General features: G+C 36.3%; 4 protein-coding genes and 2 non-coding genes across 7 annotated transcripts in view; 3 read left to right on the top strand and 3 right to left on the bottom strand.

The window, feature by feature from the left end:
• LOC113337508 (60S acidic ribosomal protein P1-like) overlaps positions 1-3,793 on the bottom strand; it is a 6,299-nt gene extending 2,506 nt beyond the window's left edge. Inside the window, exons 1-2 of the mRNA XM_026583178.1 lie at positions 3,722-3,793; positions 3,496-3,625 (exon numbers count right to left, since the gene is read on the bottom strand). Of these exons, the coding sequence (XP_026438963.1) occupies positions 3,496-3,625; positions 3,722-3,793 (202 nt within the window). The remainder of the gene's footprint in view (positions 1-3,495; positions 3,626-3,721) is intronic.
• Positions 3,794-39,947: 36,154 nt separating this feature from the next.
• On the top strand, positions 39,948-40,020 carry TRNAR-UCU. The gene has a single exon. It is a non-coding gene; the product is annotated as a tRNA-Arg (tRNA).
• A 1,745-nt stretch (positions 40,021-41,765) lies between these two features.
• On the top strand, positions 41,766-41,838 carry TRNAR-UCU. The gene has a single exon. It is a non-coding gene; the product is annotated as a tRNA-Arg (tRNA).
• A 4,957-nt stretch (positions 41,839-46,795) lies between these two features.
• Positions 46,796-47,226, bottom strand: LOC113337504 (60S acidic ribosomal protein P1-like). The gene is made up of 2 exons (XM_026583175.1): positions 47,155-47,226; positions 46,796-47,056 (listed from the first exon to the last, which is right to left on the bottom strand). The coding sequence occupies exons 1-2, from the start codon at positions 47,224-47,226 to the stop codon at positions 46,796-46,798; spliced, it is 333 nt and encodes a 110-aa protein (XP_026438960.1).
• Positions 47,227-47,321: 95 nt separating this feature from the next.
• On the top strand, positions 47,322-48,796 carry LOC113337552 (pleiotropic drug resistance protein 2-like; the record flags this gene model as incomplete). The annotated part of the gene is made up of 5 exons (XM_026583214.1): positions 47,322-47,380; positions 47,475-47,702; positions 47,789-47,960; positions 48,040-48,294; positions 48,375-48,796. Coding segments are annotated over 5 exons (987 nt in total), but the record flags the coding sequence as incomplete, so codon positions are not given.
• On the bottom strand, positions 48,776-49,387 carry LOC113337503 (60S acidic ribosomal protein P1-like). 2 transcript variants are annotated; one of them, XM_026583174.1, is made up of 3 exons: positions 49,316-49,387; positions 49,090-49,219; positions 48,776-49,059 (listed from the first exon to the last, which is right to left on the bottom strand). In XM_026583174.1, exons 1-3 carry the CDS (start codon positions 49,385-49,387, stop codon positions 48,953-48,955), a joined length of 309 nt encoding a protein of 102 aa, XP_026438959.1. In that variant the 3' UTR covers positions 48,776-48,952. The 2 variants fall into 2 exon arrangements, with proteins under 2 accessions (XP_026438959.1, XP_026438958.1); XM_026583173.1 differs by having other exon boundaries at positions 48,776-49,219.
• Positions 49,388-72,089: the final 22,702 nt, after the last annotated feature.

Here is a 72,089-nt window from a genome sequence, read left to right as displayed (position 1 = left end):
CTCTTAAGCACAAAATTCAAATAATGAGAATGACTAAGACTACATATGTTAGATTATTTTCTAATCCTCATCCCTAAGATTACATCAACAGGGCCTAAGTCTTTCAAGTCAACGTTCTCATTCAGCGCATGTTTTTAGTGGAATTAATCACATCTATGTTTGTATCAAGTAAAGCATATCATCAACATACAAGCATACAATCACACAGGCATCCTTAACAAGTTACTTGTAAATATACTTGTCAGATTCATTAACTTAAATCCACTACACATTATCACATGATCAAATTTTCCATGTCACTGTTTACGTGCTTATTTTATAAACCATACAAAATTTTGTTCAACTTACAAACTTTGTCATCATAACCTTTCACTACAAAGTCCTCAGGTTGGTCTATGTAAATTTCTTTATCTAATTCACGATTTTAGAAAAGTTGTCTTAACATCCATCTGATGTATCTCTAATTTGTTTATGACAGCAATAACAATTAGCATCTCAAGTGAAGTAAATATCGTCACATGTGAATAAGAATCAAGGAAATATACACCTTCTTTTAGTTTATAGCCTTTAGCTACCAACTTAGCCTAATATTTTTCTACAGTTCCATATACCTAATGTTTCCTCTTAAAGACTCATTTACATCTCATGGTCTTACTCTCTGGAGGTAAACTATAAACCTCCCAAGTCAGGTTCCGACGGACTGAGTCCATTTCACTAAATGAAGCTTCTTACCAGAATGGGGTTTCAGTAGATATCAAGGCTTCTTTACAAGTCCAGGGCTTAGACTAAGCTAGGCATGTTATGAAGTCGGCTTCATAAGAAGTCTCAAGTCTAATTGTTTTACTTCTCTTAGGCTCAACCTTAACTTCATCTTCCTTTAAGATAAGTTCTGACTATTTGAAAATAAATCTAGGGGATCAACAACACATCTCTAATGAGGTACAGGTTTAAGAATAAACATGTTCAAAGAACTCAGCATCCCTAGATTATGTAATAGTATTCACAACAAAGTCAGAAAAATCACACCAAAGTATGAAAAATCAGAACACACAACCAAAAATCTATATGTAGAAGTATACTCAGCATACCTTATATGAAGACACAATCACATTTTTGGTTTCTATCTAGTTCTTTAGGAAGAGGAATGACAATCTTAGTCAAACACCCCCACACTTTGACATATTCATAAGAAGGTCATCTACCTTTCCATAAATCATATGGAGTTTTCTGATCCTTAAGGGTACTATATTCAGGATATACTAGTTAAGAGGACTTCCTCCTCCCACAAGACCGCAGGTAATCCTGAACTAATCAACATGTAATTATGATCTCCTTAAGGATACAATTAATATGTTCAAGGCTTCTAATTGGTTTCAACTTCAAGTTTATACATCTTAAGGCTTCTAAGGCATCATCCTTATCCCTAAGCAATTATACAAGACAGTACCTCGTACAATCATCTACGGAAGTTATAAACCATCTTTTACCAGTGATGGTTTGAACTCATGTCATCTAGGCCTAACTGAATTAATTCTAAAGGCTTAGAATTACTATGAACATTTGTGCTAAAAGGTTTTAAAGCAATTTGATTCTTCACAGATTTCACTTTTGTTCAAAGTCCAAACTAAATTTGGGTACGCAGCCTATGCTATCCAGTTAACATTGACTTATAAGTTTACGGTTACAAGCTTACCACATAAAACAATCAACATAAAGAAAGCACAAGAATCAACTATGTTCACATCAGTTTTTTCCGTTAAGCTTATATAGACCCGTCCTATAACTCTTGCTAAAAAATAACTGCCTTGTTACAACAAGTTTTCCAGAAATTAAGATCTTAAATCTTTTCCATCTACAATAGAACAAGATACAAGATTCTTGCATATGCTTGGAACATGAAAACTTCATTCAATGTGAGAGTATTACAGATATGAGCTTCTGCTCGACCTTTCCTTTTATGCAACCTCTATTGCAGATGAGTTACTCAAAAGAGTTTCTCGACATCCCCTATCCTCTGATAGGAGGTGAACAGGTCTCTGTTTCAACAAACATTCTTGGTGGCTCCAGAGTCCACCTTCTGGTCTCTCATTGGTTTTAAAAAACTTCCGACATCATGTCAATGAACTCGTTCTAATTTGTTTCAACTAAATTAGCATTAACTTTCTACTTATTAAGGTTTTATGTTGTCTACACTTTACTACCGTATGGCCCGGAATTTTACAAACATAACAATCACCCTTAATTAAAGTAACGCCGGATTCAGTTTTACGAAACATACCTTTCTTATGAAGACTACGGTTAGAGTTGTGTTTGATATTCCGCCTTTGTCAGCTTTGGAAGACTTGTGTTCATCCACATGCGCCTGGTAGCCATGTTCCTTTTCAATTTCATGTCACAATCTTCGTTTATACTCTGACCACGGACACGGTAATTTCCCAATCACCTAATACACCACATCTCACAAACCTTAGTTCCGAAACGGAATATAAATATGAGTTTTGAAGATAATCTATATTTACAAACTTCGTTTGAACCACCATATCAAAAAACTCATGATTACCCCATAAAAAACTTTAGTTAACAACAAAAGTTTGCCCGTCAGAATTTTTCAGGAACATTTGTCTGTTTTGTAAAATATCAAAAAAATACTTTTACAACTCCAAAAATTCTGAAATTTTACGTGGGTAACTATCAATGTCTACTACGTTGTGTCAAAAGGGTTCATCGAAATTCCTTCTAGGTTAAGAGATAATCGAAACTCTACAGCTGACCAAAAAATTCGTTTTTGTTTTTCACTCCACAATTAACATCCATGATTCACAAACCAACCAACCATTTTTTATTATTACATAATGTCTTAAGATTGTTGGGTGCAATAATAAAAAAAGAAAAAATCAAATAAGCAAAAGTTATTGATACTTAGCTCCTTTATAATGGAATGATCGATTGACGAAACGAACGAGCTCTCATATCTCCACAACAGCAAGGCAAAACTTTGGAAAAACAGAGTGAGTCACGTGTTCAACACGTTTCCCTTAAGACATTAGCGCCCGGCTACACTCAAGAGTGATGCTATAGCCCTCACAGGACGGATATCTCCAGGATAAACACCCTACTACACCTACTACTAGCATATGTAGTAGATGCTCAACTTGAGCTTGGCAACTCCGAAAAAACCGTTAAGGAAAATCGCGAACTCTTAAGAAACACTATAAAATATTTTCCTTAGGGGTCCCTCTAAATATAGAGCAACCCCTTTCCCATAGATTTTACAAAAGTAGTGAATTTCTTTATATAATTGACAAATACAACTTAAGAAGAAAAACTCCCCGATGTGGGACTAAAAGGTTTATATAGTTTCTTAAAACTACTAAAAATTGGAAACTCCACGATGTGGGACTAAAAAGTTTCATTCACAAATAAAACAATAAATATTATTTTTTTATTAAAACTTTAAAAAATTATCTTTTTTTATTAATCGTTTTCCAACAGCACCACCAGTAGCACCAACGTTGGTGATCAAGTCTTCAACGTTCTTCCTCTCAACAAACTTAGCGAAGAGGCTAGGCCAGTAAGACTCACATTGGACATTGGCTTTCTTTACCAGAGTTAAAATCTTTTCAGCCTGTGTTGGAAACCAGTTGAATGTCAAACCCAACGTTAAGAAGCATTCTACATACCAAAACATATAAAGAAAAGAGAGGAAGTAAGAATTACTTACAGTGATGGGAATTCCGTCGTCGTGAAGAATCAAGGCGGCGTAAGTGCAAGCGACTTCTCCATTGGAAGACATCTTTGTAGCAGAAATTAATTTGAAACTACCTAGAGAGACTCCTCCTGTAATAATAAATTATACAAGAGAAACAAGAATTGTAAATCCTTTATATAGAGCGCTCAGAAGACGAAAAAGAGAATGTTTCCCACTAGTTTCCGGTTTCCAAATTTCGGTCTTATTCGGGAAAGGCCTAACTTGTGGCACACGTCTTCCAACCGCCTGTTGGCGATTGCCTAATTGGTCGTGGAGAGGGATTTGGAATGTGGGATCAACTAGAGGCGTATAACCATCGAAAATGGCACGAACCATAGTGGTAAGTTGGACCTTGGATCGGAACATGGTTTCTTTTAGCCCATTGGGCCAGCAGGGGCATCATCGAATTCATGAAAATGTGTTCAAAAATAAACAAATAAAAATGAACCGTTATTCGGGCACCACCCCTTTTTGGCGCGATTTATATGAGCTGATATCAGAATATTAGGGACCGATACCATTTTATATAGGACAAAAAAATTTTAAGCGATCCTGACCGTTGGATCGGTTAAATGGTATCAGCCTCTAATAATGCTGGTATCAGTCCACATCAATCATGCTTTTTTGAGGGGACCATGATTTTATTTTGGGTAAGACATTAGAAGAAAACTAAGCCATCCCTTATCCAAATATTTATGCTAATACCCAGATTATCCTATTTAATTAAGTAAGTGTAATAATTACTTAGTTTAATAATTAGTTGGTATAATGATTAGTTAAATCACTAAGTTAACTACGTTATTAGTGAGGTTATATTAATAAGTTGGGTTTTTGTAGAAAAATAATTTTTGATGGAAGAAGAAGATCTTTTTTTTTTTTTTTTTTTTTGAGATGGATGATTTCGAAACGAGGATTTTGGGTACTCAGGTAAACATAAACTTAGGAAAGGTTTTGGTGAATATCTTCCACAAAATACTTGTGGAGATTTGATTCTTATTTATATTAGGAAAACATTGGATTTTTTACATATTTTGAATATATCCTAACAAACAAAGAAGAGTTCAAAACCTCTTTAAAGTCCTAGTTTGTAGCCTATGCACTAGAGTTTTTGAGAGTCTTTGGGAAGACTTAAAGTGTTAATTAATAGGAAATATATCACGTACTAACACATAAAATTGAGAATGCTGCTTGATTTGGCAACCACTTCTGAAAAAATAAAAAACTTTAAAATAAATTTATGTTATGTCAACAAAGTTCGGCTACAATATCTGAAGAACAGGTAGTTGAACTCATCTACAGGTGTAGTTTGGCCAGTGTATTTTCAGACACATGTAGCCGAACTGATCTTTAAAGGAGTTTTTGCTTTGTTCGGCTATCAAGTTTCCAGGATAGGTAACCGAACTTTTAAGTTAGGGTTTACATACAGTGTAATACTGGTTTAGAAAAAATTTGGAATTCCACGGAACTCTTGTAGTAGTAGGAAATCCTACAACACATCCCTTATATTATCATGACTATGATTTCTAGATCTAAATTTATTTGATATGAAAATAAAGATAAAAATAATGAAAATAGAAAATAAGACACAAGATTTACGTGGTTTGATCAATTTGATCTACATCCACGGAGTTAGGTTTCACTATGATTTTTTGTAATTACATATGGATTACAATTGATACTAGGGCTGCACAAACCCGACTCAACCCACCGACCCAACCCACACCCGCCTGAAATTACCCACACCCGACCCAACCCACCTAGGAGCGGGTCGACTATGGGTCACAATCAAAACCCATAGTATTGTGGGTCGACTATGGGTCAAAGCTTCCCTCACCCGACCCAACCCACCCATCCACCTAAATATTTCTTAGTTAATATTAACCCTTAGATTACCTATCCCAGATGAATCACAGCCGTTGAAGTAGTGATATATAATGCCTAAACCTAAATCGCTAACTTCACTTCAGTCTTCACTTCTTCAATCACTTCCTTGAATAATCTTTTATCTTTTGAGCTTCGAACAATTGAACTCATTTCTTGTAATTTGTATGCACTTTTCAACTTTGCACCAACTTCTTACTTCTCTGGATTATAATTATCATTTGTTTACACTTGACTTGGGGTCAGTTCTTTAATTGTCATCTGTAAGAGTCTTAGGTAAGTCTGTAACTTTTTTTTTGATGCAATGTAACTGTAATGTGTATTTTATGGTGGGTAACCCACCACCCACCCGACCCAACCCATTGTAATGTGGGTCGGGTGAAAACCGACCCATTGTTATGTTGGGTTGGTTGTGGGTGACAACTTCTGCTACCCACCATCAGTGGGTTGGGTGGTGGGTGAGGTCAAACCCGACCCAAACCGACCCATATGCAGCCCTAATTGAGACTCATTAATGAGTATTTGGAGCTCTCTCTCTGGTTTTTGGGGAAGAATAAAAAGATAATAATAATACCAGTCACTTTTTTCTCTCCTACCTTTTTCTTAATATAGATATTTGCTTGCGAAAGAAACACACAATGCTGTACTTTATTCCATTTCTTCGCCTTTAAGATTTCAAAAATGTGCGAAAAATTAAGCTTGATGAGGGATTCGAACTCGAGTCTTACAACTCACTCTAGCGAAGCTTGACCAACTGTGCTACCTCTTGTTTGCGAACTAATGAAACAATATTGTGAAATTATTCATTTTTTCGCTATCTGTCAAAAGAAGAAAACTATGCTCGCAGGGAAGTTTGAACTTGCGACCATGAACGTACATATTGTTCTCTTGACCAACTGTTCAAGAATCTCTTTGCGAAATAAACGCACAATGTTTTTCTCTTATTCTTTTATTCTTCCATGCAAAAGAGAAGAAAATGAAAAATAAGTGTCTCTGCGAAATTCGAACCCGTGACCTATCGCTTACTCTCTCTCTCAAACCATATGTGCGAATTTCTGTTTGTGATAGAAATTGCAGCATCTGCCTCTTATCTTTTCTTCGTCCTTCCTTGACTTCTTTCACGTTTGCCTACTTCTCCTGAACATGAAAATCTTCCACTGAAACTTCCATTTTCTTCTTAAATTTCACCACAACAACTAATTTTTTCTCTCACTCTTTTCATGTCTTTGAATTGTTGATGATGTTTACTCCCTGAAAGTGTGATTTCTTCCATAAAATTTCCATTTTTGAACCTAAATTTTGTAGATCTAGAAAAATATGAACAGTAGCTAATCTTCATGAAAATTTCTTGAATCAACAAGTTAAAGGAAGGATAAATCCTTTACTCGTTCCTTATTTCTAGTGCCATTATGTAGTAGCAGGAAATCCTACAACACACCCCTTGTATTATCATGACTATGATTTCTAGATCTAAATTTATTTGATATGAAAATAAAGATAAAAATAATGAAAATAGAAAATAAGACACAAGATTTACGTGGTTCGATCAATTTGATCTACATCCACGGAGTGAGGTTTCACTATGATTGTTTGTAAATACATATGAATTACAACTGAGACTCCATTAATGAGTATTTGGAGCTCTCTCTCTCTCTATGGTTTTTGGAGAAGAATAAAAAGATTAATAATACCAGTCACTTTTCTCTCTCCTACCTTTCTCTTTATATAGATATTTATAGTGGATGACAGCTCATATGTGGTGGGATACATCTAACATTTCCCCTAATTTCGGAAGGCTCACGTTGGATACTAATTTACACACATGTGGCGTTCTCTCGCAAGCTTCCCTACATTCTCGCGAGATCTTATTATTGTGCGATATTTGGATCCTACAACTCTTATGTTGGTAATACAAAGAAGAGTTCGGATTTGAAAAAAAGTTTGCGATTTAATCGAACTCAACAGTTGGCTATACAAAGAAAAGTTCGGTTAGGATTTTTTTTCTTCTATTCAGCCGAAATCTAGAGTAGGCTATACATAGAAGATTCGGTTACGCGCAAAAAAATTGCGGGTAACAAATTTATTTGTTCTAACCAACTGTTCTTGGTGTTCTTCGTTTCTAAAATTTCAGTTATAAAATTAGGATTATTTAAAAATCTCCTAACCGAACATGCTAGTGTAATTACCGTTTTCACCATTTTTTGATGATTACTACTCGATTTCTTCAATCAAAAAGGAATTAGAAGAGATGGGTTGGCAGAAAAATATCTGTGGATGTACACTTTAAGAATTAAAAGAGAAAGAGAAGAAAATAAAGGAAGAAGAAGATTATTTTTCTTGAACTTTTGATTTTTTCGGTGAGTTTTTTTATTATTATTAATGATTTGATTGGGGTTAGATTAATATATTTGATTAGGTTTACTATCAATTAGTTATAAATGAAATTAGGGCAAAGGGTATGTAAATCATTTCATCACTTTAAGACACCCTTTATAAGTGTGGAGTGGACATCCTAAGTAAATCATGGTCCCCCAAAAGGGAGTGGTGCCCAACAAGATTCATTATCTAAGAACTAAGTTACTAACGTACTAAGTGGGCCCATATGATTGTCTACATGCGCATGATTATGGTAAAACCTAGCCGACTATGTATATATTTTTCATACAAAGAATACCCTCATAAGGAGAAAAAAATCAAGTTTGAAATAAAAGAGTCAGTTAGATCGAATATGAGATCTTTAATTTGAAAGTCTCAACTACATTAGATTCTCAAAAACTCTCAATCATATAGGGGAAAATCTTGGAAAGAGAGACTCAGCAACTGTCATCGTGACATCATCCTTTTCAAAACTCAAACGTCCAAAAATCACAAATCTCAAACCTTTCTAAATCCTGATTTCTCCTGAAGATCAAGAACCCAGTTATAGAATACGTATTCTCGTATAGATTTTAACCTCTTCAAATCATGAACTAATCAACCAACCTGGCTTTCCCCCGGAGGCAACCATCATCGGAGAACTGTGTAAAGGTAATATCCCCCCCCCTATTTACTTTTTACTTCTAAATCTCTTCTGGTAAATGCAGGTATCACTAATGGCACCTCAACCTACTCAGCGAACTTAGGGTTAACAAAGTCAAACAACTCTATCTCTTTTCACCCTGCTATCTTATTTCTCATTTTCCCATTTACTTCTATCATAATTCCTTATCCGCTCGACTACTTCCTGCAAAACTCATCTCCACTTACTCCTCCGTGTCCTCCCCTCAACCATTCTATCTTATCCTTTTCAACTTCTCCTCTCGTCGCCCGCTTTTCACTCCCACTGTCTACTTTTATGGAATACAGTAAAAATTTAATCAGAAATTAATGAACCCAACCACCAAAATTTCTGAGTATAATCTAACTGTAAAAATCAAAAGATGGTTAATCAATCTTTGGATGTTCGAGTTTATGGCTTCCTGCTGCTCAAAACTTTTCAACATTTTCAAACAACCACCACAAAATACCTTAGTCATGATCCGCCCTGATATGAACATAGAATCAAGCAAAGTCTCTGAGGATCGCAGAGAAACTGAGATCATTGATATAATGAATACCCAACTCTCCCTCACTCGTTTTCTTACCCTCAAAACAGAAACTATAGAAAAGTGCAGAAACAATACCGACTGTATGGTGGTGGCTCGAATCTTCTGTCCCTTCAAACTGAATATCCAAAAAATGATGGAAATGCTTTAGTTCCTTTGGGTTCTAGCCTATCAACCTGTAGCAAATTTGGTCAGTGGCTCTACTGAACCAAACAAATTCACGATCAAATTGGAAAATAGAGTAGATGCCCAGAGAGCCATTCGTTACTCTCCAACCAAATATGATGCATGGCTCATGGTAGTTAAGGCTTATCAATTTGCTATACCTCCTCAAATGATTACCATGACGCTGGTAAATATCTGGGTTGGTTATCTGAACCTGCCGGTGGAATTCTTTGGAGAAGGCATTCCTGAAATGATCGCAAACCAGATTGGCACTTTCATTCGAAAAGAGCTTCCTCAAGACTGTAACCATGTCAGACCTTACGTTAGATGCTTGATTGAAATGGATCTTAACGAGATATTTGATCCAACATTTGATCTAGTACTGGGAGAAGATGACGTTTTTGAAGTCATGCTCTACTATGATCCGCTACCAAAATCTTTCTGCAAAATATGCAGAACAATCAATCATCCAAGAGAGAAATGCAGACCAAAAAGTAGTGATGACTCCCAAAACATCTTATTGGAACCAGAACATGAAGAAATGGATCTTATGCCAATACCAAAATATAGAAGCTTCTATGAATTTGGAGGGTCATCTTCGACATCTGTTCAGAACATGCCAGAAAGAGCCTTTGACCAAAAGACTTGATTACCACCACACTGATACCGCAAAATCTGGTTGTCCCTCCAACCCCACCGGGATTTAATCTGAATATTACCGAGGAGGATTTAAGCTGTGCAAACCTTCAACCTCAACTGACGTATGAACAATTGAGCAACACTCAATCTTCAAAAAGAGTGTGGGAGGAGAACATGGATTTCTCAGTGACTGAAATCCAAAGGTGGAATGAGCCAACTGAAGAAAGCAATTTGTCAAATGGGTCATACAACTATATTCATGGACCACTTAAGGATTCAAGTTTCGCATGGAACTTGTATAACTCTTTGACTGTAAATTGTGAAAGGAATAGTGATCTGATTAATCAGTTAGCATTAGTAACTTCTGGTGGGCCACCACATGAGGCGCCTTTAACAGTTAGGCTGCCTATAAGAGAAGGAAACCAGATCCAAGAAACGGGAGAAATCACCAAAGGTAAAGAAATAATTCAAACCAGCGCGGCGTTTGAAGATCTCAATCAAAATGACCCACAATTATTCCGGCTACTTCTATATGATTCTATGAGGTGACTAATTGTTCCAATGTCTGGCTGAAGACTTTAAACTTAGCACTTCTTGGGAGGTAACCCAATATTCTTGCGACACGGCAATATGTTTCCTTATCTCTTTTGCTTCAAGTGGTAACAGTTTCTCCTTGTTCATGTTTTTTAATTTTATCTTTAGAACATTGAGGACAATGTTAGCTTTAAGTTTGGGGGTATGGGAGAAACATTTTAGTCGCATTTTTGAAACTTCTAGCGTCACATAGTACCCGGTTAGCTAAGTTTACATACTGTTTTTCACCGAAAAGATAGAAATTGGAATGCTAGAGATAACAACCTATTGAGACATTAGAGAAAAAGACATTGAGATCCTTGAAATTCAGGAGAGAACTTGTTCCTTTTAGAGGGTAACCGTGATGGACCTAACCATCCATGATGGAAAGACGAGTAGGTCAGGAGGAAATGCCATAAAGACAAAGCATCCTCACAATGTAGTCTTAGTTACTGGATTATTACGACTCTCTCTCAGTAGAAACTTATCATCATCAACAAGCGGAGTGGTGTGCCCGAAGATATTATATTTAAATGCAAAATGGTCCCCGGCAGCGGCGCCAAAAACTTGGTGGACCCGGAAAGGCGTGAAAATTAAAGCGAAATGAAAACGGGCCTACAGTAATACCGCAAGTGCACGGTCGTCAGTTGTAGATCGTGCAAGTACGGGTCGATCCACAGAGATTGGAAGTGTTTTGGAGTTTCTAGCTATTTGGGCTCTAAATTTGCTATTGGGCTATGAATAATCAATGGGCTTTTGAGTGCTAATGGGTTATGAATACCCTTGGAATGAGTTGGGCTTTCAGTGGTTTTGATGGGCTGAACTTGGGTTCAGTTGGTTTCTGATGTGAATTGAACTGGGCTTGATCTTTGGATTGAACTGGGTCTTTGCCTTAGTGAACTGGGCTTCAGTTTGTACAAACAATGGACAGTGGGCTTAGAGAGTTTTTGGTCAAGAAGAAAAGAAGTGACCAGGAGAGACAGGTAACAGTGAGCAACAATGGCTCTAGGCCAAAACAGCAAAGATAGAGGAAGAAGGCAGTGAGGCAATAATACAAAGGCAGTTAGCCTAAGGCAAAGACAATGAAGAAAATTAAACAAGACAATGACTAAGCAGCAAAGAACTAAACAACAACAATGGAAGTAAACCAAGGCCTAAGCCAAGAGCAGGGGAGATGGTGAAGGTGAGATGGTGAGGGTGAGCCTAGGCATACTACTAGAGTGGGAAGAGAACTAGTTTGCTCACAGTCACTAGTGAGCACTAGTTTCTCCCTACTGCTCACTCAACACAATGCTCTAAAGGCTTTAGCCTAACATTCACACAAAACATGTATCACATGACAGGTACATTAACATTACATGGAACACAAACATCAACAGGAACATGCACTAGGAAAATTGAAGAAACTAAACATCACAGTGAACAACAAGATAGACGGCAACAGAACAATACATGAACATTTAAACATTAACAGCACACATTAACAGGAGCAGAGAACAAAATGGAGAAACTCAGAACAGAACTTAATATGAACAGCAAAAAAAAGTGAACATTTAACAGAACTAAGTTCTGGACGCCGGCTATTCCAGGCATAAAACCTCACACACAAACCCACAGTTCCCTTTTATACCCAATACCCAATTTAGGGTTTATAGAAAAATACCCAAATTCAAACAGTGAAATTAGGTATATGATTTACCTAATTTTTGACAGTACAAATTGAACCCATAACTAATTCATTGCTTCTCCTAATAGAAATTAGGGTTTTCTATAAAAATCCCAAAAATTGAGAAATTAGGGTTTCGTAAAATCTTACTTTGATGGCGCAATTTCTTCAATCAATCGCTGACCCATCCTTCCTATGACTTCACTGCTCCTTCCCATGCCTTTTCTAGCTTCGATTGATAACATGCAATCATTCTCATCACTTCCACACGTCACTGAAATCGTGTGATGTTGATGAAGTTGATTGAAAGTTACCATGTGCGGTAGGTGGTGGTGATGATAAAGAAGGTGGTGTGGTTGTGGCAGAGTTGGTGGTGGCGGACATGGTGGTACGGTGGAGCGGCAGTGGAGTTGGTGGTGGAGCGGTACGGCAACAGGGAGGAGGAAGAAGAACGGAAGAGAAGAAGGGAATGAGAGAAAAAACTCTCGATGGTTTTTAGGGTATAGGAATTTTCACTGTGGAGCATGTACATCGGAGATGATGATCAGAAACGTTGAGCGTTGGATGCAAATATGGTTGGTAGATCTAACGGTAATATAAGAGATGAATCACTTCGACCGTCGGATTGTGAAATACAACGAAGTCAACGGTGTTAGATGATGTTAGGTACTGTAGTGTAAAGCGGGAGTATTTAATTTTGATGCACAGGCATAGGAGCGACCGTTGGATTCAACTACAATCTAATCTGAAGGCTTGGAATTTAAGCGCTGTGGTGTTTGGCAGAGACTTCAGATTTTGATGCTCTATGAATGAGCGACCGTAGGATGATGAGTTGGATCCAATCTGACGGCTGAGAATGGAGGCGGTTTTGGTTATAGAAAATGGGTTTGGGTAAGGGTTTTGGGCCTTGGGTATGCCAAGCTCATATCTTCTTTAAGAGCAATTCTTCCTTCTTGAGCCCATTTCTAGTCTTTTGGGCTTATGCGCACCATTCTTCGCGGCTTCCTTGCGTAATTTCTTCCGGCTTTTCACTACTCTTCAGCTCTTTTCCGCTCCGCAAGTCATCCAGACTTTATTTATTACCTAAAAATGCAAAATTAATTAGAAAAATATTTATTCTTGAAAACAATGAAAATACAGAATATGGGATAAAATGTAGAATTAATGCACAAAAGATGAGTTAAATGCCAACAAAAAGGGATAAATATATACAATATTTGGCACTCATCACGGAGCGACATCAAAATATATGAAGAAAGTTGAAGACGTTTTGAGGTTTAGAAGTAACAATAGAAAAGAATATTTCAAAAATCAAAGTTGAAGACTTAGTTACAAAAAGTTATAAGAACAAATGATATAAGTTGTTGAAGTTCATGATACCAAGACATCACAAGTTGCGAAGATCCAATTTCTAAAGTCCTTCTCTCATGGCCATTTAAATTTTTGACTTGTTATTTTTGTCTACAAAAAAAAAATCATCGTTAAGTTTTATTCAATAAGGCCATAGGGAAGTAGAAATCTATAAAGAAGTTTCAAGCAAGAAATTAAGGAGAAAAGTTTATTGTCAAGGTTCTACGAGGTTCGAGAGTTTATCATCAACAGTTGAAGCCGAAGAAGACGTTGTTTCTACTGAGCACTATGAGAGAGTCGAAGAGAGATGCATTTTGGTTGCTTTGTTAGTCCGCTTTCAATCTGACACAAGATCTTTCTAGCACTGGTTTAACTCGTCACACGTAATTAGTCCAGCTGTGTAGCAGATGTCCATTTCATATTTATCTCTCTCCTAATCTTATCCAACTGTAAAGCAGCGGACGCATCTTACAATGTTTATCTAGATGTGTAGCGGATATCTCTTTATCTAGCAGTGTTGCGGATGTGTCTCCCCTTTTCTTCAGTCAGCTTTAGAGCTGACACCTTTATTTTCTCTAGCATTCTAATTACTTGGAGATAGGTTGAGGATACGTATGTCCTCATAGCTCTTTGGATACTTGTGACCAATTAGGAGTAAAGGTTTTGTGGGTACACCTCTGATAAACCCCCCGGAGACAACACTCCGCCGCTAGGGCCACCTAGCGGTTTAACGGCCCGCTGCACGTGCTAAGTGTAGTCTTTTTATCTTTTCAAAAATAAATTTTGCTCGAGGACTAGCAAATAATAAGTTTGGGGGTATTTGATAGACACATTTTTGTGTTTAATTTGATCTCAATACTATATATTGTTGGCACTCGAGTTTGTACTAATTTTGGTGTTTTATGTGTTTGTAGGCACCTTTGGAAAATAAACATTTTTTGGAAAATTCGGCTCGAAAAGTTGGTAAAAGCCCGGAGGACACGTGTTATTCGGACTCTCACCGTTGGATAAGGGGCACCTCAATTACTAAGGGGCACCTCAGGTCACCCCAAAAGGCATCTGCTATTCGCACCCCAGTACAGGATTAGGGGGAGGTCATCTTCTCCATTTGAATTTTGTTTTTGGCGGGAAAATGGAAAACACTTCTGCAGATTTTTGATCGAATTGTTGAACGTGTTCTAGGGAGATTCAATGGCTTATTTTTGGTAGATAGTTGTGAAATGGCCTATTAAACACACTGTGGGCGTTTGGTTCGACCAGAATTGGCTAGAATCAGCTAAACAATTCACGGGTTGAAAACATGGCAGTTCGTGTATATCACAGGTTTCACGTGATTTGGAGAAGATTCAACGTGTTTTGTGCGTGCATGGAAGACCCTCACAGCCTGTTGGAGCGTGAAGGAGTTAAATATGGTAATTTGGAGGCTTGAAAACGCGTGAGAAGATGAAACGGGAACGAAAATATTCCCAGAAATATTTTCTTTACTGCCGAGTTAAAGAGAATTATATGGAGTGAATGAGCGAGATTCAATGGATCTGTTGGCTATAAATAGGTTGCTGGGGTTGAGTAGAAAGGAGGATGGAGAATTAGGGGTGAGAACAAAGTATAGAAATTAGGTGCCCCAGTGGGCCTGACAACACACACCGCATCAGATGGGTGAGGAATGGCCAGTGCCAATGTCAGGGTAGTTCTGGTTACCAGCCATCGTTGCCGCAACGATCTTCCGGGTAGCCACCGAGGTGGTGGGGTGCCCCAGTGGGCCTGACAATCTCACTGTCCCAGACGGTTCATCCTGATATAGTGGGGAGTGCCAATTATGGCCCAGTAGATGGTATGAACTGCCTTGCAGTAACCATTCCTTTTCAGATGATATAAGTTACCTCGCACGATGATAACCATTGCCTAACTCACTAGCCAAGGAAGATGATATGAATTACCTTGAATGGTAATATTCATCTCTTGTCTCACAGACTGTATGGTTATCAAATGGTATGAATTATCTCGAAGACGCAACAATCATCTCATTATTAGGTAGTATGAAAAGCCAGTACTGCAACTACCTCTTACCAAAACATTTTATAAACTGCTAGGGTTGCAATCATCTCCGAATAGATGGTATGAACTGTCAAGCAGCAACCAACACTTTCAGATGATATGAACAACCTTGCATGGTTGTGCTGAACCGCATAGCGGCTGCCTACGTATCCTCTCCGTTGCTCGAAGGGATCAAGCACGACCGTAGTTCGTCATTCTGGTTTAGATGGTATGGACTACCCTCACTAGCAGTATTTATCTTTTATAAAATGATCTGAACTATCCCACTTAAATAGCAATCATTTCTTTTGTAGATTGTATGAACTGCTTGTTGTTGCAGCAACCATCTCTTAGATAGTATGAGCTGGTTACCTTAACAGTAACTATCTCTACTCGTAGAAGTAACTTAGATGCTCAACCTAAATTCACGTTAAAAGTAACTCAAAAACATCATATGGTATAATAATTGAAACTATTGGATGGATATGTATAAATGAGCATACAATATTATACTTGTAGGAATGAAGGTGGATATATACATATCAGCATATATACCCATGGAATGGTACCTGACATACAATATTCTTATGTCGACCGAACTCATACAACCAGCTCCTAAACAAGCAATAGCTGCTTAACTAAAAGTGCCAATAATCTTCAAGTATCGTCTACTGTGCATCTAAGCTAGAAGCTACAGATTTCATACCTCGCGTTACCAACAGCTAGCATGAATCATAAACACTAATTAACCATCCATATCGACACCTATAACATGTAAGCATTCATCCACAAGTCTGGTAACTGCCACTTCAAGATATAAGGCTAAAAATTATACAACCACAGTTCAAAGATGGTTTTTTTTTTTTTAGCATACATAGCAAGTACCGATAATGGTTCAAGTGCACAACCAAATCCATGTCAGAATTCAAAGCAAACCCAAGCCATCACACTTTCTTCAACCATGGAGATAAGAATAATTTCATAGTATACAAGAAATTGCCATAGCTTATCATAGAGATGAATATTGCTCGATATAAGCTTTCCCCTAAGTTATATACAAAGGCTAAATAATAATACATAATCAATCCAGCACAATATCACCTTGGATGTCAGATTTGTATCAAATACTAAAGACCAAAGCTTTAAGGTTCTCCTCCCATATAAACGTGATTCCTAAATACGTGATAGGGATGTTGACAAACAATACAAAGGCCCGAATCCTTTATAGTGTTGTATATAATTCCATCTTGGATTACTACAAAGGGAATTTAGATTAAGTTTCCAAATAAATATATTGACAAAACACTAACATCATCCAAACACCAAGAACCTGTATTAAATAGAAAGTACATGGAGACTCCACAGAACTATGACATAATGCAATGGGCAATTGAATCGACATTGAAATTTCACTAAATAGAGGTCCTCCATTGAAAGACATCTCAAGGTTCATTCTCTACAACATACATATCTTAAGGGGTCACAACCGATCCCAGATGGAGAAGTCACATTCAAAAATTATGCTCTTAAATTAAAGGAGCTTACCTTAATCAACTAAAATTGATGGTCATAATCCATAAGTAACACACTAAAACACCAACAATTTGTTAACTCACACAATGATGTCGATAGAGGTATCACATGGTTATACATAAGCAAAATGATGGAAACTTGAGCTCTTAGTTAAAATTCAGATCATACAATACCATTAAGCCATCTACAAGTGCGACACATGCATCACCATTCGTACTCCAAATGCTTACAGCCCAATTTGGTAAATAAGCATGCATGCAAGTATCTACATTATGGACTGTTCTTATGAAACTCACTGTGTATACTGATCGGATCGTAGTCAACTTTTCACCGTACATTCATAACTACATCAAACTCACTATATCAAAATTTCAAAGAAAAGTAACGGTTAAATATCAGATACGACTGAATTTGGGTTGCTCCAACGAAACTGAATTCTGACAGACATTACTGTAGAAAACTCCCCATTTGGGGTACTTAACATGATCCATTTGCTTTGAAATTTTTACAGCTCAATCATAAAAAAAATGGGTTTGTCATATACAAAAATCAGAGAAATCCATGCAGTCTAAGTGCTAAAATAGAGATCTCAATGACCCTGCTACGTTATACAAAAATCTGTAGAATGGTTCTCTGTAACACATCAGTTTATACTACTTTCCCTAGTCCGATTATCCTGAAAATTTGGTAGAGTTTTCCTGACATGGTTACGTATAACATATCCAAAAATCATAAGATTCCAACGGTCAGAACTCAATTTATAAGCTCAACTCATAACAATATTCAATATTAATTAAATAACAACAACCACAACTTAAGCCCAACAATTGAAGAAATTATGAACATAAAAATCTATCATGGTAATCTTTGTTATAGCATTAGAAACCTTACCTCAAATCGCTAGTATCGAAGAGAAATAAGAGTCATCTTCTTTCAAGCTTTTTATCAAACACTTTGCAGGCGTAAAGCTTGTGGTGATGATACTTCTATGGTGTTGTACTCTAAAACCATTTTATACCTTCTCTTTCCCTGCAAATTTGATTTAGGGAATGCATCCACGTTTCCTAATCAACAACATACTGTAAACGTCCACAAATCTTAGCCATGCATAACACAATTGAACGCTAACAATGACAATTAGTTCACCCAAGTGGAATACAACCCAGCTGATGACCCAAAACACCAGCAAGATTGAGTCACAACATATCTTTGAGCAACACCAGGTGACACCATATCTCTAACCAGAACCATATCAACTTGAGCTGCTTCCCTCATGTACTCGTTAGCTTCTATCATCAATGATAACAACTAATTGATTAACAAGAATTCTAGGCAAATCTAATACTTTTTAGTATTAATAAAAATCTCTAAGCTAATTCTCAAAGATAAGTTTCAAGCTTCAGAGTCATTAAAATTGGAATTTGGAAAAAAAGTTTCTCCCCCAAATAAAATCCCCCCTTTCATATGCAAGACACGTGCACATCATGCACGCAAGGCTATTAAGGCACCCATGATTCAGATTTAGACAGACTCCCTATTTAGAATCTAATATTCACCCTTAGGACACCCAAAATTGTTAAAAGGCACACAAACATAAAATTTTCATTTTTCTTATTTTTAGCACACAGTGTAGAATTTTATTTTTCTACCCTAATGGGTCAGTTAAACCTGAGACAAAGGAACATACTGTTACATTACCAACACCTTAAAAAGAACTTTGTCCTCAAAGTACAACTTTTTGCTGAGGAGCCTGGATAATGGAATCTGGATTTTATCAATCAGATTTTTGAACCAGATGTGGCTGAAAACATAAAACATATCCAGCTGGACACAACCAGGACAGATGATGACAAGCTTGTTTGGCTCACAAACAACAAAGGGGATCTCTCTGTTAAACTTGTCTACCAATTCCTTGTCAAACATACTACCACTGAAATCAACCCTAGAAACAACCCTAAGGTGTGGAAGAAATGTTGGAACCTCAAAACTGCCCCTAGAATACAGATGTTCATCTGGAAATTTCTCCATGACATTCTGCCAGTCAATGCTAACCTCAACCTGAAATTAAAAGATATAGGTGCCACTTGCGGTATGTGTAAATGTGAGGAAGAGACAACTCTACATTCTTTGTTCAACTGCATCTTTAGTAGAGCGGTTTGGTTTGGTTTTGGAGTTCTCGTCAATCATCAACAACCAATAGGAACTACCCATGAGGATATCTTCCTTTCCTGGTATGACTATGACATGGAAGAAAACTTCCCAGAAAAATGTGCTACAATTTGCTGGTATATATGGAAATCTAGGTGAAAACTTTGTTTTGAAGGAATTATCCCAAACCCACATACCACAATCCAAACTGCTAGGCAACATTTGAAGGATCAGAAGCAGACCCAACTAAACCTTATCCCTGTGAGAAACCCAACTTTAGAACAAAGAGATGCAGGAATTTTACGGCAGACAGAGGAAAATCTGAAAATCAACATACACATTGTCCTGAATAATAATCTACACACTGCGGCAATAGTCATTAATGTTTATAATTCGTATGACGTGATTTTGGAAACTGCAGGAGTAACAAATGCAACTCGGAATGTGGTGACATCACAATCTATAGGAGTGGTGGCAGCTCTGATGATTGCAAGAAGAAGAAACCATAGGAGGATCCAACTCAATTTGCAAGACAAAAAAGTCAAAAATCAAATGAAACGCCATCTAAGGCAAAAGGAGAATTATGCTGGCAACAAAATTCTGTCGTCTTTTATGAACTTAATTATGTATTTTGATTCAATAAATTGTAAACCCTTTAATATAGTAGAAGTTTTTAATCTCCAAAAAAATGCTCATAATTTCCTAAACACCCAAAATCTGGGGAATATGGAAAAACAATGATGCCTGGAAACCGTAATTTAAATAGCTGTAATACTCGGTGGGAAATCATCCCAATCGACTAGTTTGCTTTGTTTATAACTCCTTTTCAAGAAGAAAAAAAGATCTTTAATTTCGCATAATAATTGTTCCGGATATCAGAAGCGACCAAGTGATTTAATGTTTCTTGTCGATATTCGTCTAATTTACAAAAGTCGACCCAGAACCCGCCAGGTGTTTCTCGATTCCGAAACGATTATGGAAAGTCAACCGGGTAAGTCGACTTATGTGGTTTTAAATACTGGGTCATGAGATAAATTGTGTAATTTTTTTTTTGACTTATGTACATACATTTTAGGTCACAATACAGGTGTTGTTCACATTATAGAGATTTTGAGACACGTAATAATTTCCGGATCACGATATAGATTTAGTTTTTACCAAAAAGACATGCTTGAGTAACTAACTAAATTTCGGTCAGTGCATTATTTGGGTTAGTGTAGTAAGTGTAGGGTTCTTGAAAATTACGCAAATCCTAAGCAATTACATTCACATGTGATATTCTGCCTAGAGCCGAGCAAGGTCCAATAATATCTTCATACTAACAGTAGAGTTATGGGCATTACAAAGACGCTCAAAGTAATCTGACCATGCCAACTGATAATAGATAGAGGTTATTGTATATCTTTTACAAATAAAATCTAAAACCAAAGTTTGATTGTTCTTAATCATATGGATGACTCTAAAATTAGCAAGGAAAAATAGATTTGATGAATAAATTCCTTACCACCTTGATATATAGCATGGTAACAAGAAGAAAACCTTCCTTGCACTACATCTGGATAAAAGTTTTTAAATTTCTTAAGAGTGGCCATATTTTCAGCTTAAATTTGAACATTCATGTGCTGCATGTTTGGCTCAATTAAAATCAAGTTCTTCTCTTCTCGAGAGTACATCCTTTTATAATATCCTAAATATCCTCCATCTCCAATGCAGTTTCCTCCAAAATCAATAGAAATTAGAGCAGTATATAGACAATATGCGCCAGGATTCTGTAAAATGCATACTCTTATGGATCAACAAAGGGCCCGTTGGCATTAAAGGAGAACATATTATTTTGAATAATTTTCATTCTGTTTTTGGTCCCATATAAGACTTTAAACGAGAGGGCGTAAGAGATTTCGCCTAATTAGGGTATTTTCCTCTCTGGTATAGCTTTAAAAGTAATACTAGTAGTCGGCTCCACCAGAAACAACAAAAATGAATTTTTCTTCCTAAGGATAGTTTGCAAGAATAACAAACTTCACTATTTATAGACCAAGGATGTTTGTCCAACAAGGAAATTCCAAAACCGAAAGATTCTCAAGAACCTAATTTCGGTTTTCATATTTCCAACTAATATCGAACCTGTAATTCCGAAATCTCTTATACAAAATATGTAATATTAGTTTAGCACTTAATTAATATAGCTTATCTATAGATATTTTTCAATTGTTGGAAAATCAAAACATATAAATTCGAAAATCTTAATTAAAAGATTCTCCAATATTTTGGGTTGGGATCACCTTGAGTATGAAGGAATATCTTTGAACAATCAATAATAAGAATTATGCACATGTTCAAATTATGTGTACATCTAAAACTTTCATATCAAGAAAACCCTAACTCCAAATTCACACAAACCCTAAAGTGTACGCGAATATCGTAAATAGGTTTTTCTTTTGGGATCGGTTCTACCATGGATCTTAATTAACATAGGCTAGGATTGGTTCCACAATTATTCCCCATACTATACCTAGACTCCCAACAAAATCTACCATATATTCCAAGATAGGTAGAGATCGGTTATACCTTGACTCTCAACATAAGTTAAGATCGGTTATTTCTTAATTCCATCCTTAGTTACGAATTGGTCATCCAATAGGTCATCCAATAGATCTTCATAGAAAACCGGACCAAACCACCTATTGATTTATTTTCGATTACGAATAAAGTTCGTATATATACTTCCTTAAACCAATTAATGTAATAAAACATAGTTTCTTATAATGAAATCACACCCATATCCAATACACAATCAAGTAACAAGTTACATAGATTAAGTCGATGTCGTATTTACAAAGTTCAAAAAATAAACGTTATACTTCGTAATTCAATATACTTCCTTGACGCTTTGATCATACTAATATGACCAATTGTAATACCAGAGTATCATATATATAACCTCGCATGTTATGTTTTCAATCTTAAAAGACTTGAAAGAAACGATAGGAATGAAACAAGTCAAGTTTGTATTACTAACCTCAAGTGGAAGGATGGCGTATTCATTGTATTCGATGCGTCTTTGCCTTCTTCAGGTCTTCAGAATAATACTTGTATTCTCAACATTTCTAGAATTTCTAGTCTAACCTAAACGAAGTTGACTCTAGTAATTTTAATCAAGCGACTCTAATTGAGTTTTGATACTAAAATATGACAACCAAACTTGACATACCAACGCTTGGTGAGTTCAACCGAGCAATGCTCTAACAACATATTCACAGCTTCACATTCTTCTTTGTATTTATGAGGAAAATTTTTCATATGCTTACATGGTATCCATTCTTCGGAATCAATCTATGTTGAGAACTTTAGTTTGCTTGGGATCAAAGTAATTATTAAAACTGGAAGATAGTTCATGAACCCATTCTGATCACAAGAAAATTTGCTTCAACCTTAACTAATCTTGCAGGTTTCGTCATTACAAATAGCGAAATCTCTGCAATGTAGTTACTCAATCCCTACACATGTATACTAGCTACACATAAAGTCGTGCTCTAAAGACCTAGGTTTCTTCGTGAAATATGACTTGGTTACAACTTTGAAGACTTTACTCGGCCTATAAAGGTCCCATTTTAACTTTTGATAATTAAAATTAAATAATTCAAATGGATTTCCCAAATTCGTCATTGTTCAGTGGATCATCATATGTGTTTGTGATTCCCATATATGATAATTTCTGAATTCTGGATAACTTGACGAACTTTCAAGTCTAGACAGGTTCTCCCCTTCTGTTGACATTATGTATGACAACCCATAATATACACGGTTCGAAGACTCTGAACTATAAACACATAAGAAAATTGAAATCCAAACAACTACATAATGTCCTCGAAGTAATCCAACAATATTTATAAATGAATACAATGTATCCTTGTCTTCATTATAACTACCAATGGTGTGTCAATATTTACATTAACTGCTAGCGTTACACATTGAAGAGGGGAGGGTACCACGCTTCCTCCAACAGGATGAGCGATGATTTTCTTTCTGGTGTTACATCAGAGGGACGCTTATGAACATCCTAGGTATTTCAAGGAAAACCTTTTCAACAAGTTACACAAGCATGTAGGGATTGAGTTTTCAGTATTGCATAGTAATCAATCAAGGATGGGTTGAATAAGGTATAACAAATGAATTTCTTACAACCAAAGTTAATTCTCGATTGCTAAATCTAAGATGTTTCCTTGGATACAAAAAACTGTTTCTTTGGTAAGAGTTGGACTTGCAACAAGGTTCTTTCCATGGTTTGAAGTTGTAGACAGTTGTTAGCTCAAGTAAATTCTATGAGAAAATTTACTACCAAAGATAACTCCAAAATACTAAGAATGGATAATGTGTACAAAGAGGCAACTATATAAAAGAAGATCTAAACGTTTGAATCTCAAGATAGATAAATTCTTCGAAAGAACTTAACACTTTCCATGCAAAGAATTAGCTAAGAAAAAGAAATTTGTAAGCGTGTGAAAAGTTCTCCTTGAAAATTAAAGAAGAATGAATGAGTCCAAAGCCAATAGTTTATTAGGTTGACACGTTAAGTTTTTTAGTCTGTGAACTCAAGTGATTTGTTCTTGAGATCATAAGATAAGAAAGAAATTCAAAATCTTCATAGGTTCCAAACTCAAATGTAAATTAAGTTATAGGAAATATTCAAGCCTTTAGGATCGCGAACTCAAATGCTCAAAAGTCACAAGAGAACTTTATTGTACTAGCTAGGTTCGTGAACTCACCCTTTTGGACTTACAAACTCAAACAACGTTAAATCTCAGGAGAAAAATTCTTCACTAGGTTTGCGAACTAAACCATTTAGGTTCACGAATTCAAATGTCAGAAAGGTCTCAGAAGGAAATCTTTACAATAGGTTCGCGAAGTCACCTATTTAGGTTTGCGAATACACCTATTTAGGTTTGAAAACACAATTGACTTATTGATTTATTTTTATTTATTTTTGAGCTCTACAAGTTATAGATTCACAAGCTCAAACTTATAAGTTCGTGAACTCAAGTGAGTGAATAACATCAGAAGGAAACTACCAAACAAAACCTTACAAACTCAATAATGAATTTGTAAGTCTTGAGGTTTTCCTTAAAACACTTGTGATTTATCTTCAATCTTAGTTTCGATTTCTCGAAAATAAAGAGCTTGGGAAGTTGAAATATCACTAACTTAACAAAATCTAATCAGTGATATGGTATTCTTTGAAATATGACAATTTACTATAGTCCTCAAATTGATAAAGACCAATCTTCATTACTTACTTGATGGAGTTTCTTCAAATTGATGTCTTCGTGTGATCTTTAATTTTTCATTCTTCTTGAGTTAATTAAAAAATCTTAAGACTATGTTACCTAAACCCAAACTGAAGATGACTTTAGTAGGTAAAACTAAGAAATAGTTTTGATATATAAACTTGACAGCATACCTGACATACCAAGGTATATAAGTTCAACTGAGCATCCACTCTAACACACCTACTTCCTAAACGAGATTGTATATATATGTTAATATTTATATTTGAGTCAAAGAATTAGGTTATCATTCTATCACATATTATTAGATGTGTTTAGTTTCATTCGTATACAAAAAAAAAAAGGTAATGTGTACCCATATTACAAATTGTAAATTCATCTTTACACATTAAAAATATTTTAATTAGGATTTAACCACGTTTTCATAAACCTAAAGCTATTTCAAATTTAGGATTGAAAAAACTAATTTAGCTGTATATATAACAAATTGCGCCATTTTTTACTGGTTGAAAAAAGTATGTATGTGCGAAATTTATAAAATCAGGTTCATTTTCGCTAATATCGATGGTTTGAATGACTTTGATAACTATATTAACTTTGATAAATTTACGTTCCAGCTAGAGTTGTTTTAATATGGACATATCATGTTTTTGTTTCTTTTTGCTACTAGATTGCGCTAAGAATGTTAAACGCCATTGGAATCCGAGCTTACTTGGAGTATGTAGTATGTTCAATGTTGATGGTGTAATTTTGTGCGAATAACTATTATCGATCATCTTAGCTTAAAATAATGAGTGCATGAAATGTTATCTATTTTTGTATATTTTCAATATTTTTTGGTAGGAAACTGATAAAAATGATAAAGGGAATGTACACGTGATTAAGGATCTCAATTCAATCCTGGAAAATTGTAGTTCTCAATTACACATTAAGAGTTTGAGTAAGAAATTTTAACAAACCACTGTTTGAATTACCATTTGAATGTATTATTAAAATGATTCACTGATTTTACGAAAGTAGAAAATGCAGTATTACCCAAAATTCTCTCAGGACCATTTGTGAGTATCTTTTTTTCTATATTAACTTAACTCGATTCGGTAGAACTTATATCCCGATATTCTTATTTATTATTCTCATGAATCCCTAGGTTAATTGTAGAAAAATTTATTCGTCACGCTGATTTTGGAACACCTAATTCCAAGGTAATTTCTAATAATTAGTTGGTTCTTTGATATTTTTTTTATTGAATCTATCAAAAGTTATTTACTTATTCTTATTTTTTGGTTGCTTTTATACCTTAAATAGTTGTTAAATTTGTCGATGCGAGCTTAGAAGAGGCTATACTGTTTGATATTCATTTTCTTGCATTTGAATATTTGCTCATGAATAGTTTTTTCTTTTTGGCATATAAAATCTCTTTATAACATATGAATACATTTACTGTTTACATTACTACTAATTAACTTATTGTTAAATATGTGTTAAAAAACAATGTATCACAATATGAACTTTCATTTTTCTTATGATTACATATACTCTTTCTAGTAGAATTTGATTCTGCCATTGCTCTCTCACTTCTTTTCTGAAAAATTATTTTTGGGGTTTTGAGAAATCGCTCTAGGCATAGAACTGGAGGGAAATATGAAATGTTATATGATTTTTATAGGGCAACATTTTTTATAAAAATGGGGTCAGATGTCTGGCCCCATTACTACATTTGTATTGAAAGTTGTAGTAATGGTCTCTTTTATCATTCTTGGTAGACCCTATCGTTTCCAGTCTCTCTTGTCTAAGTGCGTAATAATTTGGTTCTAGAAATCCATGGTTTTGCATAATCATCCCTTATGAAATCTTTTTTATGAAAAGTTGAAGCACTTACTTTAGATACGTAAGATTGACATGTTATATTTAAGAACAAGCTTTTTGTAGGTAAAGGAGTTATGAAAGTACTTGCTGATTCATTTAATCTAGCAGTAGAGATCACTTTCTTCAAGGAATTCAACAACCACTAAACCACCATTAGCATCAAAGTTTCTCAAGAAGGATTCAAGCAATTACCTTAGATACGTAAGATTGACATGTTATATGACTTCAATCCCGATTTATCCCCAACAACAACAGAGAATCCAGCAACTAAGATACCAGAAATAAAATTCTCAAAGGCCCCGACAAAAGCCACTATGCACTTTTAACACCTTATAGGAAATACATAAGTGAATTTTTTTGTGAGGGACGTTTTCTAAAAATCCTTCTTGATTTGTATAAATTTCGAAGTTTATTCACACTTATAAATGACTTTTGCAACACTTTTATTGACGTATATCACTTCTAAGTCCAGATCTCCTAGATCGTGAAATGATAGACGCATTTATGTGTCTAATTTGTCCTCAATGTTTCGTATTGTTAGTACTCGTTTTCGTCCTTATTATGGTGTTTTGTGTGTTTGTAGGTATTTTTTGGAAATAAATATTGTTGGAAAATTCGGCTCGTAAAGTTGCTCGGAGCACCCCGAAGGACATTTGCTATACGGACCCCACTTTTGCTTTGTGTCACCCACGGCTATGTGTAGCCCATTTGTCCACAACACCCATTTGTTATTCGGCACCCCATTGGATAAGGGCTAACCATCTTCTTCATTTCAAAAGTTATGTTTTGGCGGGAAATTTTTGGTTTCAATGTCAGAACTAGGGTTGCGAATTTGAGCTTGTTTCAGTGAAGCTAAAGAGCTGGAACAGTTTGGGTATCTTCCTTTGAGCCTAACAGGATTGTTTTGGGTCTTTGGTTCGATGGATTTTGGCTAGAACTCGAGTTAGAAGAAATCAGGGAGTTACGGGTTTTGCATGAGAAAACCCGAGAGTTGCTGTTTTTGATCTTGGAGACTTATGGAGTGATTCAATCACTCAAATGGATTGATATGGGCGTTACCTGTTACATCTAAATAGGACTGGTAAGTCCATCAGAACCGGTGAAACTGGGCTGTAATTGTGGATAGAAGAAAACAGGGAGGTTTGTTTGGCCGAGAAGACATTCACGGGAAATAACGTGAAGATAATGTTCTTGCATGAGTTTTACTTCACCAGGGACTCATTCTAAGCGTGTTTGGAGCATGACTGAGATTAACAAGGAAGGTCGGACAGCTGCAGATGCATGATTGTGAAAGAAAGGAAAGAAAATATCTCCAAAATATTTTCTTTTACTGCCGAATATTGGAAGGATTTTCCGGAGTAATGAGCGAAGATTCTTGTCCCTGTTGAGTATAAATAGCCTATTAGGGTATCACTGAAGGGTTAGAGAGAGAATTGGGAGGATTTAGAACATCTTAGAGGCGAGAAATTAAAGTTGCAGAGAGTCACCATTCTGTTGCTGCATAGCTGAAGAACACGAAGAACAGCCAGCAAAGACAGTCGTTTTTCTACAGTGATAACGACTCACAGCCAAGGGTCGTACACAAAGGAAGACTTATTTGATACAGTATCAGTGACACATACTGTGTGTCGTTCTTGTTTTAACACATATAACTGTTACAAACCCGGTTTTCATTATATTTCTCCCTATTCATCATTTGTGAACCATTTTGAGCAATAATAATGAATTTCGAGCGTGTTTCCAACATGATGATGTGTTAATTCTCTCACAACCAAGGAAATGAGGAAGCTATTTACGCATGAATAATTTGGTAACTATTATATTTTCTCTAATATTTAATTATAATTCACTAAATCACTGCTTTTGCAGAGTTTTTAATTGTTTGCATAATTTTCTTCATTAGTTGTGATTCAATTAGATAGGTTATGCTTTGATTAGATAATCTATGCTTAGGGGATGCAATTAATTTTTGAGAATTTGCCTGATTATTTGTGAGTTAAGAAAATAAGGGACTTAAAGATAATTAGAGTTTTGGGTTATTTACCATCATTCATGCATGTGTAATAGTGGAATCAGTGTCTTGGTTATTTTATCATATCTTGAAATCAAATTTTGAAGTTAAGTTTTCTTTATTTTAAGTTTTATTAAGTCTAAAATCTTTTTCTTTCACAAGCCTCAACGAACCTATTACTACAACTCAATTGAAAAACACATCAATTTTTTGCGTCGCCGACGCGGACTTGTCTTTAGGATAGATTTTTTAGATTTTTTTTCTTTTTTAGGTTTTTATTTTTATTTTACTTTTGTTTTTCTTTACGTTTTTGGGTTTTTGTCTTTTCCTTACAGAATTTGGAATTTGGAGCGAAAGAAAATTTTGCCAAAGCTTTTGGTGAATACTTAAAGACTTGGAGTAAAGGCAAAGTGAAAGGAGCGAAAGATGAAGAATTTTTTTTTTATTTTATAAAAAAAAAGAGACATTTTTATTTTTTAGACTTTCCTTTTCTTTTCCACTTTATTTTGGACTTTGGACTTTAACTTTGGGACATTATTTTTAAACCCTACGGAAGGGTAGTTTAAATATTAAACTCTTTGCAGAGAAGGACGGTGATTACGATATCACCTCGGCCCCTCGGGTTCGTACATGACATAGGAGTCGTGGCCGAGTCGACTACAACGGTTCATCCCCCGTCTGGAACGGGAGGTAAGTTTTTCGAAACACTCGCGAATCCCCTATCAGCGAGTTACTGTCTTCCTTCGTGTGAATAAATGTCGAGGAACTGAAAACGGATGCTTTAATTTCCTAGTAAAGGGCAAGGACTGGCCATACAAGATAAGAGTTCGGATTTCATCACCGTTCTCTTTTTGCCCGCCTTAGGAAAATGATACCAAACGCGAAACTAAGCTTAAAATACTGACTAGAACGAGATCTATAGGGTAACGAGCTTAACAGGAAAGTCGTTCGAAAAATATTGGTTACTCTTTTAAGCATACTTCGAAGTTCATAATGGTTTATGTGAGTTGAATGCGTGACTGCGCCGCCTTGTAATGCGGTGAGGCCTTGGGTATCAAAGCTCCACGCAGCTTCCCTCGCCTCTATTCAACTTACTTTGACTCAGATTGATTCCAGAGGGGTTTGCTTAAATTATAATGAATTCCCCTTCGAAGGATTAGAAGCTGGTCTAGAAACAATATAACTGGAGCATCATGTTTTTTGTTTGTTAGAAATCAGTAGGTTTGTTGTGGTGAAGTCATCCTCGTTTGTGTTTTCATAGAACTTCCCTTCCTTTTAGGACTTTTCTTTTTCTTTTGTTTTTCTAGTGTATGCCCGAGGTTATTAGAGAGCGGGCTTGGAAAAGAAACACTCTAGGTCGTTTGATTAGTGATAAACCTAGTAGTTCTTCTTGTGAAGGCGGGGAACTCGAAGACTCTTCTTTTGATAGCCCCGTTTTTGGAAAATTCAGTTTTGAAAATCTGTCTCTTCGTGAGGAAGGTACCCCTAGTACTTCAGCTGTGCCAGCGATGGAAACTTTGAAAGAACATGTTCCCAACTAGGACCAACCGAGCTTCGTGCATTAAATTGCCAGCCAATACGACTAATTTCGAGATAAAACCTAGTATTCTTCAGATGATCCCTATATTCTTAGGAAAAGATGATGAGAACCCTTATTTTCATATTAGGGACTTTGAGGAAATCTGTGGGACAGTTAGAATAAAAGACCTCACTGATGAAGTTTTAAACTTAAGATGTTTCCCTTTTCCTTGAGAGATAAAGCCAAGACCTGTATGAACAACCTACCACCTGAGTCCATTGAAACATGGCAGGAACTTGTTGCTGCTTTCTATATGAAATTCTACCCTAAGCATAAAACTGCAGTGTTAGGCAGAAAATTAGTGCTAGTGTGCAACAAGAGGGAGAGTCTCTTTATAGGTTTTTAGGGAGATTCAATGATCTCCTATCTCAGTGTCCTCACCATGGATTTGATAAGATGAAACTTGTAGAGATTATTTATAATGGTTTAGACTATTCGACCAAAGCCATGGTCGAGTCTATGTGCGCTGGTGAGTTCACCAGTAAAAATGCTGACGATGCTTTTAACTTCTTAGGAGCTATTGATGAAAAATCCCAACAGTGGGAGTCTTGTGTTGAACCCCCTAAAAGACTCTTGGTCAATAAAAGTAGCACCAATGTAGTAGATACAAGCTTCAGGTCAGATGCTAAGTTTGCTGCTTTGTCTAGAAGGTTAGTATATAGACGCATGCTTTTCGGGCTATGTAACGCCCCTGTGACTTTTCAGCGTTGCATGATGAGCATATTTTCCGATATGGTAGAAAAGTTTTTAGAGGTCTCTATGGATGATTTTTCAGTGTTTGGTTCGTCTTTCGATGAGTGCTTGCATCATTTGTCATTAGTGTTGACTAGGTGTAAGGAAAAGAATCTAGTGCTTAATTGGGAGAAATTAATGTCATTTCATGGTTCGATCAGGAATTGTTTTAGGGCATATCGTATCTTCTAAGGGTATAGAGGTAGATAAAGCCAAAGTTGACCTTATCAAGACTTTAAATGTCCCAAAAACCGTAAGAGATATTAGGTCATTGTTAGGGCATGCAGGTTTTTATCATCGATTCATTAAGGATTTTAGCTTGATTTCTAGACCTCTTTGCAATTTGCTTGCAAAAGATGTTGAGTTTGTCTTTGATGATGCTTGTTTAGAGGCTTTTGAGAAACTTAAGACTTTACTCACTACCGCCCCCATAGTCCAGGCACCCAACTGGAACTTACCATTTGGGATCATGTGTGATGCTTCAGATTATGCTATTGGTGTTGTGCTAGGTCAGCGAGAAAACAAATTACTTCATGTGATTTACTATGCTATAAAATATCTGAATGATGCCCAGTTGAACTATACCACTACCGAGAAGGAACTGTTAGCCATTGTGTTTTCCTTAGACAAGTTTAGACCCTATCTCTTAGGTTCTAAGATCGTCATATATACTGATCATGCTGCTTTGAAATATCTTTTGTCTAAGAGGGATACGAAACCTAGATTGGTTAGGTGGATCCTTTTGTTGCAAAGAGTTCTCTCCAGACATTACAGACAAAAAGGGTGCCGAAAATGTAGTAGCAGACCACTTGTCTAGGATAGTTGTTGATTCCCCTGATGATTCCCTTCCTATAAGGGATAGTTTTCCTGATGAACAAATTTTCTTTGTTACCCAAGCACCTTGGTATGCGAATATAGTGAATTATCTTGTTACTGGTCAAATGCCCCAACATTGGGGTAAACAAGATCGTTCTAGGTTTTTAGCCGAGGTTAAGCACTTCTTTTGGGATGATCCGTATTTGTTTAAGTATTGTCCAGACCAGATTATTATGAGATGTATACCTGAGAGTGACCAGTCCAGTATTATTTCCTTTTGTCATGATCATGCTTGTGGGGGTGACTTTAGTGCTAAGAAGACTGCTGCTAAGATATTGCAGTGTGGATTCTATTGGCCTTCGTTGTTTAAAGACTCCCATAGTTACTGTGTTACTTGTGAACGTTGCCAGAAATTAAGAACCATTTCCCGTAGGAACATGATGCCCTTGAACCCGATTCTAATTGTTGAGGTTTTTGATGTGTGGGGTATTTACTTTATGGGTCCGTTTCCTAATTCTTTTGGTAACCTATACATCCTTGTCGCTGTAGACTATGTCTCTAAGTGGATTGAGGCGGTTGCGTGTAAAACCAACGACCATAGGGTTGTGATTGAGTTCTTGAAAAATAATATACTTACACGTTTTGGTACACCGCGAGCTATAATTAGTGATGGAGGGTCGCACTTTTGTAATGGGCCTTTTAGGCTTCTGATGAAGAAATATGGTATTACACATAAGGTAGCTACCCCGTATCATCCTCAGACTAGTGGTCAGGTTGAGGTTTCCAATAGTGAAATAAAACGTATATTAGAATTAACAGTTAATCCTAATCGGAAAGACTGGTCGTCTATGCTTACTGATGCCTTATGGGCTTACCGTACTTCGTTTAAGACCCCCATTGGAATGTCGCCTTATCGGCTTGTGTATGGAAAGGCATGTCATTTACCTGTTGAGTTAGAACATAGAGCTTATTGGGCTGTTAAGCAGCTAAACTTTTCACTTGACAAGGCAGGAGCCCATAGGAAACTCCAACTCAATGAGTTGGACGAGATTCGTATAGATGCTTACGATAGTGCGAAGGAGTATAAGAACAAAATGAAACTTGTGTATGATAGAAATATTTTACGGAAGTCATTTTCTCCAGGTCAAAAAGTTCTTTTGTATGATACCCGCTTGAATCTTTTCCCGGGGAAGTTACGTTCTCGGTGGACGAGACCTTTTATTATTCGCTCTGTCTTTCCTCATGGAGCTGTTGAAATTGAGACACCGGATGGTAGTAGTTCTTCGAAGGTTAACGGTCAAAGATTGAAACCCTTTTTAGAGCCCTTTCCTACAAGTGATGTTAAGGAGGTCCCTCTGGAGGACCCTGTTTACCCTTGATTGACCATCGAGGCGATTGTATGTTGTATATTAGTCTTTAATTTCTCTTTTCACCCAGGTATTATCTTTCTGACTTCTCTCTTTACTGATTCCTCATATTACTTTACTTTTTGGTATTGCTCTTTTATTATAAACATTGAGGAAAATGTTAGATTTAAGTTTGGGGGTGGGGAAGAAACTTTTTTCTGCAATAAATAAACTCCAGAGCCTGGAAATTTATGCTTATTAAGGTCGTCACTAACCAATCTAAGTGGATGGGAACATCTTGGTTGTTGGAGTTGAGGAACCAATATGATTAGATGGAAACATCTAGAAGAGTCTATTCATAAAAGCACAGAGCTCAGGTGTTAGAAAAAAAAAATATGGTAGTTTCGCCATATCCTCGTGATGGAAACATCGAAAGAATCCTCATCAGTTATTTTTATTTTTCTTTTTACTATTGCTGGGGTGAAATAGAGTGACTGAGGTAAAAAAAAATAAAAAAAAATTGAGACCAGACCACCAGACCAACCAGAATAAATACAATAAAGTCGACCACTGGTACCCTTATATATGCCAGCTGAGTTGACCTAGAGTTAGGATTATCGACCACTGGTTCCCTTGTATATGCCAGTGTGTTGATATTAGTCCAGACCAGTATCTCAGTCCATTAGGATAGGTTCACCTTAGTCAACATCTTCCACGTTTTTCTCTACATCCATCTTCTTAATCTATCCATGTGATTGGTTGACTCCGGTTTATGATGTCCAGAAACTATCTGAGTAGAGCTCTGTCACTTTATATGAATTTTAGTATGCTTGAGTGCAAACTCGTGTACAACAATTGAAATTTCGCATCAAGGTACTTCCTCCTGTAGTCAATAGGTATGCCAACCAAGGAGATTCTTTAGTGCTTTCCAAGGTTCTGCATAGATATCTAGGGTTTGGAGTAAAGGTTTTGTGGGTACACCTCTGGTAAACCCTCCTGAGATTAACTCGGTTTTATTTTTATTTTTTAGTTTTGCTCGAGGACTAGCAAATAATAAGTTTGGGGGTATTTGATAGACGCATTTATGTGTCTAATTTGTCCTCAATGTTTCGTATTGTTAGTACTCGTTTTCGTCCTTATTATGGTGTTTTGTGTATTTGTAGGTATTTTTTGGAAATAAATATTGTTGGAAAATTCGGCTCGAAAAGTTGCTCGGAGCACCTCCGAAGGACATTTGCTATACGAACCCCCACTTTTTCTATGTGTCACCCACGACTATGTGTAGCCCATTTGTCCATATCACCCATTTGTTATTCGGCACCCAGGACGTTGGATAAGGGCTAACCATCTTCTTCATTTCAAAAGTTATGTTTTGACGGGAAATTTTTGGTTTCAATGTCAGAACTAGGGTTGCGAATTTGAGCTTGTTTCAGTGAGACTAAAGAGCTGGAACAGTTTGGGTATCTTCCTTTGAGCCTAACAGGATTGTTTTGGGTCTTTGGTTCGATGGATTTTGGCTAGAACTCGAGTTAGAAGAAATCAGGGAGTTACGGGTTTTGCATGAGCAAAACCCCGAGAGTTGCTGTTTTTGATTTTGGAGACTTATGGAGTGATTCAATCACTCAAATGGATTGATATGGGCCTGTTACATCAAAATAGGACTGGTAAGTCCATCAGAACCGGTGAAATTGGGCTGTAATTGTGGATAGAAGAAAACATGGAGGTTTGTTTGGCCGAGAAGACATTCACGGGAAATAACGTGAAGATAATGTTCTTGCATGATTTTTACTTCACCAGGGACTCATTCTAAGCGTGTTTGGAGCATGACTGAGATTAACAAGGAAGGTCGGACAGCTGCAGATGCATGATTGTGAAAGAAAGGAAAGAAAATATCTCCAAAGTATTTTCTTTTACTGCCGAATATTGGAAGGATTTTCCGGAGTAATGAGCGAAGATTCTTGTCCCTGTTGAGTATAAATAGCCTATTAGGGTATCACTGAAGGGTTAGAGAGAGAATTGGGAGGATTTAGAACATGTCAGAGGCGAAAAATTGAAAGTTGCAGAGAGTCACCATTTCTGTTGCTGCATAGCTGAAGAACACGAAGAACAGACCAGCAAAGACAGTCGTTTTTCTACAGTGATAACGACTCACAGCCAGGGTCGTACATCAAAGGAGACTTATTTACAGTATCAGTGACATACTGTGTGTCGTTCTTGTTTTAACACATATAACTGTTACAAACCCGGTTTTCATTATATTTCTCCCTATTCATCATTTGTGAACCATTTTTGAGCAATAATAATGAATTTCGAGCGTGTTTCCAACATGATGATGTGTAATTCTCTCACAACCAAGGCAATGAGGAAGCTATTTACGCATGAATAATTTGGTACTATTATATTTTCTCTAATATTTAATTATAATTCACTAAATCACTGCTTTTGCAGAGTTTTAATTGTTTGCATAATTTTCTTCATTAGTTGTGATTCAATTAGATAGGTTATGCTTTGATTAGATAATCTATGCTAGGGGATACAATTAAATTTTGAGAATTTCCCTGATTATTTGTGAGTTAAGAAAATAAGGGACTTATAGATAATTAGAATTTTTGGTTATTTACCATCATTCATTCATGTGTAATAGTGGAATCAGTGTCTTGGTTATTTTCTAATATCTTGAAATCAAATTTTGAAGTTAAGTTTTCTTTATTTTAAGTTTTATTAAGTCTAGAATCTTTTGCTTTCACAAGCCTCAACGAACCTATTTCTACAACTCAATTGAAAAACACATCATGAAACGAAATGCTACACACTTTTAACATTATATTAAACGAAATGCTACACACTTTTAACAAATCAAATCTCAAGCTTACTTTTGGTGTAAGAATTCTGACTCAATGAAGGGAGTTTATCTAGATCAAATTAAGGCTAACTGGAATTATTTCTTTATGTTGTAAGTTTTTGTTTTCTTTGGCATATTATCCTAGGAGCCTTCTAGCTTGGTTTTGGTAAGTATTTGTTGTTTGGCTGAACACTGGGATTTTTCCCCCTTGTTTCTTTGGCTTATTTTTAAGCTTTCTAATTGAAATTTCTTACTTTTGCTGATTAAAAAAAATTTAAAGAGATATGCGATCTTTTTCGTGAATGAAATTTTTCTTAAACCGTTACTGATTTTTATAGTTTTCGGGGTTTATTCAAACTTATAAATGACATTTTCAACGCTACTGATTTTCTTAAACCAGACTATGAAGGAGGTAGGAGGACGGGATGATGAGAATACCAGCCAGCCTAGAAAGGTTCCATCTAAGAGAAGAAGGGCAAGGATTCCAAGGTTGCAAGAGGAGAGAAAACAAGAAGATCATGAAGGATTCTCTGTGTTTTGAATTTTACTATGATTTTATTTAATATTGTAGGTTGTTTGATAGATTGGTGGTTAACCACAGGGGTGGACAGGATGTGGCGAGAGGTGGGAGTTTTACGGTTTAAATATTTTGTAGTCGCGATGAGAATCCTTCTTCTGATGGTTCAAATACTTTGTAATCGCGATGAGAATCCTTTTTATGATATTTCTTGAAAGGGCTAATATTCTCTAAAGATACTTGATGTTTACTTGTTATGTCGTTTATGTAATTGCTTGATAAGGTTGTTTCTATTGAGAGAACTTTTGAGATGTTATTTTTTGTTTTGCATGGATGAAATTGTACGACTGTTTGTCTTTCATGATTTTCTCACTACTATGCGGAATCCCAAGTCGTTATAGATCTTTACTTATAGTTGGATATTTGTGATAAATGTTTTTGAACGAGACCTTTTCAACCATCTAAAACTCTTTCGGGTTTTGTTATCTTGTGCATTGGAAAATGAAAATATTCATGTATTTTTGAACTTCTCTCCACAAATTCATTCTCCAATGTAAAGAATCATTCTCTCTCTAATATTTTATTGCCAATGGTTGGTTCTTATCTTTGCATGAATGCACAAGATAAGAAAACCCATTTCGTAATCAGTCTCAATATTGATGGTGATTTTCGTAAAGATGTGGTCAATGTATAAAACCGTTTAACTAAGTCTATGTGCTTGCTTGATTAGCAAAACGACAGATTTCAAGTCAAATAACTCACATGTTTAAGTATAGTCTCGGTGTTTTACACCATTCTTATGACGAATTCAAGACGAATTATTGTAGAGGTGCTCAAATTTTTTGGGGCCTGCTTGAGTTATTCCCATTTAGGGTGTTCCGTTACTTGCATGAATAGAGGTGTAAAACGTGCCGGTCCGGCACATTCTGGCACACGAAATCGCGTGCTTCACGTGCCATGTGTCGTGTTGTGCCAACGATTTAAACGTGTTGTTCCGTGTTGTCGTGTTGTCGTGTTGTGCTGTGCCCGTGGGCTGTGTTATAAACAATTTGAAGTCACTTAGTGGTATACATTAAGTCGGACATTATCGCGAGAATATAAATAAACCACATATCATTTGAAATTATTTCAAGTAAAATTAAAAAGTTTATTCAATAAAAAAAACTATCCCATCAAATATAAAATTGGATCATTGTCATTTAAACTAATGGTCTAGTTAAATATAGGTAACAACATTATAACAACGATGTTGAAATATATTTTCCAAATATTTAAGTATTATATGTGTTGTTATAAAAATAAGCTAACATAAAATATCAAAAACTAGCTAGAATAGCGACTCTTTTATGAAATATACACAAAATGTGATGTTTTATGTCTTGTTATATAGTGTACTTGTGCATGCTATAACGTGCTTTCTTAATGTGATGTGCTGGGCTGGGCCACGTGCTAATTTGTGCCACTTGTTGTGTTGTGCTACTGTGATGATTAGGCTAACCCAGCACATCCCATGAAACTAACGTGTTGGGCCGTGCTGGGTTAAATCACATGCTAGGATGGACTGGGCTCAGATTTTAGCGTGCTGGGATGGACTGTGCTCGTGCTGGCACAACCCAATTTACACCTCTATGCATGAAGATTAAATTATTTGTTGGAAGACCAAGTTACATTTTTATTTTATACTACCCTTACATGTACAAATCTAATTGTTTTCAGGCACGTGGAGACTTTGGGTGGCAGCCTCCAAAATAACATGCATTTTAAGTAAATTTCATATTAAAAATATATGTATTGGCATGGTCTAAAATATTTAACTTCAAGGTAAAGTTGAGGTTGATTAGATGCCATGTCTAGCTAGTACTGATTAAGGCTAAACACTATGGTAGCCAGTTTCGTTTCGTTTTAGCTTTATTAAGCCTATTTTTATGCACATGCCAAATACTGATACTTGGCATATATGCACCCATTATTAGTATGCCAAACTGCCAAACTCATATGCCTATATGCCAGGAATAACATATAGGCATACGCGACAGAGTTTCCAGCGAGCGATAGAGTGTCCATCGCTCGCTGGTCTTTAAGTCGCCAGCGCTAGTCAAGCTACCCCTCGACTCTCTGATCATCGCTTATCAGATTCATCCAACGACTACTATTTTTCCCATCTATAAATACCTAATTTCAATCTCATTTCAACTCACACCAGAATTTCTAAACCTCTCTAGAATTTCTCAATTTCCAATTCTTTTCATCACTCTTCCAATTCCTCAGAGAGTATGGTTGATAATATGAACATTGCTGAGTTCGCTGAGTTCGTAGCAAACCAACGTGATGCCGCAAATCGAAGAGTTGTTGATCGTGCCAATGTGGATAGTGAAATTAGGAGAAGTCAAATTAGGAGAAGTCAAATAAGGCGAAAACCAAAATTCACTGTTGCGGAAGATGAATGTATTTACAGGAATTATATTTCTTCTATTGAGGAGACTGTATTCGGAAATGCATTACATCTCGAAACATTATGGCAAATGATTCATGGGAAATTTCAAGAACAAACAATGAATCTCAACAATCGTGATGTTTCAGAGTTTATTCAACGATTCTGTATAATCAATAAGGAAGTTACTAGGTTTGTTACTTTACTTCATCAAGAAGGTCCAAATTTGAGGAATGGTGAATCCATGATGGAATTTCAACAAAGGTGGCGTGCGTATGGTGCAACTATGATGGAACTTCGACGTAGGTGTCGTGCGGAATATCGTCGCATCTACGAAAAAGACTTCCAATTTGAAAATTGTTTCGACATTTTAAATATTTGCCCAAATATTGTCCAATATTTATGTTTTAATTTCTCGATTGTCCACTTAAGTTCTTATGTTTTAATTTCATAATTGTCTAAGTATGAGGTTTTAATATTTGTTTAAATGTATCTCTAATTAAAATGTAAGATTGGATTAAGAATAGAATTAAGCTTAATTTTCAACAATACTCGTCAAATTTTCAAATTCATTAAACTTCGATATAATCATTAAATAGTCATTTTTTACAAGACATAAAACTAGACAATAATAATTTGAAATATAGACTTTAAAAATAAAAATTTGGGACAATGTTCTTCATCTTGTTAATCTTCTTCATTTCACCAAATTTCCAATCAATGCGCTCATGAATGGATTCTCCTTTGTTTATCTTTTTCTTTGGCTTCAAATTTGTTTTGCCTTGATTTTCCTTGCCTTGAACTTTTCTTTGCATTTTCTTAGTTGCGGTTTTGACTTGGTTGATATCCAAAACTTCGAGACTTCTTTGCTTCTTACTTTTTTTTTTTATAATTATCACATATCTTATTAACGGCACCTTCAAGCACTACCCCCGAAAAATCAAGTTGTGCTGCCGAATCAAGTTGGGTTTGAAATTGTGTCATTTGGGAAATTTCAAAAAAATAAATTAGATTGAGAAAGAGAGAAATAGAGAAATTTAGATTAAGAAAGAGAGAATTACAATTGAACTTAATATTCAAGTTTCCCATAGTGATGTACAATTGAACTCTCTTCTTACTTGGCTACAATTCTCTCTTCGTCTCACGATTGCAGCAGAGATTACAGCTGTCATGGACCTCGTACCAGGAGCTGCCGTCAGATGCACCCGTGGCCTAATGGATAAGGCGTCTGACTTCTAATCAGGCGATTGTGGGTTCGAGTCCCACCGGGTGTGCGGTAGTTTTTTGTTACATATTTATAAAATATGTATTTATAAAAACAATAATGAGCTTAACAAACGTACGTCGTAGCCAGACAGAACTGAAGAAACATCAAGTAACTATATGCCCTCTAGTCGAAGAGATTCATAATCATCTCGTCGTCATCGCTCTCTTCCTTCTCTTCCTCCTTCTTCTTCTTCTCCTCGGCGGCAGGAGCTTCAACACAGCAACACCAGCCCCAGACAATCTCTTTGGTGATTTCTTCTTCTAGATCTTCATCTGCCTGTAAATATCTCTTTCACTCCTGAGTCGCATAGTATTTTTGAAACTCTAAACCCGATCTCCTCTTCTACAACCCAAAAAATCGATCTCATCTTGTGTAACCCTAAAACCCGGTAATCATTGAGGAAGTTGCAGTAATATCCAGTTGGATTAAGTTGTTACATTGATTTCTTGTTGGAGAAACTTGAAGATCCTTCATCTGCTTAAAATCTACATACTACTTAGCATCTCTTTTTGGTGGAGAAGGTGTTATGGATACAGAGTCGGGTTCATCTGCTTCTATGGATCGATTAAAGGAACTGTCTGTTGATGATTCGTATGAGTCTGATGGAAACATTAAGCAGGTTATTAGGTAGTTCTGGATCCAGCTACAATCTCATGAATGAGAATGATGATATGCGTACACATGATCCGGGACATATACGTGACATCCTGCAAGTAGATGAAGACGAAAAATCCATATTTAAGCAGGTGTATAGAGAACTACATTGCAAAAATCATCCGGATATTATATGTAGTATAACTAAGAAGAACATAGATTCGTCGGAAGATGATCATGAAGAAGAGGTTTTTGTTCCAACAAGGACGAAGGGGTTTGATGAATTATGCTCTGAATGGGGAAACAAGGATGATAATGCAATTAAGGCTCACATCAAAGCTAAAAAACAAGTTTATGAGATTCGTACCAACAGTTTCTACATGGACGGTGCAAATATAGGACTTGGAGCCATGTTACGTGATTCTTGTCAAAGGCAGATAGTTGGTTGGTCGAAGCTTGTTTGTGAATTCGATGACCGTGTCTCGTCATTCTATCACCAATTGGAAGGTGTTTCTTTAGGTATAAAGCTCTCCAAAGAGTATGACATCGTCTCCCCATTCTATCTTTACTGTATGTCTGAAGACGTTGCTTATTACGTGATGGCCAGTTGGAGTCGCAGGAAAATTTGTATATGTGGTTAGAAATCTAAGAGTGTTGAAACTCCCTGCAAAGACTGTAATCTGCTTCTGCTGTTTAGCATTTACAAAGTGGATCATGAAAAAATTTATAAACTCGTTTTGGATATCTTTTCTGATATCAAATAGAGGTCTTGCCTTCTTCGATGTGTCAGGGAGTAGAAAAAATGAGAATGATGGTGCATATTGGCTTGCCAAAAATGGACAAGGCAGAAAGATGAAACTATTGGAAATTAGTGAGTGTGAAGGTTTGGCAGAGTGTCTCTACCAGGATGTATCTGGTCTTCACTTTTAGTCGTTGCATTGTTGATGTGTGCTGGTTAAATAATCTTATCTGTTCATTCAGTTGTATAACAAGTCTTTTTTTTTCCATAGATTTCAGTTACAGAATGATTTTTCTTATGCTATGTCCACCAGTTAATGAGTTAAGGAGTTTCTCTTTGAATTGAAATTACTCCGGATCCTCTCGGAAATGCAATGCCATCCTGTATGAAATCCTCGTACCTAAGATTTGCCGGCAGATGCACCCGTGGCCTAATGGATAAGGCGTCTGACTTCTAATCAGGCGATTGTGGGTTCGAGTCCCACCGGGTGTGCAGGATCTTTTCCCTATTTTTGTTACATTTTTTTTTATCGTGGCAGTTGAGGGAATAGTAGGCTTCACCTGTTGCTTGGACGGTCCAGTGACATCTCAGGTTAGACAGGACAAACGAGTTGCAGATTCCAGGGTTGCCAGTCGATTCAACAGTGCAAAGGTACTTGCAAGAAAGCTTCGGCTGGGAATACGGTTTCCTTAAATTGGTTGTCTTAGCCCATGTCGGGTTTGTCCTTGCTTTCTTCTTTGTCTTTGCTTACGGAATCAAGTACCTCAATTTCCAAAGAAGATGATGAGTGCCATGAATGGACAAAGAGCTCGAACACCTCACGCAAAGTTGTTTGATTTTATACTTAAATTAGAATATATACGAGTTTATTTCAAGTTAGAGGAGACGCATGTAGTTGCAGGAAATCCTACACTACACCTCTCATATGATTTCATTATTACTCAACTCATTTTTAGATTTACACTATTAATTTTATTGATCAATCTTCGAATGTTCTTACAAGAAAAGATAAAGGAATCAAGAATGACATCTATTCTAGACTTTCTCTCTCCTGTTTACTTGTTTCTTACTCAAAAAAGATCTCTCCCTTCTTTACAACTTGAACGACTATTTATAGGGAAATACATAGTGAATGATAGCTAATTTGTCCTTTACTTTCGGGTATGGTCTGCGACATTCTCGCAACCTTACAAATGTTAATTTCGCAAGCTCTCTAATTTTCGCAAGACTATCACATCTTTCTCGTGATCCTAGATGTTGTCGTGTATCTGAATCATCATCATATTGTATCTGAATTTCGTAATCTCAATTTTGCCATTCAATCAAATGTATTTTTGAGAATTTTACTTATTGCGAGAATATCGCAACAACTTAATCATTCATACATTTGTTGTTTTTATTACCTTTGTCATCCTCTGCTTCTTTATTATTTTCTGTTACTGCTTCCTTGGTAGTGGTATGTTCATCATTTTTATTCTGAGCTAGCATTAGTTTCACAACATCTCTTCTCCTTTCCTTTCGATTGCATCCACCATCAACCTCTCACTTCTTTGTGTATCTTTGATTTTGTGTCGCCAGTTTTCCTTCTTGTTTTCTCTTCCTTCGCAAGATTCTATCTCAGTTTCGTAACACCTCTTTCCTTCAACCCAATCTCCCTTTATGATTCCTACACAACTGGGGTGAGGGAATTTGATGCACTGGGGGAAAGTTGAAGCTACACCTAGAACCCCATGTAGCCAAGGTCGACCAATTAACGCATTGTAGGGTGATTCTACATCAACGACAAAAAATAAGATTTCGGAAGATATTCCCTTCAATGAAATTCGCATAGTAATCTCCCCTTTAGGCTTGTTAGCAGTACCATTAAAACCATATATCTTATATGTTGATGGTATAAGATCATCATCTCTTCCACCCATGGTTTTATAAGTATGATAAAATAAGATGTTCACAGAGCTTCCAGTATCGATTAGAATTCTATTAATTACCCATGAATCTTCAGCTTCATCATCCTCATCTTCTTTCGGTTTTGGATTAATTTCTAATTTTACTACCAATGGATTGTCATGCACCTCTTCTCCTTCGGGAATTTCTTCTGCGGTAAAAGAAATGATTTGTTTCTGCAATTCCTCTAGTGGCGAGATTTTCGCCATATTCATAATTTCTCTTCCATCATTATCTCTTGCGAACACTCTACTCAATACATTGTCATGAAAATATTCAATTGTCTTATATGAATGTACGATAGAGTGACAGAATAGATTTTTTGCTTTTGCACCAACTTCTATGAAGAATGTTTCCTTCTTTTTCATCGCGTTCACTTTGTGATGCTCTGGTGGTGGTGGCAGTGGTTGAGATTGTGGGTGCCCTACCAAAAAGTGGTTTAGTTTTCCTTGATCTATCATTCTCAAAATAATTCTTTTTACATTCCTGCAATCATTTGTTGTATGTCCATGAAAATGATGATAAGAACAAAACTCATGGCTTCTGTGGTTTGGAGGTGGTTCCGTTCCCATGTTCCATGGTGTTGGTATATTCTCCATCAAGATTATAGCTTCCCATATCTTCTCCACACTTGCATTTAGAGGTGGCATCTTGATTTCTTCCCATACTACCTTGTGACCTCCTTGTCCTCTATTATAGTTTTGTCTTTGACCTCCATAAGTTTCTTGTGGTTGATCGAGTCTTTGAATCTTGTTATTTCCACCACGATTGTAGAAATTTCTTTCTCTTTCATGCTCTTCTTGATCTCGGCTTCCCATAGCCACCAGTTTCTGTTGATTGTTACCCGTCACCTTCTCTTGTTGTACTTGCGAAGTATTCACTAATGTGTTTATTAGCTTTGGTAATAAGCTTGCATTCGCTGTTTGTGAGCTGGTGTTCGCAACTGGATATGATTCCATTTCATTTTGCCTTTCCTCTAGAGCAGGTATTCTTCCTGAAGTTCTCGCAATTCAGTCATTGTGATCGTATTCTTGACTCTGAAAATTTGGACATACAATAGGTTTGTTGCAAACATAACATTGATAAATGATAATATAAGATATCTCTCATCTACACGGCCAGTCATTTCGCTACACATAGTTCTCCATCTTTTAGTCAGGTGTTTCAAACTTTCTCCAATCCTATGTTTTAATCCAAACACATATTCTCTACCAGGTCGCGAAGAATTATTACTTATATATGCCCCTAAGAATGTAGTCTGCAAATGATTGAAGGATGTTATTGTGTTCTTTGGTAGACCTTCAAACCATTTATAACGCCTCTCCTGTTAAGCTGGATGCGTAATATTTTCACAATACGGCATCATGATTTTACCATTGTAACATGCACCTCACATAGGCTTTAATGTGTTGAATTGCACAAGTTGTTCCATCAAAAATGCTGGTTAATGCGGGAAAATTGCATTTCGGTGGTATTCCTCCTAATTGTACTTCCCTTGTAAATGGAGTTTTCGCAGCTTCTTCTATTGCTTCATCTAATTGTCTTCTGCCTACTTCTCCTCTATTATTTAGCATTCCTCTCATTTCTTCTAATTCTTTCAAGATTTGTTTATTTACACCTGAATCTTGATCCATTGGTCTTTTTAATTTCGCCTCTCTTCTTCTGCATTCATGTCTATCTTCTCTCGTGAAATTTTGCATTTCTTCTTCATTATCCTCATCTCGTCTTCTTCTTCGATTCTCTTCCTCATCTCTATCTTGAATTCGCATATGATGATGCCTTTCATTTTCCCCTCCATGATTTTGTTAATTTCTTATCAATTCCATTCGCTGTCTTTCAGCCATCCTCTGTACTCTATCATACTCCTCATTGAGCTTACCGTTATTCCGGTTTTGTGTACGCCTTCTTTCTCGGTTGTCGTGATTGTTCTGGCGAATTGTCTCCTGAAGCTCTTGTTCTTCCATTTCCGCTCTCAATCTTTCACGTTCGCAGATTAAACGTGCTTGTTCAGCATAATGTCTTTTAATTTCTTCTTCAATTGTCTGTTGATTCTTTGATTTTCTCTTTCATGTAAAATTCTTCTTCCTTCCTCTCGATTTCCTTCGCCATCTTGGTCATCTCGTCCCTGACGTTGTCCGTTCTCTTGATTTCCACAATTTTTCCCATCCTCAAAAGTTTCATTTTGTGGAACGTAACGATCATTAGCTCTTTCTCTATTTTCGCGATATTCTTCATTAGGATTTGATATTTCTTCTTGAATATTGTTTCCATCATTGATTGTGGGTGAGTTTCGCCTCATTTCTCTTCTAGTCGATCTTGAATATGATTTTGTAATACTTCTCGATCATCTATTCTGTAGTATTATATTCTCCATCCTTAATTCGTGATTTTGCCTTGTTAGATTTGCACGTTCTTCTGCCTCAGCTCTTCTTTCTTCATGTATTCTTCGTCTCAATGTTTCTAACGCTCCAATTTCCTCATCTCCATGAATTATTCCTTCATCTGCTTCTTGATTTCTCTCTCCCAGTCTATGGTTTCTGTTTTGTTGCTCTTCTTCTACTTCTTCTGCCGAATTTGATTGCCAAGTGTGTATACTCACCCTATCATAATCTGTATTCCTACCATGTACTAGTGTTTGTTGAATTGGTGGTTGAATTTGATTTTCTCCATTATTTCTCATTCTAGTAGATTCCCCCATTTCACTTCTTTCTCTCCCAGCAATTCTCTTGCTTCTTCTAACAGTAGTCGGTTGTTCAGATGTATTTCTTCTTCTAGCCATTTCTTCAATGTTAACAATATTGCAAGAAATTATGTAAAATTATTAATCAATCACTCTAAATCTTCACAAATCTCAATATTAATCTTCCCTGTTTCTAGCGCCATTATGTAGTTGCAGGAAATCCTACACTACACCCCTCATATGATTTCATTATTACACAACTCATTTTTAGAATTACACTATTAATTTTATTGATCAATCTTCGAATGTTCTTACAAGAAAAGATAAAGAATCAAGAATGACCTCTATTCTAGACTTTCTCTCTCCTGTTTACTTGTTTCTTACTCAAAAAAGATCTCTCCCTTTCTTTACAACTTGAACGACTATTTATAGGGAAATACATAGTGGATGACAGCTAATCTGTCCTTTACTTTCGGGTATGGTCTGCGACATTCTCGCAACCTTACAAATATTAATTTCGTAAGCTCTCTAATTTTCGCAGGACTATCACATCTTTCTCGTGATCCTAACTGTCGTCGTTTATCGTATCATTTCTGAAATTGTTCTGCGAAGCTGTTGTGTTGTGTTGTTGATAATTTCGTTGAGATATTATCGTTGCGAGATTCTTATCCTACGACGCATATAGTTTTCCTGTATTACTAGGGTCAGAGTATATTACGAATAAAAAACTTCCATTGCTATGTTGTGTTTATAAAAACACGTCGCAACTAGACAAAATAAACTAAAAAGAAAACATCAAGTAGCTTCCAAGTAACAATATGCCCTCTAGTCGAAGAGATTCATAATCATATCGTCGTCATCGCTCTCTTCTTTCTCTTCCTCCTTCTTCTTCTTCTCTTCGGCAGCAGGAGCTTCCACAGCTGTTGCACCACCACCTGTGGAAGCAGAGACAGCAACGGCAGTAGCACCAACGTTGGTGATCAAGTCTTCAACGTTCTTCCTCTCAACAAACTTAGCGAAGAGGCCAGGCCAGTAAGACTCACATTGGACATTGGCCTTCTTTACCAAAGTTGAAATCTTGTCAGCCTGTAGGAAACAAGTTTAATGTCAAACCCAACATCAAGAGGCATTCTATATATATATATCTAACAAAAAAGAAAAACAAGCAAGTAAGAATAACTTACAGTAATGGGAATTCCGTCGTCATGAAGAATCAAGGTGGCGTAAGTGCAAGCGACTTCTCCACTGGAAGACATCTTTGCAGCAGAGATTAATTTGGATTTGAAACTAGCTAGAGAGACTCCTCCTGTACTAATAAGTTACACAAGTGTGAATCCATAGTTATATTAATTTGGAGGCTCAGCTTGATGTGGATTTCGCAGAAGTTTATGCCAATTCCACCCTTTATGAGTAAGTAGAGTAGCATAAGGTCTGTATCTTAATAAATCTTGACCTGAGCAGAAGTTCGAGTATTCTACTAAATAGTTATATTAATGCATTCCAGGAGAAATCAACAACTTATCAAAGAATTAAGCACGCCGGCACAAGATTCGCAAGACCTTCACTTTCCTACGGAATATTCTCAAGATTTTATTACTCAATGCAAAGCGTGTTTCTGGAAACAACATTGGTCATACTGGAGGAACCCGAAATATAATGCAATCCGGTTATTTACAACTACAGTCATTGGTGTTTTATTTGGGGTTATCTTTTGGAACAAAGGAGACAAAGTGTAAGAATTTCATCTCTTTAGTGAGGCTTGGAAGTTAGTTAAGAGTGTAGGTTTTATATCTTACGGAAATTCATTTAATGTTACAGGTCTAAACAACAAGACTTGCAGAATCTGCTTGGAGCTATGTACGCTGCTACTCTTTTTCTTGGAGCGGGTAATGCATCTTCTGTTCAGTCTATTGTGGCAGTTGAGAGGACTGTTTTCTATCGTGAAAGAGCTGCGGGAATGTACTCAGCATTGCCTTACGCATTTGCACAGGTAAAAGACTACTATTGAAACCCAAGGTGCATTTGGTACTTCACAATAAGGAAACTGATAGAACTTCTTCTTTTTGTAGGTGGCCATCGAAGTGATCTACGTATTTGTTCAAACCTTAATTTACTCTCTTATCCTTTTCTCTATGGCTGGATTTCCTTGGAGCGCTGCCAAGTTCCTTTACTTCTTCTACTTCATGTTCATGTGCTTTACCTACTTCACAATGTACGGAATGATGACAGTGGCAATGACTCCAGCGCCTGAAATTGCTGCCATCGCTATGTCCTTCTTTTTAGGTTTATGGAATTTGTTTTCTGGATTCCTCATTCCTAGGCCGGTATGTAATCTTTGTCTCCCCTTTGACGTACACACTAGAACTTACATTTCAAGTCTGACACTTAAATTTGACAATTGCAGCAAATCCCAATATGGTGGCGATGGTACTACTGGGCTTCACCTGTTGCTTGGACTCTCTATGGTCTAGTGACATCTCAGGTCGGCGACAGGACAAACGAGTTGCAGATTCCAGGGTTGCCAATCAATCCAACAGTGCAGAAGTACTTGCAAGAAAGTTACGGCTGGGAATATGGCTTCCTTAAATGGGTTGTCTTAGCCCATATCGGGTTTGTCCTTGCTTTCTTCTTTGTCTTTGCTTATGGAATCAAGTACCTCAATTTCCAAAGAAGATGATGAATGGACTTAAAGCTCGAACATCTCTTTAGTACGTCTCGTTAATATTTCGTAAAGTTGATCGATTTTGAATTTAAATTGGAATGTATACGAGTTTATCTCAAGTTAGAAGAGAAGAAATTGCATATATCTGTAGTTTGATTGTAATCTGTATTGCTAGCGAAAGAGGAACGTGTAGATTATTACGAATAAAAAACTGCCACTGCTGTGTTTATAAACAAAACAATAATAAGCTTAACAACGTCATAACCAAACAAAATAAACTAAAGAAAGCATCAAGCAGCTTCCAAGAAACAATGTGCGCTCTAGTCGAAGATACTGAACAAGTCCATATCTTCGTCATCACTCTCTTCTTTCTCTTCCTTCTTCTTCTTCTCTTCGGCAGCAGGAGCTTCAACAGCTGTTGCACCACCTGTCGAAGCAGAGACAGCAACGGCAGCACCACCAGTAGCACCAACGTTGGTGATCAAGTCTTCAACGTTCTTCCTCTCAACAAACTTAGCGAAGAGGCTAGGCCAGTAAGACTCACATTGGACATTGGCTTTCTTTACCAGAGTTAAAATCTTTTCAGCCTGTGTTGGAAACCAGTTGAATGTCAAACCCAACGTTAAGAAGCATTCTACATACCAAAACATATAAAGAAAAGAGAGGAAGTAAGAATTACTTACAGTGATGGGAATTCCGTCGTCGTGAAGAATCAAGGCGGCGTAAGTGCAAGCGACTTCTCCATTGGAAGACATCTTTGTAGCAGAAATTAATTTGAAACTACCTAGAGAGACTCCTCCTGTAATAATAAATTATACAAGAGAAACAAGAATTGTAAATCCTTTATATAGAGCGCTCAGAAGACGAAAAAGAGAATGTTTCCCACTAGTTTCCGGTTTCCAAATTTCGGTCTTATTCGGGAAAGGCCTAACTTGTGGCACACGTCTTCCAACCGCCTGTTGGCGATTGCCTAATTGGTCGTGGAGAGGGATTTGGAATGTGGGATCAACTAGAGGCGTATAACCATCGAAAATGGCACGAACCATAGTGGTAAGTTGGACCTTGGATCGGAACATGGTTTCTTTTAGCCCATTGGGCCAGCAGGGGCATCATCGAATTCATGAAAATGTGTTCAAAAATAAACAAATAAAAATGAACCGTTATTCGGGCACCACCCCTTTTTGGCGCGATTTATATGAGCTGATATCAGAATATTAGGGACTGATACCATTTTATATAGGACAAAAAAAATTTAAGCGATCCTGACCGTTGGATCGGCTAAATGGTATCAGCCTCTAATAATGCTGGTATCAGTCCACATCAATCATGCTTTTTTGAGGGGACCATGATTTTATTTTGGGTAAGACATTAGAAGAAAACTAAGCCATCCCTTATCCAAATATTTATGCTAATATCCAGATTATCCTATTTAATTAAGTAAGTGTAATAATTACTTAGTTTAATAATTAGTTGGTATAATGATTAGTTAAATCACTAAGTTAACTACGTTATTAGTGAGGTTATATTAATAAGTTGGGTTTTTGTAGAAAAATAATTTTTGATGGAAGAAGAAGAAGATCTTTTTTTTTTTTTTTGAGATGGATGATTTCGAAACGAGGATTTTGGGTACTCAGGTAAACATAAACTTAGGAAAGGTTTTGGTGAATATCTTCCACAAAATACTTGTGGAGATTTGATTCTTATTTATATTAGGAAAACATTGGATTTGTTACATATTTTGAATATATCCTAATAAACAAAGAAGAGTTCAAAACCTCTTTAAAGTCCTAGTTTGTAGCCTATGCACTAGAGTTTTTGAGAGTCTTTGGGAAGACTTAAAGTGTTAATTAATAGGAAATATATCACGTACTAACAAATAAAATTGAGAATGCTGCTTGATTTGGCAACCACTTCTGAAAAAATAAAAAACTTTAAAATAAATTTATGTTATGTCAACAAAGTTCGGCTACAATATCTGAAGAACAGGTAGTTGAACTCATCTACAGGTGTAGTTTGGCCAGTGTATTTTCACACACATGTAGCCGAACTGATCTTTAAAGGAGTTTTTGCTTTGTTCGGCTATCAAGTTTCCAGGATAGGTAACCGAACTTTTAAGTTAGGGTTTACATACAGTGTAATACTGGTTTAGAAAAAATTTGGAATTCCACGGAACTCTTGTAGTAGCAGGAAATCCTACAACACATCCCTTATATTATCATGACTATGATTTCTAGATCTAAATTTATTTGATATGAAAATAAAGATAAAAATAATGAAAATAGAAAATAAGACACAAGATTTACGTGGTTTGATCAATTTGATCTACATCCACGGAGTTAGGTTTCACTATGATTGTTTGTAATTACATATGGATTACAATTGATACTAGGGCTGCACAAACCCGACTCAACCCACCGACCCAACCCACACCCGCCTGAAATTACCCACACCCGACCCAACCCACCTAGGAGCGGGTCGACTATGGGTCACAACATCAAAACCCATAGTATTGTGGGTCGACTATGGGTCAAAGCTTCCCTCACCCGACCCAACCCACCCATCCACCTAAATATTTCTTAGTTAATATTAACCCTTAGATTACCTATCCTAGATGAATCACAGCCGTTGAAGTAGTGATATATAATGCCTAAACCTAAATCGCTAACTTCACTTCAGTCTTCACTTCTTAAATCACTTCCTTGAATAATCTTTTATCTTTTGAGCTTCGAACAATTGAACTCATTTCTTGTAATTTGTATGCACTTTGCAACTTTGCACCAACTTCTTACTTCTCTGGATTATAATTATCATTTGTTTACACTTGACTTGGGGTCAGTTCTTTAATTGTCATCTGTAAGAGTCTTAGGTAAGTCTGTAACTTTTTTTTTGATGCAATGTAACTGTAATGTGTATTTTATGGTGGGTAACCCACCACCCACCCGACCCAACCCATTGTAATGTGGGTCGGGTGAAAACCGACCCATTGTTATGTTGGGTTGGTTGTGGGTGACAACTTCTGCTACCCACCATCAGTGGGTTGGGTGGTGGGTGAGGTCAAACCCGACCCAAACCGACCTATGTGCAGCCCTAATTGAGACTCCATTAATGAGTATTTGGAGCTCTCTCTCTGGTTTTTGGGGAAGAATAAAAAGATAATAATAATACCAGTCACTTTTTTCTCTCCTACCTTTCTCTTAATATAGATATTTGCTTGCGAAAGAAACACACAATGCTGTACTTTATTCCATTTCTTCGCCTTTAAGATTTCAAAAATGTGCGAAAAATTAAGCTTGATGAGGGATTCGAACTCAAGTCTTACAACTCACTCTAGCGAAGCTTGACCAACTATGCTACCTCTTGTTTGCGAACTAATGAAACAATATTGTGAAATTATTCATTTTTTCGCTATCTGTCAAAAGAAGAAAACTATGCTCGCAGGGAAGTTTGAACTTGCGACCACGAACGTACATATTGTTCTCTTGAGCAACTGTTCAAGAATCTCTTTGCGAAATAAACGCACAATGTTTTTCTCTTATTCTTTTATTCTTCCATGCAAAAGAGAAGAAAATGAAAAATAAGTGTCTCTGCGAAATTCGAACCCGTGACCTATCGCTTACTCTCTCCAGCTCAAACCATATGTGCGAATTTCCGTTTGTGATAGAAATTGCAGCATCTGCCTCTTATCTTTTCTTCGTCCTTCCTTGACTTCTTTCACGTTTGCCTACTTCTCCTGAACATGAAAATCTTCCACTGAAACTTCCATTTTCTTCTTAAATTTCACCACAACAACTAATTTTTTCTCTCACTCTTTTCATGTCTTTGAATTGTTGATGATGTTTACTCCCTGAAAGTGTGATTTCTTCCATAAAATTTCCATTTTTGAACCTAAATTTTGTAGATCTAGAAAAATATGAACAGTAGCTAATCTTCATGAAAATTTCTTGAATCAACAAGTTAAAGGAAGGATAAATCCTTTACTCGTTCCTTATTTCTAGTGCCATTATGTAGTAGCAGGAAATCCTACAACACACCCCTTGTATTATCATGACTATGATTTCTAGATCTAAATTTATTTGATATGAAAATAAAGATAAAAATAATGAAAATAGAAAATAAGACACAAGATTTACATGGTTCGATCAATTTGATCTACATCCACGGAGTTAGGTTTCACTATGATTAGTTGTAAATACATATGAATTACAACTGAGACTCCATTAATGAGTATTTGGAGCTCTCTCTCTCTCTATGGTTTTTGGAGAAGAATAAAAAGATAATAATAATACCAGTCACTTTTCTCTCTCCTACCTTTCTCTTTATATAGATATTTATATAGTGGATGACAGCTCATATGTGGTGGGATACATCTAACATTTCCCCTAATTTCGGAAGGCTCACGTTGGATACTAATTTACACACATATGGCGTTCTCTCGCAAGCTTCCCTACATTCTCGCGAGATCTTATTATTGTGCGATATTTGGATCCTACAACTCTTATGTTGGTAATACAAAGAAGAGTTCGGATTTGAAAAAAAGTTTGCGATTTAATCGAACTCAACAGTTGGCTATACAAAGAAAAGTTCGGTTAGGATTTTTTTTCTTCTATTCAGCCGAAATCTAGAGTAGGCTATACATAGAAGATTTCGGTTACGCAAAAAAATTTACGGGTAACAAATTTATTTGTCTAACCAAACTGTTCTTGGTGTTCTTCGTTTCTAAAAATTTCAGTTATAAAATTAGGTTTATTTTAAAAATATCCTAACCGAACATGCTAGTGTAATTACCGTTTTCACCATTTTTTGATGATTACTACTCGATTTCTTCAATCAAAAAGGAATTAAAAGAGATGGGTTGACATAAAAATATCTGTGGATGTACACTTTAAGAATTAAAAGAGAAAGAGAAGAAAATAAAGGAAGAAGAAGATTATTTTTCTTGAACTTTTGATTTTTTCGGTGAGTTTTTTTTTTTATTATTATTAATGATTTTGATTGGGGTTAGATTAATATATTTGATTAGGTTTATTATCAATTAGTTATAAATGAAATTAGGGCAAAGGGTATGTAAGTCATTTCATCACTTTAAGACACCCTTTATAAGTGTGGAGTGGACATCCTAAGTAAATCATGGTCCCCCAAAAGGGAGTGGTGCCCAACAAATGGTTCATCATCTAAGAACTAAGTTACTAACGTACTAAGTGGGCCCATATGATTGTCTACATGCGCATGATTATGGTAATAAACCTAGCCGATTATGTATATATTTTTCATACAAAAGAATACCCTCATAAGGAGAAAAAAATCAAGTTTGAAATAAAAGAGTCAGTTAGATCGAATATGAGATCTTTAATTTGAAAGTCTCAACTACATTAGATGCTCAAAAACTCTCAATCATATAGGGGAAAATCTTGGAAAGAGAGACTCAGCAACTGTCATCGTGACATCATCCTTTTCAAAACTCAAACGTCCAAAAATCACAAATCTCAAACCTTTCTAAAATCCTGATTTCTCCTGAAGATCAAGAACCCAGTTATAGAATACGTATTCTCGTATAGATTTTAACCTCTTCAAATCATGAACTAATCAACCAACCTGGCTTTCCCCCGGAGGCAACCATCATCGGAGAACTGTGTAAAGGTAATATCCCCCCCCCCTATTTACTTTTTACTTCTAAATCTCTTCTGGTAAATGCAGGTATCACTAATGGCACCTCAACCTACTCAGCGAACTTAGGGTTAACAAAGTCAACAACTCTATCTCTTTTCACCCTGCTATCTTATTTCTCATTTTCCCATTTACTTCTATCATAATTCCTTATCCGCTCGACTACTTCCTGCAAAACTCATCTCCACTTACTCCTCTGTGTCCTCCCCTCAACCATTCTATCTTATCCTTTTCAACTTCTCCTCTCGTCGCCCGCTTTTCACTCCCACTGTCTACTTTTATGGAATACAGTAAAATCTTTAATCAGAAATTAATGAACCCAACCACCAAAATTTCTGAGTATAATCTGACTGTAAAAATCAAAAGATGGTTAATCAATCTTTGGCTGTTCGAGTTTATGGCTTCCTGCTGCTCAAAACTTTTCAACATTTTCAAACAACCACCACAAAATACCTTAGTCATGATCCGCCCTGATATGAACATAGAATCAAGCAAAGTCTCTGCGGATCGCAGAGAAACTGAGATCATTGATAGAATGAATACCCAACTCTCCCTCACTCGTTCTCTTACCCTCAAAACAGAAACTATAGAAAAGTGCAGAAACAATACCGACTGTATGGTGGTGGCTCGAATCTTCTGTCCCTTCAAACTGAATATCCAAAAAATGATGGAAATGCTTCAGTTCCTTTGGGTTCTAGCCTATCAACCTGTAGCAAATTTGGTCAGTGGCTCTACTGAACCAAACAAATTCACGATCAAATTGGAAAATAGAGTAGATGCCCAGAGAGCCATTCGTTACTCTCCAACCAAATATGATGCATGGCTCATGGTAGTTAAGGCTTATCAATTTGCTATACCTCCTCAAATGATTACCATGACGCTGGTAAATATCTGGGTTGGTTATCTGAACCTGCCGGTGGAATTCTTTGGAGAAGGCATTCCTGAAATGATCGCAAACCAGATTGGCACTTTCATTCGAAAAGAGCTTCCTCAAGACTGTAACCATGTCAGACCTTACGTTAGATGCTTGATTGAAATGGATCTTAACGAGAGATTTGATCCAACATTTGATCTAGTACTGGGAGAAGATGACGTTTTTGAAGTCATGCTCTACTATGATCCGCTACCAAAATCTTTCTGCAAAATATGCAGAACAATCAATCATCCAAGAGAGAAATGCAGACCAAAAAGTAGTGATGACTCCCAAAACATCTTATTGGAACCAGAACATGAAGAAATGGATCTTATGTCAATACCAGAATATAGAAGCTTCTATGAATTTGGAGGGTCATCTTCGACATCTGTTCAGAACATGCCAGAAAGAGCCTTTGACCAAAAGACTTGATTACCACCACACTGATACCGCAAAATCTGGTTGTCCCTCCAACCCCGCCGGGATTTAATCTGAATATTACCGAGGAGGATTTAAGCTGTGCAAACCTTAAACCTCAACTGACGTATGAACAATTGAGCAACACTCAATCTTCAAAAAGAGTGTGGGAGGAGAACATGGATTTCTCAGTGACTAAAATCCAAAGGTGGAATGAGCCAGCTGAAGAAAGCAATTTGTCAAATGGGTCATACAACTATATTCATGGACCACTTAAGGATTCAAGTTTCGCATGGAACTTGTATAACTCTTTGACTGTAAATTGTGAAAGGAATAGTGATCTGATTAATCAATTAGCATTAGTAACTTCTGGTGGGCCACCACATGAGGCGCCTTTAACAGTTAGGCTGCCTATAAGAGAAGGAAACGAGATCCAGGAAACGGGATAAATCACCAAAGGTAAAGAAATAATTCAAACCAGCGCGGCGTTTGAAGATCTCAATCAAAATGACCCACAATTATTCCGGCTACTTCTATATGATTCTATGAGGTGACTAATTGTTCCAATGTCTGGCTGAAGACTTTAAACTTAGCACTTCTTGGGAGGTAACCCAATATTCTTGCGACACGGCAATATGTTTCCTTATCTCTTTTGCTTCAAGTGGTAACAGTTTCTCCTTGTTCATGTTTTTTAATTTTATCTTTAGAACATTGAGGACAATGTTAGCTTTAAGTTTGGGGGTATGGGAGAAACATTTTAGTCGCATTTTTGAAACTTCTAGCGTCACATAGTACCAGGTTAGCTAAGTTTACATACTGTTTCTCACCGAAAAGATAGAAATTGGAATGCTAGAGATAACAACCTATTGAGACATTAGAGAAAAAGACATTGAGATCCTTGAAATTCAGGAGAGAACTTGTTCCTTTTAGAGGGTAACCGTGATGGACCTAACCATCCATGATGGAAAGACGAGTAGGTCAGGAGGAAATGCCAGAAAGACAAAGCATCCTCACAATGTAGTCTTAGTTACTGGATTATTACGACTCTCTCTCAGTAGAAACTTATCATCATCAACAAGCGGAGCGACATCAAAATATATGAAGAAAGTTGAAGACGTTTGAGGTTTAGAAGTAACAATAGAAAAGAATATTTCAAAAATCAAAGTTGAAGACTTAATTACAAAAAGTTATAAGAACAAATGATATAAGTTGTTGAAGTTCATGATACCAAGACATCACAAGTTGCGAAGATCCAATTTCTAAAGTCCTTCTCTCATGGCCATTTAAATTTTTGACTTGTTATTTTTGTCTACAAAAAAAAATCATCGTTAAGTTTTATTCAATAAGGCCATAGGGAAGTAGAAATCTATAAAGAAGTTTCAAGCAAGAAATTAAGGAGAAAAGTTTATTGTCAAGGTTCTACGAGGTTCGAGAGTTTATCATCAACAGTTGAAGCCGAAGAAGACGTTGTTTCTACTGAGCACTATGAGAGAGTCGAAGAGAGATGCATTTTGGTTGCTTTGTTAGTCCGCTTTCAATCTGACACAAGATCTTTCTAGCACTGGTTTAACTCGTCACACGTAATTAGTCCAGCTGTGTAGCAGATGTCCATTTCATATTTATCTCTCTCCTAATCTTATCCAACTGTAAAGCAGCGGACGCATCTTACAATGTTTATCTAGATGTGTAGCGGATATCTCTTTATCTAGCAGTGTTGCGGATGTGTCTCCCCTTTTCTTCAGTCAGCTTTAGAGCTGACACCTTTATTTTCTCTAGCATTCTAATTACTTGGAGATAGGTTGAGGATATGTATGTCCTCATAGCTCTTTGGATACTTGTGACCAATTAGGAGTAAAGGTTTTGTGGGTACACCTCTGATAAACCCCCCGGAGACAACACTCCGCCGCTAGGGCCACCTAGCGGTTTAACGGCCCGCTGCACGTGCTAAGTGTAGTCTTTTTATCTTTTCAAAAATAAATTTTGCTCGAGGACTAGCAAATAATAAGTTTGGGGGTATTTGATAGACACATTTTTGTGTTTAATTTGATCTCAATACTATATATTGTTGGCACTCGAGTTTGTACTAATTTTGGTGTTTTATGTGTTTGTAGGCACCTTTGGAAAATAAACATTTTTTGGAAAATTCGGCTCGAAAAGTTGGTAAAAGCCCGGAGGACACGTGTTATTCGGACTCTCACCGTTGGATAAGGGGCACCTCAATTACTAAGGGGCACCTCAGGTCACCCCAAAAGGCATCTGCTATTCGCACCCCAGTACAGGATTAGGGGGAGGTCATCTTCTCCATTTGAATTTTGTTTTTGGCGGGAAAATGGAAAACACTTCTGCAGATTTTTGATCGAATTGTTGAACGTGTTCTAGGGAGATTCAATGGCTTATTTTTGGTAGATAGTTGTGATATGGCCTATTAAACACACTGTGGGCGTTTGGTTCGACCAGAATTGGCTAGAATCAGCTAAACAATTCACGGGTTGAAAACATGGCAGTTCGTGTATATCACGGGTTTCACGTGATTTGGAGAAGATTCAACGTGTTTTGTGCGTGCATGGAAGACCCTCACAGCCTGTTGGAGCGTGAAGGAGTTAAATATGGTAATTTGGAGGCTTGAAAACGCGTGAGAAGATGAAACGGGAACGAAAATATTCCCAGAAATATTTTCTTTACTGCCGAGTTAAAGAGAATTATATGGAGTGAATGAGCGAGATTCAATGGATCTGTTGGCTATAAATAGGTTGCTGGGTTGAGTAGAAAGGGGGATGGAGAATTAGGGGTGAGAACAAAGTATAGAAATTAGGTGCCCCAGTGGGCCTGACAACACACACCGCATCAGATGGGTGAGGAATGGCCAGTGCCAATGTCAGGGTAGTTCTGGTTACCAGCCATCGTTGCCGCAACGATCTTCCAGGTAGCCACCGAGGTGGTGGGTTGCCCCAGTGGGCCTGACAATCTCACTGTCCCAGACGGTTCATCCTGATATAGTGGGGAGTGCCAATTATGGCCCAGTAGATGGTATGAACTGCCTTGCAGTAACCATTCCTTTTCAGATGATATAAGTTACCTCGCACGATGATAACCATTGCCTAACTCACTAGCCAAGGAAGATGATATGAATTACCTTGAATGGTAATATTCATCTCTTGTCTCACAGACTGTATGGTTATCAAATGGTATGAATTATCTCGAAGACGCAACAATCATCTCATTATTAGGTAGTATGAACAGCCAGTACTGCAACTACCTCTTACCAAAACATTTTATAAACTGCTAGGGTTGCAATCATCTCCGAATAGATGGTATGAACTGTCAAGCAGCAACCAACACTTTCAGATGATATGAACAACCTTGCATGGTTGTGCTGAACCGCATAGCGGCTGCCTACGTATCCTCTCCGTTGCTCGAAGGGATCAAGCACGACCGTAGTTCGTCATTCTGGTTTAGATGGTATGGACTACCCTCACTAGCAGTATTTATCTTTTATAAAATGATCTGAACTATCCCACTTAAATAGCAATCATTTCTTTTGTAGATTGTATGAACTGCTTGTTGTTGCAGCAACCATCTCTTAGATAGTATGAGCTGGTTACCTTAACAGTAACTATCTCTACTCGTAGAAGTAACTTAGATGCTCAACCTAAATTCACGTTAAAAGTAACTCAAAACATCATATGGTATAATAATTGTAACTATTGGATGGATATGTATAAATGAGCATACAATTTATACTTGTAGGAATGAAGGTGGATTATACATATCAGCATATATACCCATGGAATGGTACCTGACATACAATATTCTTATGTCGACCGAACTCATACAACCAGCTCCTAAACAAGCAATAGCTGCTTAACTAAAAGTGCCAATAATCTTCAAGTATCGTCTACTGTGCATCTAAGCTAGAAGCTACAGATTTCATACCTCGCGTTACCAACAGCTAGCATGAATCATAAACACTAATTAACCATCCATATCGACACCTATAACATGTAAGCATTCATCCACAAGTCTGGTAACTGCCACTTCAAGATATAAGGCTAAAAATTATACAACCACAGTTCAAAGATGGTTTTTTTTTTTTAGCATACATAGCAAGTACCGATAATGGTTCAAGTGCACAACCAAATCCATGTCAGAATTCAAAGCAAACCCAAGCCATCACACTTTCTTCAACCATGGAGATAAGAATAATTTCATAGTATACAAGAAATTGCCATAGCTTATCATAGAGATGAATATTGCTCCATATAAGCTTTCCCCTAAGTTATATACAAAGGCTAAATAATAATACATAATCAATCCAGCACAATATCACCTTGGATGTCAGATTTGTATCAAATACTAAAGACCAAAGCTTTAAGGTTCTCCTCCCATATAAACGTGATTCCTAAATACGTGATAGGGATGTTGACAAACAATACAAAGGCCCGAATCCTTTATAGTGTTGTATATAATTCCATCTTGGATTACTACAAAGGGAATTTAGATTAAGTTTCCAAATAAATATATTGACAAAACACTAACATCATCCAAACACCAAGAACCTGTATTAAATAGAAAGTACATGGAGACTCCACAGAACTATGACATAATGCAATGGGCAATTGAATCGACATTGAAATTTCACTAAATAGAGGTCCTCCATTGAAAGACATCTCACGGTTCATTCTCTACAACATACATATCTTAAGGGGTCACAACCGATCCCAGATGGAGAAGTCACATTCAAAAATTATGCTCTTAAATTAAAGGAGCTTACCTTAATCAACTAAAATTGATGGTCATAATCCATAAGTAACACACTAAAACACCAACAATTTGTTAACTCACACAATGATGTCGATAGAGGTATCACATGGTTATACATAAGCAAAATGATGGAAACTTGAGCTCTTAGTTAAAATTCAGATCATACAATACCATTAAGCCATCTACAAGTGCGACACATGCATCACCATTCGTACTCCAAATGCTTACAGCCCAATTTGGTAAATAAGCATGCATGCAAGTATCTACATTATGGACTGTTCTTATGAAACTCACTGTGTACTGATCGGATCGTAGTCAACTTTTCACCGTACATTCATAACTACATCAAACTCACTATATCAAAATTTCAAAGAAAAGTAACGGTTAAATATCAGATACGACTGAATTTGGGTTGCTCCAACGAAACTGAATTCTGACAGACATTACTGTAGAAAACTCCCCATTTGGGGTACTTAACATGATCCATTTGCTTTGAAATTTTTACAGCTCAATCATAAAAAAAATGGGTTTGTCATATACAAAAATCAGAGAAATCCATGCAGTCTAAGTGCTAAAATAGAGATCTCAATGACCCTGCTACGTTATACAAAAATCTGTAGAATGGTTCTCTGTAACACATCAGTTTATACTACTTTCCCTAGTCCGATTATCCTGAAAATTTGGTAGAGTTTTCCTGACATGGTTACGTATAACATATCCAAAAATCATAAGATTCCAACGGTCAGAACTCAATTTATAAGCTCAACTCATAACAATATTCAATATTAATTAAATAACAACAACCACAACTTAAGCCCAACAATTGAAGAAATTATGAACATAAAAATCTATCATGGTAATCTTTGTTATAGCATTAGAAACCTTACCTCAAATCGCTAGTATCGAAGAGAAATAAGAGTCATCTTCTTTCAAGCTTTTTATCAAACACTTTGCAGGCGTAAAGCTTGTGGTGATGATACTTCTATGGTGTTGTACTCTAAAACCATTTTATACCTTCTCTTTCCCTGCAAATTTGATTTAGGGAATGCATCCACGTTTCCTAATCAACAACATACTGTAAACGTCCACAAATCTTAGCCATGCATAACACAATTGAACGCTAACAATGACAATTAGTTCACCCAAGTGGAATACAACCCAGCTGATGACCCAAAACACCAGCAAGATTGAGTCACAACATATCTTTGAGCAACACCAGGTGACACCATATCTCTAACCAGAACCATATCAACTTGAGCTGCTTCCCTCATGTACTCGTTAGCTTCTATCATCAATGATAACAACTAATTGATTAACAAGAATTCTAGGCAAATCTAATACTTTTTAGTATTAATAAAAATCTCTAAGCTAATTCTCAAAGATAAGTTTCAAGCTTCAGAGTCATTAAAATTGGAATTTGGAAAAAAAGTTTCTCCCCCAAATAAAATCCCCCCTTTCATATGCAAGACACGTGCACATCATGCACGCAAGGCTATTAAGGCACCCATGATTCAGATTTAGACAGACTCCCTATTTAGAATCTAATATTCACCCTTAGGACACCCAAAATTGTTAAAAGGCACACAAACATAAAATTTTCATTTTTCTTATTTTTAGCACACAGTGTAGAATTTTATTTTTCTACCCTAATGGGTCAGTTAAACCTGAGACAAAGGAACATACTGTTACATTACCAACACCTTAAAAAGAACTTTGTCCTCAAAGTTCAAAATAAAACTTAGAAGTAAGGAGGGTTCCCTGTAGTCCCCTTGCGATAAAACACTGGCGAATCCCAAACTCACAGTCCTGAATGAACCGGAACCGCTCTGATACCAACTGTAGCAGACCAGAGAATTTTTGCTTCCAATGGGTCGGGTTACGACCCGCTTAGCCAGCTGTGACTCTCTGATATGCCACTCAAGAAACTAGACCTTCAAAATTTCTGACCAATTCGATTAAGGGTCAAGTAAATGTCAGAATTGTCAGAGTAGTTCTGGATACTATCCACCATCGGCCAGTGTCATTGGTCTTTCGGGTAGCCACTGAGGTGGTGGGGTGCCCCAGTGGGCCTGACAACACACACCGCATCAGACGGGTGAAGAATGACCAGTGCCAACGTCAGGGTAGTTCTGGTTACCACCCATCGTTGTCGCAACGATCTTCCGGGTAGCCACCGAGATGGTGGGGTGCCCCAGTGGGCCTGACATAGGATTTCCCCTTTTTACTCATAGATCCAAGAATGAATGCTTTGGAAACATTCTTGAAAACATTAAAGGCAGACTTCCAGGATGGAGGGGAAAACACCTTTCTCCTGCTGGGAAATCATTCATGACTAAACATGTGACTGACTCTCTGGCTACCTACCAAATGACATGCTTTGTCATACCCAAAAACATCACAAAAAAAATGAATGTTCTGAATCGCTCCTTCTTCTGGGGGCACAAAGAAGGAAATACAAGAGGGTACTGCCCGAAAAAATGGACACATCTCTGTTTATCTAAAGATCTGGGACGGTTAGCTTTAAAAGATTATAATGAGTTCAATCTAGCTATGATCACTAAACTGGTCTGGAGGCTTATCCACAACCAAAACACCCTGTGGGGAAAATGTATGAAAGCTAAATACTTCAAACATATATCTCCACTTCTGCTCAAAGGGGATAAACCTCCGGGTAGTGCTTCCTGGCTCTGGAAATGCCTTTGGAAAGGTCTAAAACTAATCCATAGGAATGCAACTTGGAGAATAGGAAATGGAAAATCTATTGAAATCTGGGTCCATAACTGGATCCCTTTGGATTTCCCAAAATCATATTGCCTTAGAGCAAATTAAACCAATAATCCAAAACACCTTAACAAAAGTCGAACAACTTTTTGCTGAGGAGCCTGGATAATGGAATCTGGATTTTATCAATCAGATTTTTGAACCAGATGTGGCTGAAAACATAAAACATATCCAGCTGGACACAACCAGGACAGATGATGACAAGCTTGTTTGGCTCACAAACAACAAAGGGGATCTCTCTGTTAAACTTGTCTACCAATTCCTTGTCAAACATACTACCACTGAAATCAACCCTAGAAACAACCCTAAGGTGTGGAAGAAATGTTGGAACCTCAAAACTGCCCCTAGAATACAGATGTTCATCTGGAAATTTCTCCATGACATTCTGCCAGTCAATGCTAACCTCAACCTGAAATTAAAAGATATAGGTGCCACTTGCGGTATGTGTAAATGTGAGGAAGAGACAACTCTACATTCTTTGTTCAACTGCATCTTTAGTAGAGCGGTTTGGTTTGGTTTTGGAGTTCTCGTCAATCATCAACAACCAATAGGAACCACCCATGAGGATATCTTCCTTTCCTGGTATGACTATGACATGGAAGAAAACTTCCCAGAAAAATGTGCTACAATTTGCTGGTATATATGGAAATCTAGGTGAAAACTTTGTTTTGAAGGAATTATCCCAAACCCACATACCACAATCCAAACTTCTAGGCAACATTTGAAGGATCAGAAGCAGACCCAACTAAACCTTATCCCTGTGAGAAACCCAACTTTAGAACAAAGAGATGCAGGAATTTTACGGCAGACAGAGGAAAATCTGAAAAATCAACATACACATTGTCCCGAATAATAATCTACACACTGCGGCAATAGTCATTAATGTTTATAACTCGTATGACGTGATTTTGGAAACTGCAGGAGTAACAAATGCAACTCGGAATGTGGTGACATCACAATCTATAGGAGTGGTGGCAGCTCTGATGATTGCAAGAAGAAGAAACCATAGGAGGATCCAACTCAATTTGCAAGACAAAAAAGTCAAAAATCAAATGAAACGCCATCTAAGGCAAAAGGAGAATTATGATGGCAACAAAATTCTGTCGTCTTTTATGAACTTAATTATGTATTTTGATTCAATAAATTGTAAACCCTTTAATATAGTAGAAGTTTTTAATCTCCAAAAAAATGCTCATAATTTCCTAAACACCCAAAATCTGGGGAATATGGAAAAACAATGATGCCTGGGAACCGTAATTTAAATAGCTGTAATGCTCGGTGGGAAATCATCCCAATCGACTAGTTTGCTTTGTTTATAACTCCTTTTCAAGAAGAAAAAAAGATCTTTAATTTCGCATAATAATTGTTCCGGATATCAGAAGCGACCAAGTGATTTAATGTTTCTTGTCGATATTCGTCTAATTTACAAAAGTCGACCCAGAACCCGCCAGGTGTTTCTCGATTCCGAAACGATTATGGAAAGTCAACCGGGTAAGTCGACTTATGTGGTTTTAAATACTGGGTCATGAGATAAATTGTGTAATTTTTTTTTTGACTTATGTACATACATTTTAGGTCACAATACAGGTGTTGTTCACATTATAGAGATTTTGAGACACGTAATAATTTCCGGATCACGATATAGATTTAGTTTTTACCAAAAAGACATGCTTGAGTAACTAACTAAATTTCGGTCAGTGCATTATTTGGGTTAGTGTAGTAACTGTAGGGTTCTTGAAAATTACGCAAATCCTAAGCAATTACATTCACATGTGATATTCTGCCTAGAGCCGAGCAAGGTCCAATAATATCTTCATACTAACAGTAGAGTTATGGGCATTACAAAGACGCTCAGAGTAATCTGACCATGCCAACTGATAATAAATAGAGGTTATTGTATATCTTTTACAAATAAAAGCTAAAACCAAAGTTTGATTGTTCTTAATCATATGGATGACTCTAAAATTAGCAAGGAAAAATAGATTTGATGAATAAATTCCTTACCACCTTGATATATAGCATGGTAACAAGAAGAAAACCTTCCTTGCACTACATCTGGATAAAAGTTTTTAAATTTCTTAAGAGTGGCCATATTTTCATCTTAAATTTGAACATTCATGTGCTGCATCTTTGGCTCAATTAAAATCAAGTTCTTCTCTTCTCGAGAGTACATCCTTTTATAATATCCTCCATCTCCAATGCAGTTTCCTCCAAAATCAATAGAAATTAGAGCAGTATATAGACAATATGCGCCAGGATTCTGTAAAATGCATAATCTTATGGATCACCAAAGGGCCCGTTGGCATTAAAGGAGAACATATTATTTTGAATAATTTTCATTCTGTTTTTGGTCCCATATAAGACTTTAAACGAGAGGACGTAAGAGATTTCGCCTAATTAGGGTATTTTCCTCTCTGGTATAGCTTTAAAAGTAATACTAGTAGTCGGCTCCACCAGAAACAACAAAAATGAATTTTTCTTCCTAAGGATAGTTTGCAAGAATAACAAACTTCACTATTTATATACCAAGGATGTTTGTCCAACAAGGAAATTCCAAAACCGAAAGATTCTCAAGAACCTAATTTCGGTTTTCATATTTCCAACTAATATCGAACCTGTAATTCCGAAATCTCTTATACAAAATATGTAATATTAGTTTAGCACTTAATTAATATAGCTTATCTATAGATATTTTTCAATTGTTGGAAAATCAAAACATATAAATTCGAAAATCTTAATTAAAAGATTCTCCAATATTTTGGGTTGGGATCACCTTGAGTATGAAGGAATATCTTTGAACAATCAATAATAAGAATTATGCACATGTTCAAATTATGTGTACATCTAAAACTTTCATATCAAGAAAACCCTAACTCCAAATTCACACAAACCCTAAAGTGTATGCGAATATCGAAAATAGGTTTTGCTTTTGGGATCGGTTCTACCATGGATCTTAATTAACATAGGCTAGGATTGGTTCCACATTTATTCCCCATACTATACCTAGACTCCCAACAAAATCTACCATATATTCCAAGATAGGTAGAGATCGGTTCTACCTTGACTCTCAACATAAGTTAAGATCGGTTATTTCTTAATTCCATCCTTAGTTACGAATTGGTCATCCAATAGGTCATCCAATAGATCTTCATAGAAAACCGGACCAAACCACCTATTGATTTATTTTCGATTACGAATAAAGTTCGTATATATACTTCCTTAAACCAATTAATGTAATAAAACATAGTTTCTTATAATGAAATCACACCCATATCCAATACACAATCAAGTAACAAGTTACATAGATTAAGTCGATGTCGTATTTACAAAGTTCAAAAAATAAACGTTATACTTCGTAATTCAATATACTTCCTTGATGCTTTGATCATACTAATATGACCAATTGTAATACCAGAGTATCATATATATAACCTCGCATGTTATGTTTTCAATCTTAAAAGACTTGAAAGAAACGATAGGAATGAAACAAGTCAAGTTTGTATTACTAACCTCAAGTGGAAGGATGGCGTATTCATTGTATTCGATGCGTCTTTGCCTTCTTCAGGTCTTCAGAATAATACTTGTATTCTCAACATTTCTAGAATTTCTAGTCTAACCTAAACGAAGTTGACTCTAGTAATTTTAATCAAGCGACTCTAATTGAGTTTTGATACTAAAATATGACAACCAAACTTGACATACCAACGCTTGGTGATTTCAACCGATCAATGCTCTAACAACATATTCACAGCTTCACATTCTTCTTTGTATTTATGAGGAAAATTTTTCATATGCTTACATGGTATCCATTCTTCGGAATCAATCTATGTTGAGAACTTTAGTTTGCTTGGGATCAAAGTAATTATTAAAATTGGAAGCTAGTTCATGAACCCACTCTGATCACAAGAAAATTTGCTTCAACCTTAACTAATCTTGCAGGTTTCGTCATTACAAATAGCGAAATCTCTGCAATGTAGTTACTCAATCCCTACACATGTATACTAGCTACACATAGAGTCGTGCTCTAAAGACCTAGGTTTCTTCGTGAAATATGACTTGGTTACGACTTTGAAGACTTTACTCGGCCTATAAATGTCCCATTTTAACTTTTGATAATTAAAATTAAATAATTCAAATGGATTTCCCAAATTCGTCATTGTTCAGTGGATCATCATATGTGTTTGTGATTCCCATATATGATAATTTCTGAATTCTGGATAACTTGACGAACTTTCAAGTCTAGACAGGTTCTCCCCTTCTGTTGACATTATGTATGACAACCCATAATATACACGGTTCGAAGACTCTGAACTATAAACACATAAGAAAATTGAAATCCAAACAACTACATAATGTCCTCGAAGTAATCCAACAATATTTATAAATGAATACAGTGTATCCTTGGCTTCATTATAACTACCAATGGTGTGTCAATATTTACATTAACTGCTAGCGTTACACATTGAAGAGGGGAGGGTACCACGCTTCCTCCAACAGGATGAGCGATGATTTTCTTTCTGGTGTTACATCAGAGGGACGCTTATGAACATCCTAGGTATTTCAAGGAAAACCTTTTCAACAAGTTACACAAGCATGTAGGGATTGAGTTTTCAGTATTGCATAGTAATCAATCAAGGATGGGTTGAATAAGGTATAACAAATGAATTTCTTACAACCAAAGTTAATTCTCGATTGCTAAATCTAAGATGTTTCCTTGGATACAAAAAACTGTTTCTTTGGTAAGAGTTGGACTTGCAACAAGGTTCTTTCCATGGTTTGAAGTTGTAGACAGTTGTTAACTCAAGTAAATTCTATGAGAAAATTTACTACCAAAGATAACTCCAAAATACTAAGAATGGATAATGTGTACAAAGAGGCAACTATATAAAAGAAGATCTAAACGTTTGAATCTCAAGATAGATAAATTCTTCGAAAGAACTTAACACTTTCCATGCAAAGAATTAGCTAAGAAAAAGAAATTTGTAAGCGTGTGAAAAGTTCTCCTTGAAAATTAAAGAAGAATGAATGAGTTCAAAGCCAATAGTTTATTAGGTTGACACGTTAAGTTTTTTAGTCTGTGAACTCAAGTGATTTGTTCTTGAGATCATAAGATAAGAATTAGAAATTCAAAATCTTCATAGGTTCCAAACTCAAATGTAAATTAAGTTATAGGAAATATTCAAGCCTTTAGGATCGCGAACTCAAATGCTCAAAAGTCACAAGAGAACTTTATTGTACTAGCTAGGTTCGTGAACTCACCCTTTTGGACTTACAAACTCAAACAACGTTAAATCTCAGGAGAAAAATTCTTCACTAGGTTTGCGAACTAAACCATTTAGGTTCACGAATTCAAATGTCAGAAAGGTCTCAGAAGGAAATCTTTACAATAGGTTCGCGAAGTCACCTATTTAGGTTTGCGAATACACCTATTTAGGTTTGAAAACACAATTGACTTATTGATTTATTTTTATTTATTTTTGAGCTCTACAAGTTATAGATTCACAAGCTCAAACTTATAAGTTCGTGAACTCAAGTGAGTGAATAACATCAGAAGGAAACTACCAAACAAAACCTTACAAACTCAATAATGAATTTGTAAGTCTTGAGGTTTTCCTTAAAACACTTGTGATTTATCTTCAATCTTAGTTTCGATTTCTCGAAAATAAAGAGCTTGGGAAGTTGAAATATCACTAAACTTAACAAAATCTAATCAGTGATATGGTATTCTTTGAAATATGACAATTTACTATAGTCCTCAAATTGATAAAGACCAATCTTCATTACTTACTTGATGGAGTTTCTTCAAATTGATGTCTTCGTGTGATCTTTAATTTTTCATTCTTCTTGAGTTAATTAAAAAATCTTAAGACTATGTTACCTAAACCCAAACTGAAGATGACTTTAGTAGGTAAAACTAAGAAATAGTTTTGATATATAAACTTGACAGCATACCTGACATACCAAGGTATATAAGTTCAACTGAGCATCCACTCTAACACACCTACTTCCTAAACGAGATTGTATATATATGTTAATATTTATATTTGAGTCAAAGAATTAGGTTATCATTCTATCACATATTATTAGATGTGTTTAGTTTCATTCGTATACAAAAAAAAAAAAGGTAATGTGTACCCATATTACAAATTGTAAATTCATCTTTACACATTAAAAATATTTTAATTAGGATTTAACCACGTTTTCATAAACCTAAAGCTATTTCAAATTTAGGATTGAAAAAACTAATTTAGCTGTATATATATACAAATTGCGCCATTTTTTACTGGTTGAAAAAAGTATGTATGTGCGAAATTTATAAAATCAGGTTCATTTTCGCTAATATCGATGGTTTGAATGACTTTGATAACTATATTAACTTTGATAAATTTACGTTCCAGCTAGAGTTGTTTTAATATGGACATATCATGTTTTTGTTTCTTTTTGCTACTAGATTGCGCTAAGAATGTTAAACGCCATTGGAATCCGAGCTTACTTGGAGTATGTAGTATGTTCAATGTTGATGGTGTAATTTTGTGCGAATAACTATTATCGATCATCTTAGCTTAAAATAATGAGTGCATGAAATGTTATCTATTTTTGTATATTTTCAATATTTTTTGGTAGGAAACTGATAAAAATGATAAAGGGAATGTACACGTGATTAAGGATCTCAATTCAATCCTGGAAAATTGTAGTTCTCAATTACACATTAAGAGTTTGAGTAAGAAATTTTAACAAACCACTGTTTGAATTACCATTTGAATGTATTATTAAAATGATTCACTGATTTTACGAAAGTAGAAAATGCAGTATTACCCAAAATTCTCTCAGGACCATTTGTGAGTATCTTTTTTCTATATTAACTTAACTCGATTCGGTAGAACTTATATCCCGATATTCTTATTTATTATTCTCATGAATCCCTAGGTTAATTGTAGAAAAATTTATTCGTCACGCTGATTTTGGAACACCTAATTCCAAGGTAATTTCTAATAATTAGTTGGTTCTTTGATATTTTTTTTATTGAATCTATCAAAAGTTATTTACTTATTCTTATTTTTTGGTTGCTTTTATACCTTAAATAGTTGTTAAATTTGTCGATGCGAGCTTAGAAGAGGCTATACTGTTTGATATTCATTTTCTTGCATTTGAATATTTGCTCATGAATAGTTTTTTTTTTTGGCATATAAAATCTCTTTATAACATATGAATACATTTACTGTTTACATTACTACTAATTAACTTATTGTTAAATATGTGTTAAAAAACAATGTATCACAATATGAACTTTCATTTTTCTTATGATTACATATACTCTTTCTAGTAGAATTTGATTCTGCCATTGCTCTCACTTCTTTTCTGAAAAATTATTTTTGGGGTTTTGAGAAATCGCTCTAGGCATAGAACTGGAGGGAAATATGAAATGTTATATGATTTTTATAGGGCAACATTTTTTATAAAAATGGGGTCAGATGTCTGGCCCCATTACTACATTTGTATTGAAAGTTGTAGTAATGGTCTCTTTTATCATTCTTGGTAGACCCTATCGTTTCCAGTCTCTCTTGTCTAAGTGCGTAATAATTTGGTTCTAGAAATCCATGGTTTTGCATAATCATCCCTTATGAATCTTTTTTATGAAAAGTTGAAGCACTTACTTTAGATACGTAAGATTGACATGTTATATTTAAGAACAAGCTTTTTGTAGGTAAAGGAGTTATGAAAGTACTTGCTGATTCATTTAATCTAGCAGTAGAGATCACTTTCTTCAAGGAATTCAACAACCACTAAACCACCATTAGCATCAAAGTTTCTCAAGAAGGATTCAAGCAATTACCTTAGATACGTAAGATTGACATGTTATATGACTTCAATCCCGATTTATCCCCAACAACAACAGAGAATCCAGCAACTAAGATACCAGAAATAAAATTCTCAAAGGCCCCGACAAAAGCCACTATGCACTTTTAACACCTTATAGGAAATACATAAGTGAATTTTTTTTGTGAGGGACGTTTTCTAAAAATCCTTCTTGATTTGTATAAATTTCGAAGTTTATTCACACTTATAAATGACTTTTTGCAACACTTTTATTGACGTATATCACTTCTAAGTCCAGATCTCCTAGATCGTGAAATGATAGACGCATTTATGTGTCTAATTTGTCCTCAATGTTTCGTATTGTTAGTACTCGTTTTCGTCCTTATTATGGTGTTTTGTGTGTTTGTAGGTATTTTTTGGAAATAAATATTGTTGGAAAATTCGGCTCGTAAAGTTGCTCGGAGCACCCCGAAGGACATTTGCTATACGGACCCCACTTTTGCTTTGTGTCACCCACGGCTATGTGTAGCCCATTTGTCCACAACACCCATTTGTTATTCGGCACCCAGGACATTGGATAAGGGCTAACCATCTTCTTCATTTCAAAAGTTATGTTTTGGCGGGAAATTTTTGGTTTCAATGTCAGAACTAGGGTTGCGAATTTGAGCTTGTTTCAGTGAAGCTAAAGAGCTGGAACAGTTTGGGTATCTTCCTTTGAGCCTAACAGGATTGTTTTGGGTCTTTGGTTCGATGGATTTTGGCTAGAACTCGAGTTAGAAGAAATCAGGGAGTTACGGGTTTTGCATGAGAAAACCCGAGAGTTGCTGTTTTTGATCTTGGAGACTTATGGAGTGATTCAATCACTCAAATGGATTGATATGGGCCTGTTACATCTAAATAGGACTGGTAAGTCCATCAGAACCGGTGAAACTGGGCTGTAATTGTGGATAGAAGAAAACAGGGAGGTTTGTTTGGCCGAGAAGACATTCACGGGAAATAACGTGAAGATAATGTTCTTGCATGAGTTTTACTTCACCAGGGACTCATTCTAAGCGTGTTTGGAGCATGACTGAGATTAACAAGGAAGGTCGGACAGCTGCAGA

Source organism: Papaver somniferum, unplaced genomic scaffold, assembly GCF_003573695.1.
Source record: "Papaver somniferum cultivar HN1 unplaced genomic scaffold, ASM357369v1 unplaced-scaffold_160, whole genome shotgun sequence".
Taxonomy (NCBI): Eukaryota; Viridiplantae; Streptophyta; class Magnoliopsida; order Ranunculales; family Papaveraceae; genus Papaver; species Papaver somniferum.
The sequence above is the reverse complement of the archived record's forward strand: the minus strand, read 5'-3'. Positions and strand labels throughout refer to the sequence as shown.

What these genes read in the sequence shown, in the direction of transcription:
- LOC113337504 (XM_026583175.1), bottom strand. Translation starts at nt 47,226, where the DNA reads ATGTCTTCCAGTGGAGAAGTCGCTTGCACTTACGCCACCTTGATTCTT. An exon ending in ACGACGGAATTCCCATTACT is followed by an intron (nt 47,057 to 47,154) that starts GTAAGTTATTCT and finishes TGTTTCCTACAG; the next exon opens with GCTGACAAGATTTCAACTTT.
- LOC113337503 (XM_026583173.1), bottom strand. Translation starts at nt 49,387, where the DNA reads ATGTCTTCCAATGGAGAAGTCGCTTGCACTTACGCCGCCTTGATTCTT. An exon ending in ACGACGGAATTCCCATCACT is followed by an intron (nt 49,220 to 49,315) that starts GTAAGTAATTCT and finishes TTTCCAACACAG; the next exon opens with GCTGAAAAGATTTTAACTCT.